Source organism: Protopterus annectens, chromosome 16.part0 (genome assembly GCF_019279795.1).
Source record: "Protopterus annectens isolate FY-2018-M chromosome 16.part0, PAN1.0, whole genome shotgun sequence".
Classification (NCBI taxonomy): domain Eukaryota; kingdom Metazoa; phylum Chordata; order Ceratodontiformes; family Protopteridae; genus Protopterus; species Protopterus annectens.
The window spans coordinates 731,750,372-731,822,460 of NC_056750.1; positions in this window are offsets into that span (position 1 = coordinate 731,750,372).

Below are 72,089 nucleotides of genomic sequence, written 5' to 3' on the forward strand. Positions count from 1 at the left end.
TATTTTTTGCTGCATATTGTACTTATATTGCTGATTGCACTTTTAAAGTCATTTTTAGTCATTTTTGTGTTGTAATCATCTGTTTAACTGTTGTAGGCTACACACTCAAGTGCACTAGCCTGTTCTTAGCATTTAAAGTGTTTTAGAGTAAGTTACTGTATTTGAAAAAGAAATATATATATATATATATATATATATATATATATATATATATATTCTTGTTTCCTGCCTTTTCTAAGGTAGTCTAGTCCAGTTTTCAGGTTCTGCTGAATTCTGGGCTGTGGTACAAGTTCCTGTGTTGCCCATACCTTACTTGGATAGAAGTAAGTTTTTCTGTGAAAGTGAAACTGGGGAGCTTTAAGCAGCTTATCTGTCCCTGGAGGAGTGGTCTCAGCCCAGAAACTAGTAGTTTATTTGCCATTTTGGGCTAATTTCTATCTCTTTCATCTCCCTGCTTTAAAACCCGCATTGGGGCGGTTTTGCGCACCGCGGGTTAGCTAGGGTTAAACTATTCCCGGCTCCATGAAGTCTGCTCTTCAATTCTTCCCTTGGAACTAGTCAAACTCTCAAATTAAGTACTCAAACCTTCATTTTACAGTCCAGCACTTGCTCTAATCCCTCAGTAAGCACTAATAAACGCTAGCACTACACTCCCCTCTACGATACAAAAGTACAAGGCACCCTATCTGTTCCTACCGGACAATCAGTAAAACAATTCATTTATCCATTCAGGCATGTCCAAAGTTCATTTTGAGGTGTACTCTCCAGTCCAGCTGGTGAAAATGGGCATCTTGAGGCAATGTTACAATTGCTTCATGTACACAGACAACCCTCTCCTCCTTTCAACAAACACAAATGTATGTGCGAGATGCAACTATACTGCCAAACTGGAGGCCAAGCTCTCTCAACCAAAGACTGGGACAGTCAGTCAGGAGGAGAAGGGAAACACTTGCACCATACTACCAGTCTCACATAAACCAGTCATACCTGCACCAGCAAACAACACACATAAATACACAAAAACATACTCAAAGGCTCTAAATAAAAATCTTCCAAAGCAGCTGAGACCTCCAAAACAGACATCCAAGCAACCTCCACCCCCCAACAACAACCACGTATCATATACTTCACAAAGTCAGTGTGCCACGCAATCACAGCCATTAAGGCCAAATAACACACCCAATACACTAATAGGCGACTCTATTGTCAGACACACTGACGTCCCACTCACTAGACTGAACAAGGAGAAGGTTACTGTAAGCTGCCTGTCGGGTGCCAGGATCCGCCACATAACACAAACAATCAGGTCACTCCAAGACAAGTACAAATAAGACTGTCATTGTCCATGTTGGTGTGAATGACCAGAGATGTACCTCCCTGGACTACATGAAAAGAGACATAGAGGAGCTCTCTGATCATGTAGCCCAGGGCGGTATGACCCTGACCCTGAGAAGCATCTTGCCCTCACCAAGAATGATGCCACAGTATAAAGATAAAATGATCAATTTTAACAAGTGGCTAAGCTATTGGTGTCATTCAAAGGGAATCCAGTGTCTGTCAGCCTGGAATGACATGCTTGACAAGCCACGTTGCTTCACCAGAGACATCTTGCACCTGTTGCCCTTAGGCTTTCGTATACTGGCCAAGGCTCTTGCCACCCCCTTAGTGCCTTTTTTAGGCAAGGCTCAAAAGACAAACCCAACTCCATAAACAACACAAGAAACCAAAAACTGAGGGTAATGCTACTCAATGCCAGAAGTCTAAACCTCAAAATGCATGCACTCGAGGCACTCCTTAGTATGGAGAAAATTGATATCAGTGCAGTAACAGAAACCTGGTTCAAGGCTCCAGGGAGCACCCCAGCACTACCAGGCTATAACTCATACCATACCTTTCGGCCCCAGAACCCGGACAGAAATACAAAAGGCGGGGGAGTATCCATTTTCATCAAGGATACTCACACCTCCAGGTCAGTGTCACAGCACAAGGCCTCGGAGACCATCCATGTGTAACTAACAGTGGGCAAAGCTGCTTTTCAGATTGTAGCTTGCTACAGATCACCCACCTTGTCTCAGAAATCCCACTCAGCATTCCTGAGAACATTGGAAAAATATGAAGGTCCTACCAAACACCATGATATTGGGTGATATCAACTACCCAAACAGTGACTAGGAAAACTACTCAAGTACAAACTCCTTTGCCCAACGCTTCCTAGAATTTATAAACTCAAATGCCCTGGAACAACTGGTCAACACTCCCACAAGAGGTGACAACATATTGGACCAAATCATCACCAACATGGGGGATCACTGTTCCACACCAGAGGTAAACCCCTCGCTGGTAAGATCAGACCATAAAATAATTACACTGGACATCCACATCCCAACCCCACCCCCAGCTAAGGAAACCACTGTAAAAAATTTTTCAAAAGCAAACTTCACACTTCTCAAGACCGAGGTGGAAAGTTTCAAAGCTCCCTTGCTAAAGGATAATGCTGCCCAAACCGCAGAATCCTTTACAAATGCAGTCTATGAGCACCTACAGGAATGCATGGATGGAGCCATCCCAAGTAAAACCAAGACTCATTCCTCCAAAAAGAGGAAACCAGTCTGGTGGACCCCAGCCATAAATAAGCTATACAACAGAAGGAGGAAACTATTACATGATAGAGCAAAATCCCAAAAAGGGAAGGCATCCCTGATCAGTATTAGCAAAAAACTACAATCCCTCATAAAATCAGCTAAGGCCAGCTTCGAAAGAAAAATTGCCAGAGACTCTAAAGACAATGACAAAGCCTTCTTTAGCTATGTCAAGAATCTAGGTGGTAACTCTCAGATCTGCTCTGAGCTACTGCAAAATGGCAAAAAATACACTGAACCAACTGACATTGCCAACATCCTGGCTGACAGGTTCAGTGCAAACTTTACCCCCCACTCACCCTCAAAAGGGCCCGTGTCCACCTCAGAAGAATGTAGAGCCCCAGACATCACAGACAGGTGAAAACAGCCCTCTCCATAGCCAAAAACACAGCATCAATGGGAGCGGATGGTATCCCAGGCTGCGTCTTACACGAGCTCCAAAATGAACTAAACCCGCACCTAAATTCACTGTTCAAACTCAGCCTTACCACAGGCTATGTACCTAAAGAATGACGTACAGCAACAGTTATCCCGCTCCACAAAGGTGGTGCCAAAACGGATCCTGGGAACTATCGTCTTATAAGCCTGACTAGCCTGGTCTGCAAGGCTATGGAGTACATCATCATGGAACTCATTAACAGAGACATTGGGAACCTCCAGACACTGGACCCTACCCAGTTCGGCTTTGTTAAAGGCAGATCTTGCCTTCTAAACCTAGTTGACTTCTTTGAAACAGTTACCAAGGCCATAGATGAGGGAAAGGTAGTCCGCACAGCCTACCTGGACCTCACAAAGGCCTTTGACACCATTCTCCACTCTGGCATTATAAATAAGCTTACCAGCTTGACCATTAATTCCCATGTCATGAGATGGGTTGCCAAATGACTCATGGATAGAACTCACATGGTTAGAGTTGCAGGTGCCATGTCCGACTCTAAACCGGTTACAAGTTGTGTCCCACAGGGCTCAGTCCTGGGACCCCTCCTGTTCGGTATATACTTCTCTGAGGTACAGGCAAGCACGGGAGGATTATGGATGACCAAGTTTGCAAATGATTGCAAACTGGGGGCCATAATCGACTCTCCGGCTGACACAAAGATCTTCCAGAAGGGTCTCACAGAGGCAAATACCTGGTGTCAGAACCATGGCCTCAAGCTAAATGCCAAAAAGTGCATAGTCATCCCCTTTGGGAAAAACAAAGTGCCCACAAGCTACCACATAGGTGGTAATCCACTAAATACGGAAGATGTAATTAGGGATCTGGGGATCCAAGTAGATAGCAACCTCTCTTTTGATAATCACATTGCCAAAGTGGTTAGAAAATCCTTCTATGTAGCCCACCTAATCACGAAAGGGTTCACATCTAGATCAAGTGAGGTCATTGTGCCCCTCTACTCATCGCTCATCAGGCCCATAACAGAGTACAATGCCCCATTTGGGATGTACCTTACTCGACACCTGCAACAGCTGGAAAGACCACAGAAGTACCTCACCAAGTGGATCGTGGGCCTCAAACAGATGCCCTATGCAGCCTGACTAAAGAAACTCCAGCTCTACTCGGTTGCTTAATGCCTACTCAGAGGTGATCTCTGCCTGATGTACAAGGCCATGTCTAACCCGGAATTAATGGACATGCTCCACCTCAAGAAAACCAAATCCCTTAGAGCCACATGCTCCAGAGATTTAAACCTCAGCACAACAATAAATAGGACATGCTGCAAGGATAGATTGCTATCCCAGAGGCTTCCCTTGCTCTGGAATAGAATCCCAACTATGTTAGGCAAAGCCCCTCTTCAAGAGAAATTTTGACGAGTGGATGGGAAATCATAAATTTACCCCTGGGATCACTTCAATGGCCCTGCTGGACAGAGGCTCAGGAAACTAATCTAAAAGGGAGGCGAAAGCCAACACATTCTGGATAGGCTTATAAATGCCCTTGGGCAGATAGCCTAGTACCTACCTATGAACCTATGAACACATCCCTCCCTTGCATGCGCTACATGTTGCTTGGGTTCCACTGCACTTAACTCCCAACTTTCCTTTTGTAGTATGTGAACCTACATGCTGAATGTATTTTTTTTTTTTTTTTTTTTATATATATTATTGTTTTGTTTATGGCAGAAAACTTCCATGAAATGCTAATTGCAATACCCTTCTGGGAGAGGGCCTATATATTGGAGAAGTCTTAACTAGCTATGGAAAATGAAATTTGAAACGCCTTAAATATATGCTATCAAATGAACCGGAAAGAGGAGAGAAGGTATTACCCATGTCATTCTTCAGAAACACTGAAAAAACACTGACCTCTTTTGGGTACATTATAATGAGCTGGAAGAAACCATTTCATCAATTTCTGAATATAGGGAGCATGCTCTTCTCTGAAGAAATAAGGAAAGAGATTTGTTTTTGCTGATGTGCCATGGCAATGATGTGTAATATAATGTCATGTAACTAGAAATGATGAACGTAGATGATACGGGTTCCTATTACAAGACCAAATGCGTCTTGGTCGAACATAAAAGACTGAAAAGGCAAAATATTGAAGTGGCCGCTTCGTTACTTTGCCATTTTTGGCACTGTAGTGCGGTCTCAGAGTTGGTATATTTAAGTGGGGGGGGGGGGGTGTAATGTTTCAAAGTGTTTTCTTTTTTTTTTTTTTTTGTTGGAACAGTGATTTTTTTTCCCTTGGAAAAAAATCGCTGTTCTGACAGTTCAACATTGTAAGCTTTCACTTACATAGGTTCGATTAATCTCCGTTCACTTTTTTAAGCATTCAGTGATGTAATATAGACCCAAAGATACTAATGGGGCATCATGGTTAACATATCTTTTTAGTGTTGCATGGAGAGATGGGCCAGTACCTCTCACTGGCACACTGGAACACTGGTCCTCACTTCCAAAAAGGAAGAATGAGAGTATATATCCCTGTTATAAAGGGAACATGCTCCTCAGCCCCCTTGTAAAATTCAAGGTTAAGGTACCACAAAGGAGACTTTGTAAAATATTTTAATATGTGATTCAAGAACAGTGTGGGTCCCTTCTTGTTTGTGGGGCATCACGTCATTTTATAGATAGGTAAACAACTCATAGGTAAATACTAGGCAACCAGTCTGCGGACTATTACATGCCTAGCCAATATCCAGATAGTGACCAAATGTGAGAATCAAACCCTGTACCTTGTGTTTGTGATGTAAACAACTTAATCCACTTTTGTTTTCCTTACACAGATAATGCATAGTCCAGGATTTGGTATGAAGAGGCCAATAATGGGGACTGCCAATAATTCTAGATGTGTGATGTTAGCCTAGAAAAGAATATAATTATCTACCCTTAAATATCTTGTAGGACATGCTGTAACACTACAGTGTTCTTAAATCATTGCGTCATGTGATTTGGCCCATGTATGCGAAGATGAAGGCTTGCATCTCCCTTACCAGCATGAAGACTTGTCCAATCAAGATGAATGATGGAATCTTCTATGGATGATGGACTCCTCCATGGATGTGTCAGTTTCCCTTTTTGTTTATAATTTTCATGGATATACTATCAAGGCACATCCAAGGCTTTGGTGGTAGCAGTTTGAGGATGTGAGAGTTGCATTTTTACTGTTTGTTGAAGATGTCTTCATAGTCTATAGTGTCTTATCTTTTGTGTGTGCTATAGCAATTCTCTGTTGCATGTGAGTGACTAGAGTGAAAAGTTGCAACTCTAAATCAGAGGGCACGGTCCTCCAAAGCAGTGTTTTCCTTTTTTTAGGAGAAAGTGGAGCAGCTACCAAAGGTGGAAGAATTTAAGTATCTTAAAGTCTTGTTCTCAAGTGAAGGAGGAGAGGGGAACAAGAGACTGACCGATGGATGTGTGCAGAGACAGGCACTACTACTGATGTTTAATAACAGTAATGCAAGAAATGAGACAACAAAGCCCTCAGTTTGCCATTCAGTGTATGTCCCTATCATCACTTATGGCCATGAGATCTGCGTAGTGACTGATGAGATCATGGGCACAGATGGTGAAAATGACGGTCCTTCAGGTACTGGCAGGCCTCAGTCTCCATGATACAGTGAGTTGCTTGAAAAAATGGAAGTCTTCTGTCTTTCGGCTTTTCCCGGTTAGGGGTCGCCACAGCGGAAATCCGGTCCGCTAATGATTGGCAGTAGAGTTTTACATGCTGGCTTGCCAGGCCTAACACACAACCTTCAGCGAAGGAACACCCATTCACGCATGTCGACATACAGAAGACGCTCTAACTGAGAATCGAATGTGCAACGTCTAACTGTGAGGCGACAACGCTACCGCAGCACCACCACCGCAGTCTTGAAAAAATGGAAGTATCTGAATATATAGGCACTATTCCTACAGAAATAATGTTTTATTTATTTATTTAGTTGGTTGGTTGACTGTGATAGCACCAATTCAAGTAGACCATGCTCAGTCAGGGACATACAATGGATAGAAAATGAAAACACATACAATTATTTGCACATGCAGAAATTGAATAAATCATTAGCAAAATGCAATACATTTGCACCAATGCATTATATAATGCTAATAAAAGGAAAAAATGTCTTGTTAGCCTATTGTCTTACAGCTTGTACCATGACACTGCTTCCAACGCTCCTAGGAAGGTCAATTTGCACCACTCTGATAGTAAGCAGTGTGTGATGGCTTAAAGGTAGGAAAGTCAAAGCAGTGAAATGGAGATAAGTATTACAGTGTAACTAAAAAGACTGTGAGCAGGAAGGAAGACAGAATTTCTGCATAGAAAAGAATGTTAAGGTTAACAGTATTGTAAAATTAAGATGTGAACAGAAGTTGGGACAGCAACAATGATTCTCCTTGGGAAACATCAAGTTTTTGAGGTAAGTTTGAAATTGAGTATGAATTAATTTTTCAGATCCATAGCAGGATGGTGAGGCAAAGGGAGCAGCTATTTCAAGGTTAAGCTGTAAGGGAGTATTACTGGTGCTGTTAACTACAGCAGACCTGTCCTTTTACGAAATCATGAAATTAATTTAGGCAACCACAAGGGTAATTGCAATATCTTAAATTAATGACATTTTTTGGTGTTTCTTTCTATAGTAAGGAACTATTCACTACAGTTGATCAAAGTAGTAATATGTCTCTTATACAGCCATGGAATCACTCTCTGGCTGATGACTCTAGTATTGTTTGGCAGTCTGTGTTTGCCACAGCATCCAGGAAGATTGCACAGAGGTATCATGAATGTTCTGTAGCTAAATAATATCATTCTGCATGTACTGTGAATCATATTCTTAGGAGGATTTTTTTATATTACATTTAGTTAAGGGAGCATGGCAGAAGGATATCCCTGGACACCTCTCACTGAAAATGTACAAGGTCAGCCCACTGGAATGAGGCTTCTGTCCAGACCTATGGCAAGATTAAGGGTTTTGGATGAATGACTGACAGTTGTTAGAGACTTTTGGTTTACCTGGCTTAACTTGTTACCACCAAATCCACCATCAAGAAAAGTGGTTTAGATAATGTAATGCTGGATAGACAGATGAGTGGATCAGCCCAATCTTTTTAGTATAAGATTTTTGACTGCAGGTTATATCTGAATTCCATATTGGAGATTGTAATTTGAAGGTTAAATATGTATAAAATAATATATTATCCAAGGGTCTTCTTTTATATAGAGTTAATAAACACAGAATAGAAAAATAAATCAGATGACTTAACGCACTGACCACTTAGGCTTTATAATATGCAAGGCAAAAATGAAGAGTCCTCATAAATATAGTATGCCTGATCAAATCAAATGCTTTTTATATGATTTACACTGTTTCATATATATGACCCTTTTGTATTTATTATCATGGTGGCAGCGTAGAAATCACCATTCATTTTTCCTGTGTAAACCCTTCCTAAAAAATGGAAAGCAACCTGCATTAGGAATTTTCTATACATGGAGAAAATGGCAGTTTGTAAATGCATTTGACAAGAGAAAATAAAAGGGTAACAAGCCCAAAACTGGCTCAGAGAAATAACACCTTCAAAACAGGAAAGTGTCTTCGCCATAATCTCGTTAGTCAATTGAACCTAGGTAGAGTCAGGTTTAGAGCATTATATTTCTAAAGCATATGACTGGGCTGTTGACATTTTATTTGGATGCATGTCAGACTAAGTTGAGCATTAGTCATAAGACCATTAATAATTATTTGTACCCTGAATCCTTGGATGGGATTGTAGACTCCCTTCCACCTGTTGAGAGAAGCTAACCATGTATAGTATATGTTAGTTTCCCCATTATGAGTTTGGTTAACTGAAATATTCACTAAGACTATATCATAGCACAGTTAATGGAGAAAACTCCTTTTGTTGTAGGCAAGACTCCCTTAAAGTTCTTTGCTATGTACTTTTGGGGAGGGGGTGGTGACAAGCTATTGACAAGGTAGCATAAACTGGACAGAAGAAAATCTCTGATGCAGAGGCACTACCCAGTATCATACACCACAAACCCATGTATGCAAATGTCCTAAGCTTTATTTTTGATCGTTTTTGTTGCTGTTGTTGTTCAGATATTCTTTTAGGTTGATTACATAGTTAGATATAATGTAGGAAATAAATAGAATCCCATGATACTTGCATAAGTATTCTTCATATTTTATCTTTATTCCCCAGTCAGGATTTTTTGCAGGGAGGTACAAACCCACAGCCCCCCCCCCCCCCCCCCCCGCACGCAGACATTCCAGTAAATCATTACTTGACTATTTCTCCCCAGTTCCCATAAACACTGTTCAAAACTCTCAGTGTGCATATATTTGGATTTAATTTGCAACATTTATTTCACATTTTATAGCACAAACACTGATAGGCATTTGCTACACAAAGCAATAGTCTTACAATGAAAACAGACTTAGCATTACAATTGTTCTACCTTTGAAACTCACATTCACTGAAACAGCATTGAAACCCACATTCAAAAAAAATGCATCCTGCCAGTGGCAGGGCTGTTTTCAAATCATAGGTCCCTTGCCCACATTTTTAGGACCATGCAAACGTTTTTTAATTCACCTTCTTGATTGTATTTTATATGTATATATAATAATTGAATTATATCCCTTGTATAATACAGCACCACTTGTTAAGAGTGTTTTAAATTTATAGTTTTGAACAATTTTCCAGTAAGCAATGAAACAAAATATATGAACTAATAATAACACTGTCCAATTCAGAACATTTCAACCATAAAAGGCCACTCAAAAGTCTGTCATTACAATCCACCAGTATCAATCAATCTGCACAAGTTCTGCAGAAGTCATGTGAATAATTCCACATTAAAGCGATCTGAAACTAATGAAGAGGTTGTTGCTAGAAAACAACTTCATATTTCAGTGTTTCATCTACAAATTTAGTGCCTGCTGCCCTTGAAGTATAAACTGACTATGTTACATTAAAAAAAACTGTAAGCTGGTATATTGCAATAGGGAATGGGTGGCAAGTTTAAAAACAGGTTCATAGTTACTAGGCTGTTGGAGTAGAAGCTACAGCCCTCTGTATCAAGATGCAAGTATGCTCCCTAACACTGCTTTAAAATTCTATACCACAACAGTGATACCATTTGCAAAACAAAACAGTTGCACATTTTAAGCAGACTTAGCATGATCAGCCGTAACCTTTTCTTCTCTTGAAGCTGATAGTTCCTTGAAAATGCACTTGAAAATAAATTCTACCTGCTGACTCTAACTCGGGCATTTCACTCGCTCTCACACGCACACACATACACCTCAACCTCATGGTGCAAGTAATCTGTTCAAAGCCTAAAATAAATAGGGACAGGTTATAAATATTGCTCTCATGAATTTAGAAAATTGATAGCACAACAGGATTTTTGTTAGTATGCATTTTTCTAAAGGATATGACATCTAAAACTCAAATATCTGTCATTATTTAGCAACTTCAGTTCTTTTCAGGAGGAATATGGGGGAAAAATAGTGACATATTATAAATATTGCACTCATGAACTGAACATGGACACTCTGAAAAACCTGGACAGGTGAGGGGTATGCTACATCACTCACAGACACACACACAGACACACACACACACACACACACACACACACACACACACACACACACACACACACACACACACACACACACACACACACACACACACACACACACACACACCCCTACCTTTACCTACTTCTTACATACACGCATACACTACCTACCTTCCTACTTCTTACATCCACACACCCCTACCTACCTATTTCCTACACACACACACACACACACACACACACACACACACACACACACACACACACACACACACACACACACCTCTTAAACACAAACACACAAATGCACACACCTACCTCTCATTTGTACATTTCTCAGTACAAACATCATCTGGAATTCAAATTCCATATAGGCGTGGAAGATGAAGATGTAAACCATCGATCATACAAATGCAGATGAGAAAAACAGGTTGAAAACACCTGTTGGTCTGTGTGATTGGACTCAAAGGGCATGCGCAGACAAGAACGCCCTTAACAAAAAACATTTTTTTTTCAATTAAAACAAAATGAGTCTCCCAGGGGGAGCCCTTGCAGGTGCCCTTGTCCCCCAGTCTCTCGATGTCCATTGTGCTTTTGTCACCACACATTTCAGCTAATAGTTGTTTTTACGTGGCTTCATACTTTATGTGCTCTAAGCAATTATACATACGTGGGCCATCAACGACATTCCTTGTTTGTGCTGCCACTGCAAGAAAACACTGTTACTATAGCGCAAGCTTCCATATAAGACAACTACAAAGTTTACTAATTATCTCAGAATAACCTAGATGTCTGCACTAGTATAGACATAACACCATACATACCCACATTCATGTTACTACACACCACTTTTTTTCTTTCAAATTCTTTCCCTGGAACAAGAAATATTAACTCTGAAATTTGGTAGTAGAATCTTTGAGGAATGCAAAGTTTAAAATAGCTTTGTCCACCTCATTGCTCTTACTAATATTATAAACTCTGAGGTCACTTTACTTCAGGAAAACAACATGCATTCTGCAATATTTAGTAATCTCTGAGTGTTACTCAGATAGATACCTTATTTCCAAATTAGCGCAGGTAGCTGCTGCTTTAGTACAGACCAAAAGAAAAAGTTGTTCTTGGTGACAATCCTAGTATTAGAGAAATTTCAGACTTCCTTACCAATTACCATTTTATCAAACTTTTCTCAGTGTTTGTAGAAGATAGCTATACAGGTGCCATAATTAACTGACTAGGTCAGAGCTGTATCGGGCTTAACTGTTACTCAGTGCTGCTCTCCAATCGTGTGTTGATCAACACTTGAGAAAAAAAAAAATAAAGACACTTCTTGGATCTGTTGCACCTCATTTCTCTTCTAAGGAAGATTGCCAGGTCCTACTGGCCACCCAGCATCTCAAACTAAACAGCTAAAAGGTAAAAATGCATCAAACTATGTGCTACATTGTAGCAAGCAGCTTACTACAACTCAAGACCACATGCAAAGTGTTTCACTCTCGATTGCAGAAGCAATATCAGAATTAGTTTTTGTACTGGCGTTTAGAAATGCCAGCATGTGCATTTATGCTGGTACAGCAAACACACCATCTAAGACTTCACACGAAGGAGGATGCCCCATTCACCCCAGCCTAGGCTTTTGGACTAGAAGGCATATAATTAAAGCAGTCCCCTTGGGTTTTATGCCTAACATTTAAAAGTCACAAGCCTATCAATTAAATCTGAGGACAGAAAACGAACAAGTAGAAAAATAAATAGTGACAAGTTCATTTTGCAAACGAAGATGGCTTTTTCAAAGGAAGAGTAAAAGGATCCCAGAAATCAAGCTATATATATTCTACAGCTAGAGTCCCCAGCATTTGTTAGTGAATTTAATAAGAAAGTAGTGAGTAGTAATTTCAAAAAGTGGAAGGTATATAGTAGGAAAACATGTGGAAAAGAGAAAAGCATTTACAAAGGATTAACTAGGCAGACTACAGCAATAAGCAGAACTTGGAAGAAACTATGAGTTTTTTTCTGGTTAACAAAAGCAGTAAATGGAAAGTGAGTGGGAAATACAAGAGAAACCTTTACAAAGGGTTGCTGTTGTTTGTCTTTCGGCTTTTCCCGGTTAGGGGTCGCCACAGCGGAACTCTGGTCCGCTAATGATTTTCAGTAGACTTTTCACAAACGCCGAGGTGCCAGCTCGACGTTCAACCTTCAACGAAGGCACACCCATTTACGCATGTCTTTCGAACACCTACCCAACCACGGGGAGGACATGCAGACTCCACACAGAAGGCACTCCCCGCACTCCAGCCGAGAATCGAACGGGAGAACCTCTTGCTGTGAGGCAACAACGCTACCGCTGCACCACCGCATATTACATTTAATAAGTTTGATGTCGCTTGCCTGAAATATATTTGATTGCAACCCATGTCCATCTACTTGACTCTTCATTTGAGGAGCATTATCTTTCACAAATGTGGATCTGTGCTCCATCAATATGAAGGTCTCAATGCATTCATCTGAATTTGGTTCACTTGTTCGTATTAGCTCAATATTAATTGTATAGTATAAAGTTTAATGCCTAACTTGAGAAAGACCTGTATATGTAACAGTAGAGTTGACTGTACAGATGTCAAATTGGGACACAGTGGGTGTGGCTAATTCTACACCCAGATAATTTTAAGAGAAAAAATGAATTAAGTCAAGGGTCTGGAGACCACAAGGCAGTAAGATATTTTGGGGTTCTAGATATCTCTATGATACATTTTTGACCATTTGCCAATTTATTGATCCAAATAATGGTTGAAGAAAAACAAGGATTAAGAAAAGAAATTATTTCTAAAAAGGAATAAGCTATGTCCATCTTTTAACATTCAAAGGTGGCAGACAGCAGTTTCTCATAAACGAGAAGAGAAATAGATGAGAAAACGTGAGACACAAGTGGAAACAAAAAAGTGTGAAGAAAGCTACATAAATCATGTAATGTCTATAAATGTAATTTCAGAGAGACAGCAGAGTGATGCCAAGTGCAATGTATAGTATCATCATCTCCTTTTGGCTTGTCCCAGTTAAGGGTAGCCACAGTGGAACAACGGTCTGCAGAACAATTGTCAGTGGAGTTTTATGGTGTTGAGTTGCCAGCCTGGCACCCAGCCAACCACAGAAGGCACACACTCACACCTAGGGCCAACTTAGAGTGTTCAATCCACCTATGGCATGTCTTTGGGATGTGGAAGGAAACCGGAGCACCTGGAAGAAACCCACATGATTGTAGGGAGGACATGCAGACTACACACAGAAGGCAACCTAGCTGAGAATCGAATCAGAGAACCTCTTGCTGTGAGGTGGCAATGCTGACCGTTGTACCACCACAGCCGTCCTAAGTGCAATGTATAGTATAACAATCCAAATGATCAGATAGCATGCCATACGCCAGAAAGTAAAAATATATTTCTCAAATGCAGCAATTTAACAGAAATGTATAAATGTTTTAGAAACACAAGCAAGTTGCTTGTTCTACAAATAATTATGATCAAGTATCTGATAATAAATAGTCTGTGCTCTCTAAAGTTATGTTAAGATTCAACTATTAAGCTTCACTAACTAGCTGCCTTTCATCTATTTCTCAGATAAATAATTTGCTTTCAGAAATTAAAATACCTATCATCTTTTTTGCTCAAGAACTCTGAAAATCGGGGAAAATAACGGGAAGATGAAGGCTCATAAAAAGGGACATTTTTAAAAAAAATTATTGTATTTGCTTTGCTAAGTAGGTAAATCCAATGGTAATGCATCCCTTTCAGAAATGCCCTGACAGCACTGTTTGGTTAAGTGGCTTAAAGTTACAAATCAAGAAAATTATACTGGAAGGAATCAAACCATGTGCTTTTGACCAAAGGAGCAGTTCCTCAATAGCTCATAGCATTAATCCTCTTCCTGTACTGCCAGATAACTATAAATCACTTAAAAAATTGAAGCAGCAGCTGTTGCCCTGAGATGCATTTCTAACCAATAAGTACTATAAAACTCTAATAACTTCCATTACTGACTGATGGCAATCCCCAGGGATTTACCAATAAATGAAGAATTTAATAAGGGTCACACACACACCGTTATTTTACATGTGGCATACTAAGCAGCTTATGTTTTTTTTTTCTGATTCTGGTACATCCTCTACTAAAGTTTAGGTTCATCCTATCACTGGTGTTTAAATCAGAAGTGGAATCAACAGAGAACAGGAAGCGCACGAACGGCCTGCAAAATAAGGTTAGTCTGGAGAGCAAGTCCATGGGAGAGGGCGATGAAAAAAATGTTTTAATTGCTTCAGCATGGCAGCACTACCAGTGTCAGTATGAAATTACATTTTGTCTAAGTAACGTGTGTGTGTAGGAAAGGAAACATCCTCACTTGCAGATGTTAACAAATGATGTTGGCAAACTGCGACATTTACTTTCTTACTCACAGTTAATGCAAGCAACGGAATACAAGTTATTAAATCCTTCAGAGTGGGACACATGGGAACAATATGTGACAGGACTTGGCAATAATGGACTATATTTTCTTGCAATGTTTACAGATATTATATACTAAGTTATGTGAGCACTATTGCTGTACAATATTAAGTAGTATTGTGGGAAAAAATTACAGTAAAATTCTGTTTTCTACTGGTTCACATTTGCAGAGGAATGGAGCCCTACTGTTACCCAGGTGACTGATGTTTGATTGGCAGATTCAGTATTGGAAAAGTCCGGTAGGGATGGAGTGGAATAAATGGGCATGTCCTGCTCACATCTTCCAGGTGTGGGAAAGGGTTGCTCCCATGGTGTGGCACCCTGGGCAGTATGATCTGTCTAGCGGAGACATGGAAGACCACTGCTCATGCTATGCGCTAAGCCAAGACTGTGGAGGACAAAATATAGAAAATACCTCTGATGGATGTCTAAATGAGTGTTCATCCTGTTCAGCTCCTATACTGATGAAGGGGAATGAATGTGCCGATTTTCTTGGAGGGGTACTGTGGTCAGCATGAATTGGGGATAAATACATGCAAAAAAAATGTTCTTTCTGTAAAGTTTCAGTGAAGCACAATTTCTGCAATGTGATCACTTTAAAAAAATTGTTTATATGTGCACTGAACTGATGACAGCCACATATCTTAAATACATTTTTGTAATTAAAAAAAGAAGACTTTTCATAAATGCATATGATATGAAGATCGTGTTGAACTTACATGTATTTAAAACATACGATCATACAACTCTTGCTAACAAAAACTATTTCTTTTCATTTTGTCTCATTGTGTAAGGCCTGCTGTTTGTGTATATATTCTTTATTACCACAATGAAGAATGCCATGTTGTGAGGTTAATACACAGAGATATGAGGAGCTGTATGCATTTCCATACATAAGACACAGTTGGCTTGCTGTATTATTGGGATTCAATCCCTCTGGGCATTCATAAATGAAAAGAAACAAGCACAGAAAGGACATACCAACATTCTGACGTATTGGAGGGTGCTGTTTGCTAGTGTCCTACTTTTTGAGTTAATCATTTAAAAACTTAAAAATATTCTTTAAGTGATACATAGTTTACATAATAAAGGCTATTTTTAGTGTGTGTGCGTTTGCTCTTTACTGTCATGGTCTCTGCCTTATGACTGATTAAAGTTCGAGAACATTTTACCTGCTTTAACATTTAGTTGCATCTATATTGCCTGTTACATTTACTTTGTATCCTCTGCCTGTGGCAGTGGATGGAGAGGGATCCTAATATAATTTAGATTTCAAAGTCATTCTAAGACACAATGCTGCTTGTTCTGACTCAGACCAGGATCACACGTTTTAATGAGGAACAAATTACAAATAAATGTATTTTATGACATTGTAGGCTGGTGCTGAGAAATAGAAGCAGAGGATGAAACAATGAAAACTCTATATAATAATGTCAGACACCAGTCTTTTGACAAATTTATCCAGTTTATTGAAACAGAGGAATGAGTAACATGCACTCTAGGGTGCAATATCTATTAATCATTTCACTGTGTAAGGGTTTGCAAATCAGTGAAAACATTAGTTTTATGATCATGTCACCTCTGTTTCAGAACAAACTGTCTAACAAAGCCACACACTGTTACTATTTTCTGAGAGACATAAGTGTGCCACTGACAGAAAAAAATCAGAAAATAAAAACAACTGTAAGAGTGACAAAGTTCACTTTTGACAGTATTTAACTGAGTAAGAGATGTGTATAAGTCTGTGGCAGTCTTCTCAAATGGCAGAACTTAATGGGTATAAGGCATGCCACATGCTTTTATACAGGCAGTAAGCCTAAACATTATCTGTATTAGTGAGGCAGACATGTTAATCTGATTACTGTGTATGCAGTACATGAGACAAGAATAGACTAGTATTCCCAATAATCAAATTAAACACATTAACTTTTGTGATATTTTGTCAGTGTAAATATTATATTTTTATTTAATAAATAACATTTGATTACTACAGCACTATTAGTGTAGCGGCAAAAAGTAAATAATTCATGAAGTTTGTCTGGGCACATGACCTATGGTCATAAAACCCATGATTACTGCCTAGATGTGCAACGATTTGCATGATGAATTTGAAGTATGTTTTATACATAAAGGCATGCTTAATGTACAACTCATGCAATAAATTATATTATGAAGGATTAGTAAAGCACTGGCCACAACAACCAAATTGTGATAATGTTATACTTTAGTTCAAGTGGCAAGTTATTAAAACAGTGCTTAAAACCTTGGAGCAAACCCATGACAACCACAGAGCCTGTTTGGGGTAAAAAAAGATAATTAAGAGAAAAGAAGAAGAAAAAAAATTGCTGAAATTAAAGGAAAAATAAATAAGCAAGAAAAAGCTACATGTCAGACTGATAGCTTTTAATAAACTAATGTGATAAAAACAGATAGGGGTTGGAAAAAGGCCATATGATCAGGAAATCAAAATGGTAGTCATAACTATTTTTCAGTGAAATAGTGTCACAGGAAGGCTGTCTGAAGATGATTAATAAGATTTTTCTTTAATTAAATAATTGCAATCCTGCACATACCATAGACTTGTAGACACAGCAGTTGAAAGAATTCACAGAGCAGGATCTGCCAAACTGAAAACATGGACTGCCCAAAGCAAGTGCTCTGTTGTATTTAAATTTTAGTATAAGAAAATTCTGAAGAAAGCTACCAAACTGAAACAGTCCAACTCTTTAATGCAGTAATATGAACCTGTCTTGGTGTTTTGATTAATATTTGCATTTTACAGTCAACATCACTTCTGATAAACTGTTGAGATGTGATCTTAGAACATATTTAGACTTAAATCATTAACAATTGCTATGGAACTTCTAACCTCCAGACAGATACTGAATTCAAGTAAAGAAAACAGCATATTTTATACTGAAAGCTGGTTTCAACAAAATAGCAACAAGTGTTTTAGCAAGACATTTCGAATTACCCTAATCTGATAAAATGGAAAATTATCAGAGGTAAGGATTAGGAGAAGCTATGCTACCAGTCCCTATCGATTCTCCCAAATAATAGGCAGCAATCACTAGTAATCTATCAGCTCTGCAAAGCTGTTAGACCCTATTTTGTACAGCTAGATCAAGAATAATTATTTTGTAGGTATTAGTTTATTCATACATATTTCAGCTATTTACGTTCATAGGTAGGTACTAGGCTATCTGCCCGAGGGCATTTATAAGCCTAGCCAGAGTGTGTCAGCTTTCGCCGCCCCATTGATTAATTAACTGATCCTCTGTCAAGCAGAGACAATAAAGTGATCCCAGGGGTGCATTTTCTGTTACCCATCCACTTGTCAAGGTTTCTCTTGAAGAGTGTTAGTGAGGGGCTCTGCCTGATGTAATTTAGAATTTTGTTCCAAAGCATGGGGAGTCTCTGTGACAGGAATCTATCCCTCCAGCATGTTCTATTTATTGTTATGGTGAGGTTTAGCTCACTAGAGTGCATGGCTCGCAGTGACTTGGATTTCTTTAGGTGGAGCATGTCCATCAATTCTGATTTGGACATGGCTTTGTAAGTCAGGCACAGATCACCTCTGAGTAAGCGATATGCCACTGAGTACAGCCGGAGTTTTTTCAGTCGGGCTGCATAGGACATATGTTTGAGATCAGTAATCCTCTTGGTGAGGTACTTTTGTGGTCTTTCCAGCTGTTGGAAGTGTCTTGTGAGGTACATCCCAAATGGGGCATTGTACTCTATGATGGGTCTAATGAGTGACGAGTAGAGGGGCACTATAACTTCTTTATTTCTAGATGCGAACCCTTTAGTATTTAGATGGGCCACATAGAAGGATTAGAGATTACTATCTACCTGGGTTCCCAGATCTCTTATTACCTCTTTTGTAATAAGGGGGCTGCCACCTATGTGGTAATTCATGGGTGTTTTGTTTTTCCCAAACGGGATGACTATGCATTTTTTGGCATTTAGCTTGAGGCCATGACTTTGACACCAGGTGTCCGTCTCAGTAAGGCCCTTTTGGAGGATGTCCGTGTCAGCTGGAGAGTCAATTATGGCTCCCAGTTTGCAGTCATCGGCGAACTTGGTTAGCCATAGTACTCCTGTGGTTGCCTGTACTTCTGAGAAGTATATGCTGAACAGTAGGGGTCCCAGGACCAAGCCTTGTGGGACACCACTTGTGACTGGTTTAGAGTCAGCCCTGGAGCCAGCTATTCTTACCGTGTGAGTTCTGTCTGTAAGACAGTTGGCAACCCATCTCACGACGTAGGGGTTTATGTTCAGGCTAGTGAGTTTTTCTGTAATACCTGAGTGGGGAATGGTGTTGAAAGCCTTGGCGAGGTCAAGGTAGGCTGTGTAAACCTCCTTTCCTTCATCTATGGCCTTGGTGACTGTCTCGAAGAAGTCTACCAGGTTTAATAGACATGATCTGCCCTTAACAAAGCTGAACTGGGTCGAGGCAAGTGTTTGGAGGTTCCCAATGTCTTTGTTAATGAGTTCCATGATGATGCGCTCCATAGCCTTGCAGACCAGGCTAGTCAGGCTTATGGTGTGATAGTTACCAGGGTCAGTTATGGCCCCTCCTTTGTGGAGAGGAATAACCGTTGCTGTGTGCCATTCTATGGGCACGTAGCCTGTGGAGAGGCTGAGGTTGAACAGTGTGTTTAGGTGGGCGGGTTAGTTCGTTCTGTAGTTCGTGCAAGACGCAGCCTGGGACACCATCTGGTCCCATTCACGCTGTGCTTTTGGCTTTTGAAAGGGCTGTTTTCACCTTTGCATCTGTGATTTTTGGGACACTACACTATTCCGGTATTGTTGTGGGCCCTTTTGGAGGTGGGGGGGAGGGTGAAGTTTGCACTGAATCTATCTGCCAGGATGTTGGCAATATCAGTAGGTTCAGTATATTTTGTGCTATTTTTCACCAGTTCAGTGCATATCTGTGAGTTGCCACTTAGATTCTTAACATAGCTAAAGAAGGCTTTGTGGTTATCTTTTGAATCCTTGGCTATTTTTCTGTCGAAGTTAGCCTTGGATGATTTCATGAGGGACCTCAGTTTCTTACTGATACTGATCAGGGATGTCTTTCCTTCTTGGGATTTGCTTTTCTTCTGAACTAGTTTCCTCCTTCTGTTGTATAGCCTGTTCATTGCAGGGATCCACCAAACTGGTTTCCTTCTCTCAAAGGAGTGAGTCTTGGTTTTGCTAGAGATGGCTTGATCCTAGCATCCTTGTAGGTGCTCATAGAGTGCATTTGTAAAGGTTTCTGCATCTTGGGCAGCATTATCCTTTAGCGTGGGGGCTGTGAAACTTACCACCTCTGTCTTAAGTAAGGTGAAGTTTGCTTTGGAAAAGTTTTTTACTATGGTTTCCTTAGTTGGGGGTGGTGGTGGGCGTGGACATCCAGAGTGATTAGTTTATGGTCTGATCTAACCAGTGACGGGTTGACCTCCGGTGTGGAACACCCGTCGCCCATGTTGGTGATGGCCAGGTCCAATATGTTTTCACCTCTGGTAGGGGAGTTTACCAGTTGATCCAGGGCATTTGAGCTGATGAATTCCAGGAAGCGCTGGGCCTGGGAATTTGTACTCAAGTAGTTTTCCCAGTCAATGGTAGGATAATTGAAATCTCCCAATATCAGGGTGTTTGGTAGGACCTTCATGTTTTCCAGTGTCTCCAGAAAGGTGGAGTGGTGGTCCTGGGACATGGAGGGTGATCTGTAGCAGGCCACAATTTGCATTGCAGATTTGCCCGATGTTAGTTGCACATGGATGATCTAAGAGGTATCATGCTGCGCCACTAACCTGGAAGTGTAGGCACCCCCTCCTTTTGTGTTTCGGTCCGTGTTCTGTGGCTAAAACGGGTGGTATGAGTTGTAGCTCGGTAGTGCTGGGGTGCTCTCTGGAGCCTTGAACCAGGTTTCAGTAACTGAACAGATGTCAACATTCTCCATACTGAGGAGTGCTTCGAGCGTGTGCATTTTGAGATTTAAACTCCTGGCGTTGAGTAGCATAACCCTCAGTTTTTTGTTAATTGTGCTGTTTACGGAGGTGGGTTTGACTTTTGAGCCTTGCCTAAAAAAGGCACTATGAAGGCAGCAAGAGCCTTGGCCAGTATTTGAAAGCATAGGGGCGAGAGGTGCAAGCCATCTCTTGCGAAGCAACGTGGCTTGTCGAGCATGTCGTCCCAGGCTGACAGACACTGGATCGCCTTTGAATGAGACCAGAAGCTTAGCCAATTGTTGAAATTGATCATTTTATCTTTATACTGAGGTATCATTCTTGGTGAGGGCAGGATGCTACTCAGGGTCAGGGTCATACCAGCCTGGGCTACATGATCAGAGAGCTCTTCCATGTCTCTTTTCATGTAGTCCAGGGAGGTACATCTCAGGTCATTGACACCAACATGAACAATGACAGTCATATTTGTACTTGTTCTGGAGTGACTTGAGTGCTTGTATTATGTGGTGGATTCGGACTCCTGACAGGAATCTAACAGTAACCTTCTGCTTGCTCAGCCGAGTGAGTGGGACATCAGTGTGCCTGACTATAGAGTCACCTATTACTAGTGTGCTAGATATGTTATTTCACCTTAAGAGCTGTGATTGTGCATCACACTGATTTTGTGTTTATGTGTTGTCTGGTTTGTGACGGGAAGTGCAGGTTGTTTGGGTGTCTGCTTTGGAGGTCTCTGATGCTTTTGAGGGTTTTCATTTAGAGCCTCTGAGTATGATTTTGTGTATTTATATGTATTTTTTGCCAGTGCTGTTTTAGTAGATCTGTGTGCGGCTGGAGTTGTGGTGCAAGTGTTAACCTTCTCCTCTTGACGGTCTGTTCCAGTCTTGGGTGGAGACAGCTTAGCTTCCAGTTTGGCTGTATAATTGCATCTCTCGCATATGTTAGTGTTTTGTGGCAGGAGGAGAGGGCTGTCTGTGTACATGAGGCAGTTGTAACATTGCCTCAGGATACCCAGATTCACCAGCTGGACTGCAGAGTGCACCTGAAATTGCTCTTTGGTCATGCCTGAATAGTAGGGTGAGCTGCTTAGTCGCTTGGTTGGTGAGGGGTGAATAAAGAGCCTTGCCCTGCTGGGCAATCAGTCTCAGGGTATATTAGTGCTTACTATTAGGTCTGAGCAAGTGCTGTGTTATAAGATGCTTTTTGAGTGCTTAGGTTGAGAGTTAGACTAGTTTCAAGGGAAAAACTGAAGAGGAGACTTAGTGGAGCTGGGAATAATTTAACCGTAGCTAACCGGTGCGCAAAACTGTGCAAACATGTTTTTTATAGCAGGGAAATGAAAGAGATAGAAAATAGCCCAAAATGGCCAATAAACTACTAACTTCTGGGCTGGAACCACTCCTCCAGGGACAGAAAGGTTGCTCAAAGCTCCCCTCTCTCACAGATGATTTTGGAAACATACAATGATTACAGTTTTAAGGGGACATTAATCTGAGCCATTGAAGCTCAAAATGTGTGGAAAGAGTTAAAATTCATTATCTGGCAGTTGTAAAAAAAGAACTAAGTTTTTTATTAATTGTCTTTTGGGAAACAGGCTTGTTTTTATGATTAAAGTGAAAGAAAACATACAGAATTTAGAAAGTACTGGGTCTACTATTTGTGACATGAAGGTAGAAACTGACAGACATTTGAGAAAAGTCCTACCACAAATTGTTGCAAGGCTCACCCAGGGTTACCCAGACAGCTTGACTGGCAGTGTGAAGTATGTAAGAAGAAATGAGCATTTGAAGTAAAACAATTTAAAAGTGCACAAAATGACAGCTTAATACAAACATTTTCAACAGCTTTATCTCAAGCTGTAGACAAACTGGCACACAAGACAGTAATTATTCTTGGATAACCTGCATGTTATAGATTCTGCACTGTGTTAATTATCTATGGTATATACACGTAAAAGTAGTAAACAGTTTTTATCATCACCCCTCCCCCAGGAAGGAAGGTGTGAACTCTTTTTAAACCTATTTTACACAAGTATGCATGGTTTGTTGCACAGTTTAAGCATGACTGACTGTAAGTGGATAACATAATTTATCTATAAAGCACATTACACACGCTGAGTAAGCAATTACTGGTAAAATAACAGCATTTGTTGCAGACATTAATATTCAGCTAAGATAAAATCATTGTGAAATGCATGAAAAAATGCCAGTCACTTATCTGGACACTGGATTTGATTGCACTCCTGATGTCTTACCAGAATGAGGATTTTGTGATATGTTCAACTAGTTTGGTTAGAACTGGCTCTGTGGATGATTAAAGGGTTAGATAAACTGTAGAGACATTTATAATTTTGTACAGTCTCTCTCCCTGGATCATTCAGGGCATATTCAGGCAAAGCTGGGCTCTGATAAACAACTCCTGGAGTAACTGAATGCCATATGGATTTTGGATTTCAACCTGTGGCTCCAAAGGTAAACGGCAGTAGAGACTTTAAAGAAACTGGAAGACTCTGGTTAAGGTTCTCATCATCATTGGGTTAGGCACTTGAGCTTGGCTTTCTAGAACATGACGACTCTTTTTGTATCTTACTATTTAGTGCACCAAGTGGGATTGTGGGTAATCCTTTTTTTTTTAAATTGCAACACCAGCTGTGGCCTGATTCTCTCCCTTCCAACTTAAGGCATACTGACTGACCTAAGTGAAGAACAAAATGAGAGTGGTAGGAAAAACAGCAGTAGCAAAAGTCTTTGCAGGAATCTTTTACCCTATAATCATTTCTCATTATACACCTGTAAGAAATGTATTTATTTTCTATTTATTTTTCTTTTGATTACCAGTGAAATCTGACTGAGCCAAGGTCCATCCTCACTAGAGGCTTGGGGAGAAAAGCTCCACAAAAATAAGAATTTAAGAGACTGACATGGCAAAACACTGACAAAGTGTATTTTCCACACAATAAGTGTTACAAAAAATTGACATACAAGATATTAACAAATATGAAGTAGAACAATATCAGTATTCAGTTGGACAGAGGTTTTGAAGTTAGTAATTAAGTTAAGCAGTAGCAATGTACAAGTTTTACACATGGATGATTCAGTAGTTCGTTGGTTAACATTGTCACCTGACAGCAAGAGGTTCTCCAGTTCGATTATTGGCTGTGGTACCTTCTGTGTGGAGTGCACATCCTCTCTGCATTCACAAAGGTTTCTTCTGGGTACTCCGGTTTCCTCCCCCATTCCAAAGACACACATCTGGAGAATCCTTCCTCATGCATCCATTGAAAATATGCTCTGCCCTAGTCAGACTTTCCCAATAAACAAAAGTTAAATAAATAAAAGAAATACAATGTTAAAATGTAACATAGTACAGTATATATATATATTATAGTGAAAGAGGTTGGAACTGGGTATGCGTAGTAACGCAGTTTTGAACCAGAGACTGCTAATAATCATGTTAGCTTGGCTGAACTACAGCATATCTGTCTCAGTTCTTATTAGTCTTCTGTAGCACTGTACCAATTACCATGGTAATGTGACAGGGGTGGGAAATTCAGGTTGTCTAAGAATCCTTTTAGCAGTCTGAACCACTCTTTCATCAGCTCCATTGGACTGCAGAGAGTAAAGATTTGAAGTAGGATGCATGGAGCCATAAATCTCAGCAAACTGCTGGCATTCAGTCAATACAAACTATGGGCCACTTTGTATAACCAGTTTGATAGGAATGCCATGTTTAGTAAACAGAGTCTGTAACTGGGAACTTATTTATTTACTAGCTGTGGTTAATACCTGCAATATCTCTTTGTCTCATAGTTCAATACTCCAATGTAGCTCTTCAAAATTCATACAAGTTCGCAACTGTGCTTTGCCAAAGACCTTGTGGTAATGGAGACGGTCATAATGGTTCTCTCCTCTAGGATGGTTTGTGTATGAAATGGAATTGGCATTTTGACAAAATTAATGAAATGCCCATGTTGATTTTAGGCCACCATACTGACATCCTGGCTATTCTCTTACCCATTGTGAGATCATGATGTTCCTGATGTATTGTGAAGAAGGTACAACTATTCTATTGTACACTAGCAAACCATGATATTTAGATAATTGCGCTCTGACACTGTAGATTTTGTATATCAGATATTTAGTTTATGCCCATTGATTAGATCATCCATCCTGGGCATGCTTGATGATTGCTTTTAATTTGATGTCCTTTTGTGTAGCTTGTCTTAGCTGCTTTTGCATTATCACATGCACCACAACTTAAGCAGCATCTCCATCATTGGCAAATTGTGTCTGCGGAGATATTGGATTTCTCATTCTCATGTCTACCACGATTAATCGTTTTTCAGACACTTGGCTTAGTGTACCATTAAAATATTTCAATCTAATAATCTGCTTTTGACATCCACCCGGCATTTTCCCCAAATCTCGGGAATTAATTACTAAAACTAGCAGTTTGTGGACAGTCTGGAGTCACAAACTCTCTAGCCCAAACAGCTCTCTTGAGAATTTTTCACGTGCCCAAATACTTGCAAGGCACTCTTTCTATATATGTGATCATCACTGTTCAGCATCATTTAGTGTCTTGCTGCAATTGTCAACAGGTCTTACATTAGGAAAATATTGGAACAGTTACGATCATTTATTTGATTTTTCTGAATGTTTTGTGTTGACCATCTCACAATGATTAGGATACATCTTTCTTGAGTAAATCTGTAAGCAGATGTAGCTCTCTAGATGGATGTTGTGCAAGTTTGTCTATGCAGCTTATCATGCCTAGTGTAGGATATTGTTCAGATATGCAGGGCAGGATCTCTCACTTTGATATTGCTCTGACCTTGCTTTAATCTGCACACATTCTATTAGCTCTTATGCTGTGACTGAAATATTGAATCTCAGGCTTTTGAAGACAGCATTTAATTTTATTTAGTTTTAGTGGTGAGTTTTGATCATTTGTACCATGGCTTCCGATCTCAAGTTAATATGACTTTTCATCAGGATGCTTATTATCCATTGCAATAACATCTTCATGCACTTTCAATGGATTACTCCTTTCATACTGAAATATTTCTAGTGCTGAAGTTAAAGATTCATAGTTGGATACTAAGCTACCAGTCCATGAAACATTTTAAGCCGAGCTAAGCTTATCCCAAATGTAACAAAATATTGGTGATATGTGTCAAATACAAGTAATTTTAATTTCATGATATAGCTTTGTACACCTCAGATGTTTACAGGCTGCTTTTATAATAAATAGCAGTCCTTAAAAACAGAAATATCTAATTAGAATAATGAAGACTGTGAGATTTTCATTTTCAAAGTCTTTCTCTGGGATTATCTGCTAAGATATATTTGAATCACCTAATGTGGGAAGAACTTTGTCAATGACCAGTTTTGGTGCTCTGTCTCTCAGTGTTTGTTGAATGAACCTTTCTTTCATAATTACATAATTTAGCTTTTTCAAGCCAAGACATATTTGGACATTGACATTCTTCTTAGTGGCATGGACAGTAAAGGCACAACATTTAGTCTGTTCATTACACTGTCAATCAATCACACCCAGTACTTGCATGCATTTGAGTTCCGCCACTATTTTGGACAGTATAGGAAATGGCAGTCTAATGACTGCGATCAAAGCAGACCAACATATCCACATTTATTCATTTTATTCAAACAAGCAGATCCAATTTGCATGTTGTAGCTCTGCTAAACAATTTATTTATCTAAGGGACCTTACAGCACATAACCCAGAAGTTATATTTATGCTGTTTCTGCTTAGTCATAGCTAGAAATCTACTATTACACTTAAGTTTGCTTGCAGAGCTACATAGGTTCATAGGTATGTATTAGGCTATCGGCCCTAGGGTCTATATAAGCCTAGCCAAAAGAGGTTCCCTGGCTTTTGCCACCCAAGAAAATTATTTTCCTATGCCCCTGTCAAGCAGAGCCACAGAAGTGATCCTCGTGGTGAATTTCCTGTTTCCCATCCAATTGTCAAGATTTTAAAGAGGTCTAATGAGGAGCTTTGCTTAACATGAATGGGTAGTCTGTTCCAGAGCATGGGAAGTCTCTGGGACAGGAATCTATCCCTCCAGCATGTTCTGCTTATTGCGGTGATAAGGGTTAGGTCCCTGGGGCATGTGGCTTGGAGATACTGGGATTTCTTTAAGTGTAGCATGTCCATCAGATCTGTGTTAGACATGGCTTTGTATGTTAGGCAGAGGTCACCTCTGAGTACGCGATATGCGACAGAGTAGAGTTGGAGTTTTTTGAGACAGTCTGTGTATGACATCTGTTTGAGGCCAGTAATCCTCTTAGGGAGGTATTTCTGTGGCCTTTCTAGTTGTTGTAGATGTCTTGCGAGGTATATGCCAAACAGGGTGTTGTACTTTATAATGGGTCTGATGAGGGGTGAGAAGAGAGAAACGATAACCGCTCTTTTTTTGGAGGAGAACCCTTTTGTGATGAGGTGAGCCACACAGAAGGATTTCCTGACTACTGTGGTAACGTGATTAGCAAAGGAGAGACTACTGTCCACCTATGTCCCAAGGTCTCTTATCACACGTTCAGTGTTTAGTAGGCTACCGCCTATGTGGTAGTTCATGGGTATGGTGTTTTTCCCAAAGGGGATGACAATGCAATTCTTGGCATTGAGCTTTAGGCCATGACTTTGACACCAAGTATCAGTCTCAATGAGGCCTCTTTGTAGAATGTCCACATCCTTAGGCAAATCTATTATGGCTCCTAGTTTGCAGTCGTCTATGAACTTTGTTAGACAGAGACCAGCTGTATTAGCCTGGACTTCTGAGAAGTAGATATCGAACAGGACAGGACCCAGGAATGAACCCTGTGGTACTCCGCTTATCACTGGTCTGATGTTGGATTTGGAGTCAGCTACTTTCACTGAGTGGGTTCTGTCAGTGAGCCAGTTGGCCACCCATCTTGTGACATAGGGATTTATGCCCAGTCTAGTGAGTTTATCTATAATACCAGAGTGGGGGATGGTGTTGAAAGCCTTGGTGAGGTCAAGACATCTTTTTGTTTCTGCTTCAGCTTCTTTAAGTAACACCTGATACCACATCACATCAGTCTGTTAGTCCTGACAGTGCATACCAAGATTATATACTCCTAATTCTGAAGGAGGGATGGACCTCCTTGAAACTGATTACTTGTATAGATGTGAAGTCAAGGGACTCCACACATCTGCTGACCTCACAAGACCCAAACGTGGCGAAAGTTTTGAAACATGAGGAGAATAAATCTAAGATGACTTCTCTTTTTAAGCTAGCAGAAGCATATTGGCATCAAGCTAGAATGGAAATTTAACCAGAAGCAGACAAAAGTCAGGAAGCAACTGAATGTGACTAAAAACAAAAGAAAGAATATAAGGTGAAGGACCAGATGAGAAGGCAAGAATTGGGGAAAATGCATAAACATAGTTGCAAGTATAGAAAACTTCTGGAAGAACCTCATGTGGATCATGGATCAGAAGTGAAAGCAGGAATGGTTAGGGAGAGGCAAATTCAAACCAAGAGAAGAAAGGTTAATATTGGCAGCCCAAGATAGTGAGCTACATATACATTGATTTACAAAGTCCATTGAACATGTGGGAGAAACACAAATGTAGGTTTTTTAAAATCGAATTGGAAAAAGTTGCACACCTTGTTGCTGGTTGTGACATACTAATGGCAGAAGGGCTGTATACTGAAAGGCATAATAACAAGACAAAATTGTTGCACTGGGGATTATGCAAACATTATGGTACTGAAGTAACTGAAAAGCACTGGAAACATGAGCCACAAAGCATCATAGAAAATGACGACGTCTACGGTTTACTATCATTAACTCGAAACACAACATTTTACAGGCATGTTACCGGCCCATCATGTCAAAAACCACTATTGTGGAAGTGCAAAGTACAACTCCAAAAAAACTGTTTGATATTAATGTGAAACTCCTGGGCAGAGCTCTCTCTTTTTCTTCACTTAGAATGCATACCTATCACGTTTTTGCAGGGGGGTAAGCCCCCTGCACCCCACACACACCCTCCTACTAACATATTCCAATTCCAAGATCACACTACAGTGGGGATTATGGATGAATTTTCAATCCCCACTGTTCCGCGATCTCTGTACATATAGTCGAACACACTTATGTGACTGCACTACTGCATTTGCATAAGTGTGTTCGACTATCCCATACACTTATCATTTTGTGCACAACATTCTGATTTTCGGCAGCATATGTGCCGAGAGAATGTAGTTCGCACAAATGATAGTAAATCGAAGTCTACATCACATGGGATCACCCATTGCCAACAGTTCAAAAGCTAGATGCTAGAACACCTGATATAGTGGTACATGAAAAAAAGACAATGACTATCATATGGTCCCAAACGAGCTGGCAGAAATAATGGCCTTGTGTCTCTTAATATGATTAGTGTCATTAGTTCACTCAATCTAACAGAGAACATTTGTGAAGGCCAGCCCACTCAGATTCTTAATGTTGAATTAACTTCTGTTCCAGCTTTCTCCATTTCCACTTTACGGAAACGAAATTCTAAGCTTGCTTCCCTGTGGCAGGTCAGATATGGATTTGCTATCTCCAGGACTGTTTGTGAGCTCCTAAGCCCCCCCCCCCCCACACTTAACTGGGGTTAAACTATTCCTGGAGCCATGAAGTCTGTTCTTCAAAATTCCCCTTGCAACTAGCCAGCATTTTAGTTTTAGCACTCGTTTCTTTGATCTCAGCACTTGTTGAGAACTCACTGTAAAGCACTAAATAAGTTACAAATTACTACAGCACTCAACTTTCCTCACTTGTCTAGAGGAAAACAGTTTTTAGTACTTAATAAATAAGCACCTATTCAGACATGTCTAAAGGTCAGCTCCCAGTGTTTTCTCCTGTCTACCTGATGAATCTGGGCATCTTGGGACAATGCAGCAATTGCCTCATGTACACAGACAACCCTCTCCTCCTACCACCCAACACTACGACCTGTGAGAGATGCACTTATATAGCCAAACTGGAAGCAAAGCTCTCTTCACCAAAGACTGGTCTACACAGTCAAGAGAGGAAGGTAAACACTTGCACCGCACCACACTCATCACACAATCCATCAAAACCTACACCACCAAAACACACACACAGAACCACAAAACACACATTCACGGAGGCTCTCAGTACAAATTTGCCCAAACAACAGAGACCTCCAAAGCAGAAATGCAAGCAACTTCCACCCCCCCAACACAACCCAAATGACACATAGCCCACATACTCAGTGTGTCACTCAACTACAGCCCATAAGGGATAACGTACTCAACACTCTAGTCATAGGTGACTCTATAGTCAGGCACACTGATGTTCCACTCACCAGGCTAAACAAGGAAAAAGTTACTGTCAGCTGCCTGTCAGGTGCCAGGATCCGCCACATAACGCACGCACTCTGGTCACTCCACAACAAGTACAAATATGACTCTGTCACTGTCCATAGGTTCATAGGTTCATTGGTTCATACTAGGCTATCTGCCCTAGGGCATTTATAAGCCTAGCCAGAGTGTGTGTGGCTTTCACCACCCCTTGGAATGAGAATACTATGCCCATTTAGGGTTTAGTTTACTGTGCCTCTGTCTAGTAGGGACATAAAGCTGACCCCCGGGGTAAACCTACGATCTCCCATCCATTCATCAAGATTTCTCTTGAAGAGAGTCAGTGAGGGGCTCTGCCTAACATGGACTGGGATTCTGTTCCAGAGTGTAGGGAGCCTCTGGGTTATGAATCTGTCCCTCCAGCATGTCCTATTTATTTCTGTGTTGAGGTTCAAATCTCTCGCTGTCGTGGCTCTGGTGGATTTGGATTTTCTGAGGTGGAGCATGTCCATTAATTCTGGATTGGACATGGCCTTGTACGTCAGGCATAGATCACCTCTGAGTAGGCGGTACGCAACTAAATAGAGCTGGAGTTTCTTCAGCCGGGCAGCATATGACATATGTTTGAGACCCTTGATCCTCTTGGTGAGGTACTTTTGGGGTCTTTCTAACTGCTGCAGGTGTCGGGTAAGGTACATCCCAAATCGGGCATTGTACTCAATTATGGGCCTGATAATGGAAGACTATAGGGGCACAATGACCTCTCTTGATCTAGATGTGAATCCTTTCATGATAAGGTGGGTAATATAGAAGGTCTTCCTAATCACATTGGCAATGTGAGTGTCAAATGAGAGATTACTGTCAACTTGGGTCCCTAGATCCCTGATTACTTCTTCTGTACTTAATGGATTACCACCTATGTGGTAATTTGTGGGTACTTTGTTTTTCCCAAAGGGTATGACTATACATTTTTTGGCGTTCAGTTTAAGGCCATGGCTCTGGCACCAGTTATCTGTTTCTATGAGGCCTTTCTGAAGGATGCTTGTGTCCGCTGGAGTATCAATTATGGCGCCCAGTTTGCAGTCATCTGCGAACATTGTCAGCCACAATCCTCCTATGTTTGCTTGCACCTCGGAAAAATAAATGCCGAACAACAGGGGTCCCAGGACCGAGCCCTGTGGGATACCGCTTGTGACTGGCTTAGAGTCTAACATGGCTCCAGCAATTCTGACCTTGTGGGTTCTGTCCTTGAGCCAGTTTGCAACCCATCTTATGACATATGGGTTTACATTTAAGCTGGTGAGCTTGTCTATGATGCCCGAGTAGGGTATTGTGTCGAAGGCTTTTGCAAGATCAAGGTAGGCTGTGTGAACTGCCTTACCCTCATCAATGGCCTTAGTGACTGTTTTGAAATAGTCGACCAGGTTCAAAAGGCAGGATCTGCCCTTGACAAAGCCGAATTGGGAAGGATCCAGTGTCTGTAGGTCCCCAATGTCTTTGTTTATGAGTTCCATAATGATCCTCTCCATAGCTTTGCAAACCAGGCTCGTCAAGCTTATGGGGTGGTAATTTCCAGGGTCCGTAGAAGCACCTCCTTTGTGGAGTGGGACCACTGTTGCTGTACGCCATTCTTTGGGTACATATACTGTAGTAAGGCTAAGATTAAACAGCAGCCTTATGTGCGGGTTTAGTTCCTCTTGGAGTTCATGTAGCACGCAACCCGGGACACCATCTGGTCCCATTGATGCTGTGTTTTTAGCTTTGGAGAGGGCGGCTCTCACCTGGGCGTCTGAGATGTCAGGGAGGCTACACTCTGCTGGGATAGATATTTCTCCTTTTGGGGGGGAGGGGGGGAGAAATTTGCACTGAACCTGTCTGCCAGTATGTTGGCAATTTCTGTGGGTTCAGTGGATTTTTTTGTCATTTTGGACTAACTCTGAGCATATGTGGGAGTTTCCACCCAGGTTTCTAACATAACTAAAAAAGGCCTTGTGATTGTCTTTTGCGATTTTTCTGTCAAAGTTGGCCTTGGATGATTTTATGAGTGATCATAGTTTTTTGCTAGTACTGATCAGAGATGCCTTCCCTTTTGGGGATTTTGCTCTGTCATGTAGTAGCTTCCTCCTCCTGTTGTAAAGCTTGTTAATGGCTGGGGTCCACCAGACAGGACACCTGCCATTGGGGGAATGGGTCTTAGTTTTATTTGGGATTGCATGATCCATGCATTCTTGAAGGTGTCCATAGAAAGCGTTTATAAAGGATTCAGCGGTGTGGGCTGTGGTTTCCACTGGCCCAGGGGCCTTGAAGGATACCACTTCAGTCTTAAGAAGTGTGAAGTCAGCATTGGAGAAATTCTTCACTGTGGTCTTTTGTGCTAGGGGGCGGGATGTGGATTTCCAGTGAGATTAATTTATGGTCTGATCTCACCAATGAGGGGTATAATTCTGGTGTGGAGCATGGTGTCCCCATGTTTGTGATGATCAGGTCTAGTATATTATCTCCTCTTGTGGGAGTGGTGACTAGTTGTTCCATCGCATTTGAGTTTATGAATTCTAGGAACCTTTGGTCTAGGGTGTTGGGGCTTGAGTAATGCTCCCAGTCTATGTTTGGGTAGATGAAGTCTCCCAATATGATGGTATTTGGAGAGACATTCATACTCTCCAGTGTCTTCAGGAAGGCTGAGTGGGGTTCCTGAGTTTGAGAGGGTGGTCTGTAGCATGCTACAAACTGTAGGGCAGTTTTGCCTATGGTTAGTTGCACCTGGATGGTCTCTGATGCTTTGTGCGTTGCCACTAACCTGGAGGTGTGGGTATCTTTGATGAATATGGATACCCCCCCTCCTTTTGTGGTTCAGTCCAAGTTTTGAGGCCAAAAAGCATGATATGAGGTATAACCTGGTAGTGCTGGGGTGCTCTCAGGAGCCTTGAACCAGGTTTCAGTCACTGCACAGACATCAATGTTCTCCATACTGAGGAGGGCTTCGAGAGCATGCATCTTGAGGTTTAGACTTCTGGCGTTGAGCAGCATTACCCTTAGTTTTTTTCCACTTGAGTTTTCTAGGGAGGTGGTTTTGGCTTTTGAGCCTTGCCTAAAACAGGCACTATGGGGGTGGCAAGAGCCTTGGCCAATATCCAGAAGCCCAGGGGTGACAGGTGCAAGCCGTCTCTTGCGAAGCAGCGTGGCTTGTCAAACATGTCATCCCAAGCAGACAGACATTGGATCCCCTTAGAATGACACCAGTAATTGAGCCAATTGTTAAAGCTGATCATTTTGTCTTTTTACTGTGGCATCATTCTTGGTGAGGGTAAGATGCTGCTCAGGGTCAGGGTCATACTGGCCTGGACTACATAATCAGAGAGCTCCTCTATGTCTCTTTTCATGCAGTCCAGGGAGGTACGTCTCAGGTCATTCACACCAGCATGGACAATGACTGAGTCATATTTGTACTTGCTTTGGAGTGACCTGAGTGCTTGTGTTATGTGGCGGATTCTAGCGCCTGACAGGCAGCTTACTGTAACCTTTTCCTTGTTCAGTCTGGTGAGCGGGACGTCAGTGTGTCTGACTATGGAGTCACCTATTACAAGTGTATCAGGCATGTTGTTTGGCCTTAAGGGCTGTGACTGTTTGGCACACTGACTTTGTGAACTATGTGTTGCATGTGCTATGTTTTGAGGTAGTGGTTGCTTGGATGCCTGCTTTGGAGGCTTCTTTTGTTTTGGTAGATTTTTAATTAGAGCCTCCGAGTATGTTTTTGTGTGTTTATGTGTTTGGTTTGTAGTTGTGATAGGTCTCTATGTGAGACTGGGTTTGTAGTGTGTTTGGTTACCTTCTCCTCCTGACTGGTTTTGCCAGTACTGAGTCGAGGGAGCTCAGCCTCCAGTTTGGCTATATAGTTGCATCTCTCACATATATTTGTATTTGTTGGGAGGAGGAGAGGGTTGTCTGTGTACATGAGGCAGTTGTAACATTGCCTCAAGATTCCCAGATTCACCAGCTGAACTGGAGAGGACGCCAGTAATTGACCCCTCGACATGCTAGAATAGTGTAAGGGATTGTTGTGTAACTGAGTCAGAAAGGACCTATAGGGAAATGGGTACTCAATGGGATTGTAGGTGGATGTAGTGCTTTCTTTTTGTTTAAGAGTGCTTTACCTTTGTAAAAATGCTTTAGGAGCAAGTGCTGGGCTTTTCAGATAGAGAATAGACTGTTTAGATTGAAAGTAGATCAGTTCTATGGGAAAAACTGAAGAGCAGACTTAGCGGAGCCATAAATAGTTTAAACTTGATTAACCAGCGCTGCCCGATGCTGCGCTATGCGCAACTTCGCGCAAAATTGCGCTAAAGCGGGCTTTATAGCAGGGGGTTAGAAAGAGCTAGGAAATGGCCCAAAACGGCCAATAAACTACAAGTTGCTGGGCTGGAACCACTCCTTTAGGGACAAATAGGCTGCTCAGTGCTCCCCACTCCCACTGGTGAACAAAGAAGCTTCCTCCTATCCAAATAAGGATATGGACAACACAGGAACTATGACACAGCCCAGAGATCAGCAAAATCTGAAGACTGGACTATTCTAGTTCAGTAAAGGTGGGAAAACAAGGATTTTTATTTTTTTTTTCACAAACAGATAAAAAACAGATACAGTAACAAACAGTAAATGCTTTAAATCGGCTAGCGCACTTGAGTGTGTAGCCTCCCAGTTAATTTAAGCAAAAAACAAACTTTTAAAGTGCAAAACAGTTTAGAGACAAACAGAAATACAGTGAATCAACTTGCAGAGCTAGTTTAGTAATAAAAATTTGCTTTTTAGGCAAAATACAGCAGTCGAAAATAGAAAGCCAGAAAAATACTTATAAATCAATGGAAAGTCACTCATCCACACTATGCTGCTTGTAGAACTCTGCAGTACACCACGAGGGGCTGTGCTGAGTCGTATACAAGCGCAAAAGCGCGCTAAAGCTGGCTTTATAGCAGGCGGTTAGAAAGAGCTAGGAAATAGCCCAAAACGGCCAATAAACTACAAGTTGATGGGCTGGAACCACTCCTTTAGGGACAAATAGGCTGCTCAGTGCTCCCCACTCCCACTGGTGAACAAAGAAGCTTCCTCCTATTCAAATAAGGATATGGACAACACAGGAACTATGACACAGCCCAGAGATCAGCAAACTCTGAAGACTGGACTATTCTAGTTCAGTAAAGGCGGGAAAACAAGGATTTTTTTTTTGTTTTTTTTGTTTTTTTCTCACAAACAGATAACAAATAGATACAGTAACAAACAGTAAATGCTTTAAATCAGCTAGTGCACTTGAGTGTGTAGCCTACCATTTAATTTAAGCAAAAAACAAACTTTTAAAGTGCATGTTGGTGTGAATGACCTGAGATGTACCTCCCTGGACTACATGAAAAGAGACATGGAGGAGCTCTCTGATCTTGCAGCCCAGGTCGGTATGACCCTAGCCCTGAGTAGCATCCTGCCATCACCCAGAATGACACCACAGTACAAGGACAAAATGACTGACTTTAACAATTGGCTAAGCTTCTGGTGTCATTCTAAGGGAATTCAGTATCTGTCTGCCTGGGATGACATGATCGACAGACCACGCTGCTTTTCCAGAGATGGTCTGCACCTGTCGCCCTTGGGATTCCGGACACTGGCAAAGGCTCTTGCCACCCCTATAGTGCCTTTTTTAGGCAAGGTTCAAATGACTAACTCACTACCGTAACAGGTACAAGCAAGCAAAATCTGAGGGTAATGCTACTCAATGCTAGAAGTCTAAACCTCAAAATGCACTCACTCGAGGCACTCCTTAAAATGGAGAACATTTACATCTGTGCAGTGACAGAGACCTGGTTTAAAGCTCCAGAGAGCACCCCTGCATTACCAGGCTATAATTCATACCACACCTTTCGGCCACCAAACCCGGACCGAAACACTACAGGTGGAGGCGTGTCCATATTCATTAAGGATATCCACACCTCCAAGCTAGTTGCTCAGCATAATGCATCCGAGATTATCCAAGTTCAACTAACTCTGGGCAAAACCGCAATCCAGATTGTAGCTTGCTACAGACCCCCCATCATGCCCCAGGATTCCCACTCCTCTTTTCTTGATACACTGGAAAATATTAAGGTACAACCCAACAATCTAATAATGGGTGATTTCAACTACCCTACCATTAACTGGGAAAACTACTCATGTACCAACTCTTTTGCTCAACGTGTTCTGGAAATCATCAATTCCAATGCTTTGGATCAACTTATCCACACCCCCACCAGGGGCAGCAATATCCTAGACCAGGTCATCACCAACATGGGTGACCGGTGTTCCACACCAGAGGTCAGCTCCTTGTTGGTCAGATCCTACCACAAGCTAATCACCCTAGACATCCAATCCCGCTCCCACCCCCATTAGGAAAACAACCGTAAAAAATTTCTCCAAAGCCAACTTCACGCTTCTTAAGACAGAAGTGGCAAACTTCATGACACCCATGCAGATGGACAATGGAGGTATGACTGCTGAATCCTACACAAATTAACTTTATAAGCACTTACACGAGTGCATGGATCGTGCTATCCCTAACAGAACCAAGATGCTATCCTCCAAAAAAAGAAGGTCTTCTGCCATAAACAAACTCTACAACAGAAGAAAGAAACTGTTGCAAAAAAGAGTAAAATCCCACGAATGGAGGAACTCCCTGGTCAGCCTCAGTAAGAAACTGAGATCCCTCATAAAATCCTCCAAAGCTAGTTATGAAAACAAAATTGCCACTGATTCTAAAGACAACCACAAAGCATTCTATAGCTATGTCAAAAATCTCAATGGCAATACTCAGATCTGCTCTGAGTTACAGCACAATGACACTAAATATACAGAACCAACTGATATTGCCAACATCCTGGCAGATAGGTTCAGTGCTAACTTTACCCCCTCTCACCTCTTAAAAGGCCCATCTTTATACTGGAAGAATGCAAAGTTCCTGTAATCACAGCTGCACAGGTAAAAACTTCACTCTCAAAAGCCAAGAACACAGCATCCATGGGACCTGACAACATCCCAGGCTGCCTAATACATGAACTACAGAATGAAATGGCACCCCACCTAATTACCATGTTCAATCATAGCCTCACCTCAGGCTTTGTGCCCATTGAATGGCGCACCGCGACAGTTATCCCACTCCACAAAGGGGTGACCACAACAGACCCCGGGAACTACCACCCCTTAGCCTGACGAGCCTCGTCTGCAAGGCCATGGAACATATCATCATGGAATTCATAAACAAAAGACATTGGAGATCTCCAAACTCTGGACCCCACACAGTTCATAGGTTCATACTAGGCTATCTGCCCTAGGGCATTTATAAGCCTAGCCAGAGTGTGTTTGGCTTTGCCACCCATTTTAAATGAATTTTGCTATGCCCTTTTTCGAGGTTAGTATACTGTGCCTCTGTCTAACAGTGACACAGAAGTGATACCCAGGGTAAACCTACTATCTCCCATCCACTCATCAAGATTCCTCTTGAAGAGAGTCAATGAGGGACTCTGCCTAACCTGGACTGGGATTTTATTCCAGAGTGAAGGGAGCCTCTGGGTTATGAATCTGTCCCTTCAGCATGTCCTATTTATTTCAGTGCAGAGGTTCAAGTCTCTCGAGCACGTAGCTCGAAGGGATTTGGATTTTCTGAGGTGCAGCATGTCCATTAATTCCGGGTTGGACATGGCTTTATACGTCAGGCACAGATCGCCTCTGAGCAGGCGGTATGCCACTGAGTAGAGCTGGAGTTTCTTTAACCGGGCAGCATATGGCATCTGTTTGAGCCCTTTGATCCTCTTGGTGAGGTACTTTTGGGGTCTTTCCAGTTGCTGTAGGTGTCTGGTAAGGTACATCCCAAAAGGGGCAATGTACTCAATTATGGGCCTGATGAGGGATGAGTAAAGAGGCACGATGACCTCCCCTGATCTAGATGTGAATCCCTTCATGATTAGGTGGGCTATATAAAATGTTTTTCTAACCACTTTGGCCACGTGGTTGTCAAATGAGAGATTGCTATTAACTTGGGACCCCAGGTCCCTAATTACTTCTTCCGTACTTAATGAATTACCACCTATGTGGTAATTTGTGGGCACTTAGTTTTTGCCAAAGGGGTTGACTATACACTTTTTGGCGTTTAGCTTGAGGCCATGGCTCTGGCACCAGTTGTCTGTTTCTATGAGGCCCTTTTGTAGGATGCTTGTGTCGGCTGGAGACTCTATTATGGCGCCCAGTTTGCAGTCATCTGCAAACTTGGTCAGCCACAGTCCTTCCATGTTAGCCTGTACCTCTGAGAAATATATACTGAACAAGAGAGGTCCCAGGACTGAGCCTTGTGGGATGCCACTTGTAACTGGTTTGGAGTCTGACATGGCTCCAGCAATTCTAACCATGTGGGTTCTGTCCTTGAGCCAGTTTGAAACCCACCTAGTGACACAGGGGTTTAAATTTAAGCTGGTGAGATTATCTATAATGCCCGAGTGGGGTATTGTATCGAAGGCTTTTGCAAGGTCCAGGTAGGCTGTGTGGACCACCTTCCCCTCGTCAATGGCCTTGGTGACTGTTTCAAAGAAATCGACCAGGTTTAAGAGGCAGGATCTGTCCTTAACAAAGCCGAACTGGGTAGGATCCAGTGTCTGTAGGTCCCCAATATCTTTATTTATGAGGTCCATGATGATCCTTTCCATAGCTTTGCAGACCAAGCTAGTCAAGCTTATGGGGCGATAGTTTCCAGGATCCATTGAGGCACTACCTTTGTGGAGAGGGACCACTGTTGCTGTACGCCACTCTTTGGGTACATAGCCTGTAGTAAGGCTGAGACTGAACAGTAGTTTTATGTTTGGGTTTAGTTCTTCTTGGAGTTCATGTAGGATGCAGCCCGGGACACCGTCTGGTCCCATTGATGCTGTGTTTTTTGCTTTGGAGAGGGCGGCTCTTACATGAGCATCTGAGATGTCAGGGGGGCAGCACTCTGCTGGGATAGATATTTGCCCTTTTGGTGGGGAAGGGGGGAGAAGTTTGCGCTGAACCTGTCAACTAGGATCTTGGCAATGTCTGTGGGTTCGGTGTATTTTTTTGTCATTTTGGACTAATTCTGAGCATATCTGGGAATTCCCACCCAGGTTCCTAGCATAACTAAAGAAAGCCTTGTGATTATCCTTAGTGTCCTGTGCAATTTTTCTCTCGAAGCTGGCCTTAGACGATTTTATGAGTGCCCGTAGTTTTTTGCTAATACTGATCAGAGATGTCTTCCCTTTTTGGGATTTTGCTCTATCATGTAGTAGCATCCTCCTTCTATTGTATAGTTTGTTTACGGCTGGGGTCCACCAGATAGGACACCTAACTGTGGAGGATTGGGTCTTGGTTTTATTTGGGATTGCATGATCCATGCATTCCTGAAGGTGTTCATAGAATGCATTTATAAAGGATTCTGCGGTCTGGGCCGTATTTTCCACAGGCTCGGGGGCTTTGAAGGATTCCACCTCGGTTTTGAGGAGTGTGAAATTTGCTTTAGAGAAGTTTTTCACTGTGGTTTTCTGGGCAGGGGTTGGGGTCGGGATGTGAATATCTAGTGAGATTAGTTTATGGTCTGATCTTACCAGTGTGGGATACACTTCTGGTCTGGAGCATAGAGTCCCCATGTTGGTGATGATCAGGTCATGTATGCTTTCCCCTCTTGTGGGAGTGGCAACAAGTTGTTCCATAGCATTTGAGTTTATAAATTCAAGGAACCTTTGGGCTAGGGTGTTGGAGCTAGAGTAATGCTCCCAGTCTATGTTAGGGTAGTTGAAGTCGCCCAATATAATGGTGTTTGGAGATACCTTCATATTTTCCAGTGTTCTCAGGAAGGCCGAGTGGGGTTCCTGGGTTTGGGAGGCTATAAACTGGAAGGCAGTTTTTCCCACTGTTAGTTGCACGTGGATAGTCTCTAATGCTTTGTGCTGTGCCACCAACCTGGAGGTGTGGGTATCTTTGACGAATATTGATACTCCCCCTCCTTTTGTGGTTTGGTCCAAGTTTTGGGGCCAAAAAACATGGTATGATGTATAACCTGGTAGTGCTGGGGTGCTCCCGGGAGCCTTGAACTAGGTTTCCGTTACTGCACAGATATCAATGTTCTCCATGCTAAGGAGAGTTTCAAGTGCATGCATCTTGAGGTTTAGACTTCTGGCATTGAGTAGCATTACTCTTAGTTTCTTATCCCTTGTGATACCTATGGAGGTGGGTTTGTCTTTTGAGCCTTGCCTAAAAAAGGCACTATGTGGGTGGCAAGAGCCTTTGCTAATATCCGAAAGCCCAGGGGTGACAGGTGCAAGCCGTCCCTAGCAAAGCATCGTGGCTTGTCGAGCATGTCATCCCAGGCAGACAGGCATTGGATCCCCTTTGAATGACACCAATACTTAAGCCAATTGTTGAAATTGATCATCTTGTCTTCATATTGTGGCATCATTCTTGGTGAGGGTAAGATGCTACTCAAGGTCAGGGTCATACCGGCCTGGGCTACATGCTCAGAGAGGTCCTCTATGTCTCTTTTCATGTAGTCCAGGGAGGTACGTCTCAGGTCATTCACACCAGCATGGACAATGACCGAGTCATATTTGTACTTGTCTTGGAGTGACCTGAGTGCTTGTGTTATGTGGCGGATCCTAGCACCCGACAGGCAGCTCACCGTGACCTTCTCCTTGTTCAGCCTGGTGAGCGGGACGTCAGTGTGCCTGACGATAGAGTCACCTATTACAAGTGTATCAGGTGTGTTGTTTAGCCTTAAGGGCTGTGACTGTTCAGCACACTGGCTTTGTGAGCTATGTGCTGCACGTGTTTTGTTTTGGGGTAGCGGTTGCTTGGGTGTCTGCTTTGGAGGTCTCTGCTGTTTAGGCAGAATTTTATTTAGAGCCTCTGAGTATGTTTTGTGTGTTTATGTGTTTGGTTTGCTGCCATGGTAGGTCTATGTGAGACTGGAATTGTAGTGAGTGTGGTTTCCTTCTCCTCCTGACTGGTTACGCCAGTACTGAGTTGAGAGAGCTTAGCCTCCAGTTTGGCTATATGGTTGCATCTCTCACATGTGTTGGAATTTGTTGGGAGGAGGACAGCGTTGTCTGTGTACAAGAGGCAGTTGTAACATTGCCTCAAGATTCCCAGATTCACCAGCTGGACCGGAGAGGAGATTAACAACTGACCTTTGGACATGCTAGAACAGTATTGGGAATTCCTTTATAATTGAAAAAAAGGGCCAGTGGGGAACAAAGTACTCAAGGGGAGTTTGTGAGGGTGTAGTGCTTTTTATTTTTTAGTGCTGACTTATATAATTGCTTTAGTGAGCAAGTGCCAGGTTTTATAGTGGGAATAGGGTGTTTATTATGAGAACTAGATCAGTGCTAAGGGAAAAAGTGAAGAGCAGACTTTGTGCCGAGAATGGTTTAAACCCAATTAAGCAGCGCTGCCCGATGCTGTGCTATGCGCAAAATCGCGCAAAGCCGTGCTAAAGCGGGTTTTATACAGGGGGACTTGAAAGAGCTAGAAATTGGCCCAAAACAGCTAATAGACTACCAGATTCTTGTGCTGGGAACACTCCTCCAGGGATAGATAGGCTGCTCCAAGCTCCCCACTGCCACTGGTGAACAAAGAAGCCTGCCTTTATCCAAGAAAGGAAATGGGCAACACAGGAACTTTTCAAAAGTCCAAAATACAGCAAAGCCTGTATTTGGACTACTCTAGGTCAGGAAAGACGGGAAACAAGGATATATATTTTTTTTTTGCAACAAACAGCAGGAAAATTCAATAAATATATAACACAGACTAGAGCACTTGAGTGTGTAGCCTCAACAGGTAAAAGCAACAAACAGGACAAACTTTAAAAGTGCAGGTGCAAAAACAACTTTAAACAGTTTAAAACAGTTCAAGAAGCAGAAATACTTGCAGTTTAGCTAGATCGGACAGTCGCCCAGGTAGTAGCAGGAAAACAAACACTTTTATCAGGTTAGCAGTCGCTCTTTTAGCCTCTCTGCTGCTAGCACCACTCTGCAGGACCACAAGGAGCTTAGCTGAGTAGTAACAAGCTAAAAAACCACGCCAATGTGGGTTTTATACAGGGGGACTTGAAAGAGCTAAAAATTGGCCCACAACAGCCAATAAACTACCAGGTTCTTGTGCTGGGAACACTCCTCCAGGGATAGATAGGCTGCTCCAAGCTCCCCACTGCCACTGGTGAACGAAGAAGCCTCGCTTTATCCAAGAAAGTAAATGGGCAACACAGGAACTTTCCAAAAGTCCAGAATAGAGCAAAGCCTGTATTTGGACTACTCTAGGTCAGGAAAGATGGGAAACAAGGATAATTTTTTTTTTTTGGGGGTTTGTAAAAGGCAGATCATGTCTCCTAAACCTGATAGACTTATCTGAAGTAGTCACCAAAGCCATAGATGAGGGTAAAGTGGTTCACACAGCCTATCTAGATCTCGCCAAGGCGTTTGACACCATCCCTCACTCTGGAGTTATAGATAAACTCACTAAACTAGGTATAAATCTCTATGTCACAAGATGGGTTGCCAACTGGCTCACTGAAAGAACCCACACCGTGAAAGTACCAAACTCCAAATCAGAATTCAGACCAGTGACAAGTGGAGTACCACAGGGTTCAGTCCTGGGTCCTCTCCTGTTTGGTATCTACTTCTCTGAAGTACAGGCAAACACAGAAGGTCTTTGGCTAACTAAATTCACAGATGACTGCAGACTAGGAGCCATACTTGAAACTCCTAATGATGTGGACATCCTACAAAAGGGCCTCACTGAGACAGATGCCTGGTGTCAAACACATGGTCTCAAGCTCAATGCCAAAAAGTGCATTGTCATCCCCTTTGGTAAAAACTCTGTACCCATGAACTACCACATAGGCAGTAGTCTACTTAACACCAAAGGTGTGATAAGAGACCTTGGGACACAGGTGGACAGTAGCCTCTCCTTTGATAATCACATCGCCACAGTGGTCAGGAAATCCTTCTACATGGCACACCTCATCACAAAAGGTTTCTCATCCAGAAAAAAAGAGGTCATTGTTCCCCTCTACTCATCACTCATTAGACCCATTATAGAGTATAACGCCCCTTTTGATATGTACCTCACAAGACATCTACAACAAATGGAAAGGCTGCAAAAATACCTCACAAAGAGGATTACTGGCCTCAAACAGATGCCTTACGCAGACCATCTAAAAAAACTCTAGCTTTACTCCGTCGCATATCGCCTACTCAGAGGCAATCTCTGCCTAACATACAAAGCTATGTCCAACCCAGAGCTGTTGGACATGCTCCACTTAAAGAAATCCCAATCCCTCCGAGCTACATGCTCTAGGGACCTAAAGATTGTCACCACAATAAACAGAACATGCTGGAGGGATAGATTCCTGTCCCAGAGACTTCCCATACTCTGGAACAGACTACCTATCTATGTCAAACAGAGCTCCTCATTAGCACTCTTCAAGAAAAATCTTGATGATTAGATGGGTAATAGGAAATTCACCCCAGAGATCACTTCTGTGGTTCTGCTTGACAGGGGCACAGGAAAATAATTTTCTTGGGTGGCGAAAGCCAGGGTACCTTTTAGGCTAGGCTTGTATAGGCCCTAGGGCCAATAGCCTAGTACCTACCCATGAACCTATGACACTGTCACAGTGAAGTTTGTGTGTTTTGAGGGATTCATTGCTTAACTAACTATAAGTGGTATATATATAAGAAATTATTATGCAAACTGAATGAAGGAAAAAAAAAACATCTACATGCCTAGCAGCGGTATATTGTTAGAGAATATATAAATGACAAATATAGATCATACTTTTGATCTGTGAGCAAAGAAAGTCTTTTCTGTGTGCTATTTGCAACATTTGGAACGTTTTTACAGATACGTCTTAGAGAATAAAAATAGAGGAATAGAATGAAAAGAATTGGAGGCCATATTTATTAGCATGGATGATGACAGAATTGTAAACATAATTAAGGTTTGTATAGGGTTAATTAAAATGAAGACCCATATAGGAAATGGTAGAGAGTAAGAGATGCAAAATTAGATGGAAGAGCAGAGAAATAGACTAAGATTTAGGTGAGGTGATCTGAAAAAAATAAGTATTAAGGAAGTTTCCACTAGTATTATTCAAAAATCAACCACTATAAACAAAAATGCATAGTGATATCAGTGCAGACCTACCTCTTCAATCACACAAAGCATCCTGAGACATGATATAAATGTTACCTGCAGTAAACCATAAAGAAATGATTTATTGCAAGAGGTAAGGCCTATACTACTTCTAACTTTATATTTGAAGTTAAAGTAACTCTCAGAAAGTGTGATCACTGTAGATACAACGGTGACAACAAAATAAAATGATTTGCCTCTATTTCTCCAATGTGCTGTCACTGTGGAGTTACTATTGAATAGGTATGGTATGAGCCCAAACATTGCTCTTAAGAGTTAGGTTCAAATATCAGAAGGTCAGTAACTGCAAAACATTCAAGCAACGAAGGTAAGTAACTGCAAAACAATCAGTTGTACTACAGGCATATAAATGCTAGCCAGGGAAAATATGGAAGGTGAAAAACACTGTAGAAGTAACCGCATGGAGTGTGGAGTGGCATTCTGGTGTATGAATGACACAGAACTGACTGACAGCTGAGAAGGGAAACTATGAATCACTACCAAATGTGCTAGCCCTAAAGGATTGTAGGAAAGATGGATAATTTCCTCAAGAAGAATGCCAATGGCATAAAATTCCTAGTCAGGTGCTGAAATATGTGTTCACAGGGCAGCTGCTTTATTTCAAGATGTTATGTGACATCTGTCCCTTTAAAGAGTTATTAGAGGACTGGAAATCCCATGGGCTTATCTTTGTATGACTTAATTTCTTTATATTAATTTTCCCACTGACCAAGACTGTTCAGGGTCCCAGGCTTACCACAGGAAACAGGTCACTAGAAGCCATAATTCTATATTTGATATTTTCTACAGTTATGTTACACATTTCCGGCTGATGTAGGAAATACACATTTACAGAGCTTAGTAGGTATGGTCTCAGTAGCAAGGGATGGAGGCACTAATCCAGGAAATATTTTGTATATGCTAACCGGCCAAGCAGGCAGGAAACAGGTAGGGTGCATTGCGGGTTTTGCCATTATGCATGATGGAGAAGGAGATGGCAGAGAGAGGTAATGCATGCTTGAAATATTTTAAAGCTATAGGCACTATAAGGTAGAATGCACTTGGGTATTTTGAGTATCCTAAGTTCAATCATTCTGCATACTGTATACGGGCAGGGCCAGAGGTCAGTGCTCTATTATGGCACTTGTGAAGTGCTCTTCAGTGGGTCAGAGCTCGTCTTTCTGTGCATGACATTGTACATAATACAACTAAAGAATTCTGTAGATAAATATTCTTTATTAAATGTTCATAATACTATATATATTCTACCTTGGACAAACTAGTGTGGCTTAAGTCCCTTAAATTTCTAATACACCTGTAATACAGCACGTGAGAATCACTATATTCTAATACTATTACCTGTGAAACTGGGGTAGTGTCCATATCAACATGTTGAGTGGCACGATATATGGAATAGAGGCCGCAATAGTGTACGAGTGACACTATTAAATGTTGCTGTGTGCACCCACAGACCCATCTGACTGCATGATTAGCAAAACTTACCTGTTAGTGTAGAGACTCCTTTCTAGAACATCTTGAGCTATACTGTGCTAACTTTGTAGAACTCGGCCTATAATGGAAAATAAAGTCTACAAAGCATAATGTAGTGGGGTACAATGCCATGCTGTGCATCAGCAATATGGTGAGATAGAGGCTTCATTAATCTCACATTACTGCCAAGCACGGGCTTTGGGAGGTGATGCATTTATAAACAAGGGCCTGGGAGATGAGCAATTTACAGGCCACCTGTGTCTATTAGAGTCATAGGTGCCAAACCAGGAGACGAGTTTCCGATTCTCCATCGAATTGTCCAAGTTGCACTTAAATTGGGTTAGGGAGGAACGCTGCTTCACATGAATGGGAAGCCTGTTCCAAAAAAGGGGTAATCTCTGAGATGCATACCTGTTTCTCCAGCAGGCCTCATTTATATCACCAACAAAGTTTAAGTCTTTAGAACAGGTAATTCTGATGCTGTTTGTTTTGCAAATATGTAGGAGGTCTATCAGAGTGGGGTATGACAACACCTTGTATGCCAGGCATGGATCTCTCCTCAACAGCATACAGGAGACAGACTACAGGGATAGGGCCTTGAGGTGGTCTGCATAGGACATATTACTTAAACCCTGTATTCTTTTAGTGAGGAACCTCTGCAGACATTCCATTTGTTGGATATGCCTGGTTAGGTATATACCAAAATGTGCATTGTACTCAATTATAGGTCTGATGAATGCCGAACACAGTGCAGTAATGACTTCCTTGAACCTAGATCCCATACCTGGTTTACAAGTTGCACAACATAAAATGATGTCCTCATTACTGTAGACATGTCATGGTCAAAGGCTAGATTACTGTATGTGTGTGACTACTGGGTCAGCTCTTAGGGATGTGTTTCCAAAATAACTACCAGGGGTGGATGACTTCCAGAAGGATATATTATGATGCATTTCTTGGCATTTAGTTTTTGTCTATGACTATGGCACCAGTTATTTGTCTGTGTCAGTCCTTCATGGAGAATACTTGTGTCTGTGGATGATTCAATGGCAACAACTAATTTGCAGTCATCTGCAAATTTAGACAGGCAGAGACCATTGCCATTGGTCTTGTCTTCAGAGAAGTAAATGCCAAAAAGTAGTGGTCCCAAGAGTGATCCCAGAGGGACTCCACTTGTGACTAGCCTCTTTGTAGAGGTGTGCTCCCCAATTCTAACTTTGTGTGTCCTGTCTGTGAGCCAGCTGGCTATCCACCAGATGACAAGGATTTGTGCCTAACCTCTTAAGTTCGTCATCAATGAGGTAGTGTGTCATATGCCTTGGCCAGGTCAAGGTAGGCAGTGTGAACCATTTTTTTCTTATCCACTGCTTTGGTGATCTTCTCAAAAAAGTCCACCAGGTTGAGAAGGCATGACCTACCCTTGATGAAACCAAACTGGGTTGGTCTAGTGTTTGGAGGTTTCCTACATCATTATTGATCACAACCATGATAATTATTTCCATGGCCTTACATATTAGCCTAGTGAGACTTATCAGTCTGTAATTTCCAGGATCTGTAGATGGCCCACCTTTGTGCAGAGGGATGACTGTTGCCATTCTCCATTCATGAGGTATGAAGCCTGTTTGGAGGCTACAGTTAAACAGTAATCCCAGAGGCCCTGATAGGTCATGTTTCATGCTATTTAGAAGGCATCCTAGGATGCTGTCTGGGCCCATTGATACAGTGTTCCTGGTCTTAGAGAGAGCATTAAGAACATGTTCCCTAGTGATAGTAGGGGTAGTTATGTTTAATGCTTATTTCCTGAGGGAAGGTTGAGGGGGAGACAGCGGTAAACTCTGAGCTGAATTTATCAGTCAGGAGTTTTGCTATATCTTCTGGCTCAGTATTGGTGGCTCCATTTACAATGAACTCTGCACACAATTGTGTACTGCCTTTGAGGTTGTGGACATAGCTAAATAATACTTTGGGGTTGTCTTTGGCCTGGGAGGCCACCTTACCTCAAAATTGGCTTTGATTGACATTATTTGTCCTCTGAGAGGTTTGTTTAGTTTGACAAGCATGATTTTATCCTGCTGGGTGCTGCACCTCCTAATTTTTGCCATGATTTTCTTCCTTCTTTTATACAGCCCACTGATGCTGTGATTCCACCAGGGTGACTTGTTTTTTGAGTTACTTTTGTACTTCTTCCTGGTGGGTACAGCTGCCTCTATTCAGGTATCAACATGTTTGTACAGGGTTTCTGTGAACAGTTTTGTGTAGGCAGTAGTGTTCTCAGGGTTTAAGTGAGCTTGAAATTTTGCCAGGTGGTCACTTAATTGTAGGAAGGTAACCTTAGAGTAGTTTCAGAATATTCCAGGGTTAGCTGGGGTTCCAGGTTTTACTTTTTCCTTCAAAGGAGACCATTTTGTGGCCTGACCCCATAGAAAACATTGCAGTAGGGGATCTGCAGCACACTCTCATATTTGTGAGGACAAAATCTGGTATGGTTGCTTCCCTTGTTGGTATACTGACAATCTGGTCCAGGGAGTTTGTGTTTACAAAATCCAGGAATCTCTGTGCCTGTGCATTTGGTGTTGTATACGATTCCCAGTTAATTGTGAGGTAAAGTATCACATGAATATGGTATTGGGTTGGATGATAAGTGTTTTCAATAAGCTTGCAAGGAAGCTGTACTGGATTTTTGCTTATGGTGATTTGAAGGGGTCTATATCAGAACATCGAAGTTTGAAAACTTTGAATGTTCTAATATCGACCCATTTTGAGCGAATGCTAAAAATAGTGAAGCTGCAGAACACTGAATTCTTTCCTAGGGTAAGAATTTGGTTGGTCGGTTCTGTGGCTTTGCTATTTTCAACGCTGTGGTGGAAATTTACAGGTCGGGTTCAGGTAAGTGTGCAATTGTGTGGTTGTTAGGATTAGGGCGCAGGTTAGGTGAATTAGGGCACGGATTAGGTGAGTTAGGGTTAGGGCACGGGTTAGGTGAATTAGGGTTAGGGGCGGGTTAAGTGAGTTAGGGTTAGGCGTGGGTTAGGGAGTGTGCGATAGTGACGGACCTTAGGGTTAGGGTTAGGGTTTGCGTTAAGGTAAGTGGATAGATAGTAGTGTATGTATAGTTTAGTGTAGGGTTAGTTGTGGGATTATAAGTGTATGTGTGTGGATTGATGTTTTTTAGGTGTGCTTGTGTTGTGTGTATGTGTTTCGGAATAGCAAATTTTTTCCCAAGGAAAAAATTTGCTGCTCTGAATGTTCGATATTATGTAGTTTAGATATTTTAGGTTCAATGAAATAGCATTCGCTATTTTCATCTTTGATAATGTGATATAAACGCGATTTCAGCATGGAGAACTTCAAATGCATTGTCCTGTTTGACCAGCCTGGTCTAAATGTCTGAAAGGCATTATAACCTTGCACTGATGGTGTGCTCTCCCTTACTTTAAACCATATTTCAGTGACTGCAGAAACAAGAGTATTCCCTAGGGTGAGGAGAGCTTCTAGGGAGTGGAGTTTTTTGTTTGGACTCTTAGCATCGGGCAGTAACACATAACACCTTTGATTTTCTCAGTTTTGATCTGCTATGATGGAAGTATTTTCAGTTTGGCATTGCTAATATTTGAAAGCCTAGAGGGGAGAGGTGCACATCGTGCCTAGCAAAGCATCGTGGCTTGCTGACCATCTCCTTCATGCTAATATTGCACACCTTTAAAATGACACCAGAAACTAAGCCAATTATTAAAATCAATCATCTTTTGTTCATATTGTGGCATCATCATTGGAGGAGGTAAAATCCTGCTCAGTGCTAGGCTCATACCACTCTGGGACATATATTCCAAGAGCTCCAAGATGTCTCTCTTCTTACAGTCTAGGGAATTAGACAAACAAAACAAACACAAATATAAATATATATCTATATTGCATCAAAAACATTCCATTTATTTAAATTATACCACAAATACTGCAGTCTCTCTGTAAAATTAAATTTGTCTACTTATCATTTAGCAGGACAACAAATATATATTTCATAAACAACAAAGGTTTCCTTCTCGTGACAGTATACCGTTATGCACAGTGACAGCTGTGTACTTTATTACACCTGATCTTCTAGACTGTTTTCCACCTGTGGCATCAGCCCCTACTATACCCCTGAGCAGGCTTTTCCCCAGCAACATTCTCCATGTTGGACATAACTGTGCTTAGATAAGGGGTTGTTACATTGTCTCGCTTTCACAGTTTTTATTAGATTTTTTTAAATATTGTGACGGAAAATAATTCATCCATGTAATGCTTCAGAACTGTTGTGGTTATGTCATTATAGTTGGGGGAAGTATTTTATATCCAAAATATAAGTTACGTAAGCATTTAATGTCAAAACCCACACACGCACACCAAGAGGCATACAGATAAATATGCAGAGACAGACTCACATACATATATAGAAACAAGTGCATGCATAAATGTTCCCAGAAATTAAAGCCACTTTACTGACTGAATCCACTTCACCTCTCATTGTGACCAAATAAATGAAAAAAAAAATAATCATTCAGTGCAAAGCATTGCCCCTTCCCCACCCAAGTATCCCTGATTTTGCAGGACTTCCCTGATTTGGTTCACATTTTTGGTCCGATTCTGAATACATTTAATGTTCTTGTACATCACTGAGTATTATACTTAGTCAGTAAACCTAGACATTATAGTTCCATACTTCTTATTGCTCAGATAATGCATGTTGATGAAAAACCTCTTTAGAGCCAAATCCTTGAACAAAAAAGTGAAAAGTCACTCTCTCATACTCTCTGAATTGAATTTTTTCTGCATTTTTCCTCCTCACTAAACCTAGATATTTTAAACTCCTCTTAGCAAGCGGTTAGGAAAATGGCAAGTCCTAGTAATTTCTATTACATTTAATTTTTCTTACTGAATGATTCTTTTTTTCTTTTTATTACTATAATTGTTATTAATTTACATTTGCCAGCAGAAATGCCATATTTAGTGAGAGTAAACAAAAAATAGCGGCCGTTTGTTATTTTCAGTCAATTCTTCATAGCAGCTTAATATCCTGCTATGAAGTAGCCAGCTTGTTTTACTGAATTATATCTGTACATTAACACCTGCTAGAGAACATTCTTTCTCCGATAATGTGTGGATGTACATTTAGCTGATTATCTGACATGCTGTATGCCTTTGGCTAAATCTGGACATGGTACAGTATAATCATCATTCTACCCCTGAAAACAAATTGGAGTAAGTAAATTAATAAGTGATATGGGAGCAGTTTTGACACCTCAGGGAAGCATGGGATATCTGGAGCATTTTTTTTATCATTGTTCCTAGGGACAAGCACTTGTTAAGGATCCCTTTTTGGTTTATCCCAGAAACACAGTCCTCCCCAAGTAATATACAGTTCTGTCAGACAAATGAGCTCCACAGAGCATATTCCAATCTGAACTCCCTGTAAAAGAACAAATTTACCAAAACAAAGTGACAAGAGCCAGCACCCCCCACAGCTTCTATACCCAATGCTATCCAAGGCAATGAATCCACCGTGCAATGTAATATTTAGCTCTTAGAAAAATGAACTCCACAGAGCCCACTCCAATCTGAACTTTCTGCACAAGAAAAAATCTACTAAAACAGAAAGTGACAAGGGCCAAGACTGCCACAGCTTCTGTAACCACCACTATTCAAAGCACTGTGTAATGTATGTTCTACTCTAAGGCTTATTAGTTATTAGCCCTTACTTGCTTGTATGTTAGCAAATACACATACTGACAAGGGTCGGACTTTGTAATGGGACATAGCCAGTAAACTGAAATACTTCCAAATTAATATTTTCCCCTGCTTAGAATTATTTTTTTCTCTTGTGCATCATCTTTATTGAAGGAACAAGGTAACCTCCTCTTCTCCTGTAGCCAAATTAATTAGCTGCATGCCACTCAGTCTGCGCAGTCCTGTGATACTTCCTGGGCCAACTATAGAACATTTCTTTCTCTCCCAGCTAATAGTCTTCATGGAAAAGACATACCTGAATCATTAACACATGCATCAACAATCACTAAAAATGTATACCTTACTGATTTTTTTTCACCAGATGACTAAGCTGTGGCCTTTTCCTATTTTCCCCTCCACAGTACTTTACCAGCAACAGATATATGACTTTTATCGCCCTTTTCATCCTCCCAGAATGCTGTGCACCTTATAAACAAATATTCCTTGCACACGTGGTGTCACTTTTTTTCTTTTTTATTCTTATCTACACATATCACTCATTAGGGACCCCATTTTGGTTTCTCCCAGAAAAAGAAACATCCCGCTAATAAGCTATGTGAAATCTCTTACAATATATTTAACCTCTGCTCTGCTGTTCTATTGCTTTATTACTAAGGGATCTGTATAAGTCGACAACTGTGTTACACCACCATCGTCTTATATACACTGTTAGTGTTAGCCATGAGGAATGTTAAAATAGTGTTCCTCTACATCACTGAATTGTTGAACCTCCCATGCTTCCTTCCATTTTCAAGGACTACCAATGCATTAACTCTCTGTAATGCAAGCTTCAACAAAACCTCCATGTGCATCTCAGTAACTTTAGCAATTACTTCATTGGTGTCATTCCATAGCGGTGGTGCATACTGAGAAAGACTTCATGCACTCTGGGCTGAAATGTCCTGACAGTGCTATGCATTCTGTAACATCTGAAATTATAACATCAGAACGGGAGTGTCTGGCCTCAGTGATTGCTTGACTCTATCTACCAGTATTATGTTTTTAGTTGACAGTATGCACGCAATGTTTTTTGTTGAGTTTGTTCTTTAACTGGTATAACAGATTTGGTTTTGATGTGTTCTGCTCTTAAACAGTAATAGTATTTCTCGCATGCCACAACAACTTAATTGAGAATATCAGAAGGCCTGTGCAAAGGCTTCAATGAATGATTTGAATCTGTCTATTGATGATAATTAATACAAGCCCTTAAAAGAGCACAAGCAGTGGTAGGCAAGACAATCACTAAAAATTTGTACTTTACTGATTGCTTTTTTCACCAGGTGACTAAGCTGTGGCCTGTTCCTTCACTCTCCATTCCCTTTCGCTACCCTTGGGCTCAGTCCACTCCCCTACCCTACCCTACCCTCAAATCTCACACATACCCACTACAACTACATTTATACAATCCTTAACTTCACCATTTCTAGCACTCCCACCAATCACATACATATCCACATTATCTCTGTACTCTACCCCGCTCCTTCGCTATTAATCCAAATCTTTCACAACAGCTAGCCCATCCCCTTTCAAATATCACCTCAAACCCATTACAAACTCTACCTCTGCCAGCTCTCTTTATTCTTTCACTCCTATCAGCTACTGTTAAAAATGTCATACTTTCATCCTACAATACTCCACCTCTCCTGCCTCACAATAACTCTTTTGTTCCAAAAACATTGTACAGCACTCAGATCTCAAAAATCAACATAAATATAACATCTGTCACATCCTGCACAGGCTATGAAAAACAACGAGCTACTCAAACATATCACCTAACCTATTTAATTTATACAAACTACAATTCATAATTCTCCAGCCCTACTCTAATTCTAAACTCTCTCTCCTCTCACAACCAAAACTATCATCTATTTGCACTAGCTACTACTCCTTCCACTTCTCAGATGGATCCCCCTACACAGGATCAAAATGTCAGAACATTGAACCTCTGATCATCAAATGGGCAGCCATAATGGTGCAGCGGTTAGCGTTGCCGCCTCACAGCAAGAGGTTCTCCGGTTCAATTTTCAGCTGGGGTGCCTTCTGTGCGGAGTCTGCATGTCCTCCCTGTGGTCATGTGGGTTTCCTCTGGGTGCTCTGGTTTCCTCCCACATCCCAAAGACATGCTGTAGGTGGATTGGACACTTTAAATTGGCCCTAGGTGTGAGTGTGTGCATGTGTGTGCCTTCTGTGGAAGGTTGGGCGCCGGGCTGGCAACTCGACACCGTAAAACTCCACTGCCAATCATGGGCGGACGGGTGGTCCGCCGTGGCGACCCCTAACTTGGAAAAGCCGAAAGAAGAAGAACCTCTGATCATCAAATACCAGAGGATTGAAGTGTTGAAATACAGAATCTTGTGAATGGAGATCACTGTACAGTGCAGAAATAGAACTTTACCATTATTTTCACTGTAGTGCCATCTCAGGGTTGGTATATTTAAGTAGTGGGGGGGGGGGGGTGCAGGGGGCAAGTGTGAAAAAAGAAGTTTTCACATTTTAGCTTTTTTTTTTGGTAGGTTCGATATTTCAGCATGTTGATCCTCTGGTCTTTAATGATCAGAGGTTCTGTGTTCTGAAATTTCGATCCTGTGTAGGGGATCCTTTCAGATACACCCCAATGTGGGGACATTCACCCAAACCCAAGTCCTACTCCAAATGTTATCTCTAATAACAGATCACCTTCTAATACTTTATATCTAGTCACACTAAACCTACACAGTATCTGTAACAAATTAACAGATCTCCACGTATGGCCATCACACCATACCCCTGATATACTCAAAATCACAGAGACATGGCTAAAGCCAAATATACAAAACTCTGAACTGCTTCCTCAAGGTTTCAATATAATAATAACAAAATGCAGGAGATATAGCATTAATCTACCCTAACTCATAGACACTAGTACCCTACTGCAAGCCCATCCCAAAATCCAGTAATGCTGAAATCTTTATAGCCTTCTTAAAACTAAACAACTATGCATTACAGTTGTGTACATCCCCCATGGTCATTAATACTCCCATCCTGGATGTCCCAAAATATCTCCAGTGAAATTATAATGGGTGATGTCAATATCAACTGGCAAAACTTAATCTCCAACATCACATTCAATACTATAAATCTATTTGAATTCACACAACTTATTAAAACTCCAAATAGATTTCTTTAAAACAGCAACCTGGGATCTACCTTGACTGGATCTTAGTCAAAGATCTTAATAAATATACCAATTCTGGTACTCTCCCTGACACACTAAGTGAACACCTACCTGCATATACTTACAGAACAGCCACCCAACCAACCAAAGGCTATAATTATAAAACTTCCTGAAACTTAAACTTTAACCCACAACTCTTCATTAAAAACTAAAATATTTAAACTTGTCTGTGTTGAAAATGAAGCTGCTAATTACTTTGACAAACTATTTCTGGATACCCTAAATAGCCTAGCTCCACTTCAAACAAAAATCTTTAAAATCTGTCATGCACCCTGGCTAACAAAGTCCCCAAAATATCTAGTAAACAGAAACAAAGCTTGGAAGAAATAGCAAAAGGACAGAAATGACCTAAATCTGCAAAATTATAGACAACTGTACAATCAGGCAAAAGGCGTATAACTACTGATAAAAAACAGTATTTTACCCAAAAACTAACCAATCAAAAAACAACCCCATAAAGTTCTGGCCTACCATCACACCATTACTCACCCAAGGATCTAAACAAAACCCCAGCCCATCCACAGATAAATCTCCATCTCAAATTGCAGAAATGTTTAATGCACACTTTACTGAAAGCATGGCTAACTTTGTCAGTGACCTAAGCCACCCCCACATTTCCAGCTTCAGAACTAACCTAAACCAACATCTCTCTCAAACCTCATCCAAACATACTGAATTCACATCCATCTCATCTCAAAACATATTAACTACAGCTTCTCAACCTCCAAACCTTGCACTGCAACCTGTTCCCATTAACTATATATGAACGCTACTGCAAGAAATAAAACCCTGCTCTGTTTCTGCTGACAACATCCCAGCTAAATACTTGAAAATGGCTGCTAATGCCATTGCGTATCCAGTCAGTATTCTTATTAATGGAGCCATCATGGAATCCCACATCCCTTCCCTCTGAAAAAAATCAATTATAACTCCACTACACAGAGGAGGAAAAATCTAATGAAATGTCTAACTACCGCCTCATCACCATCATATCGCCTCTCTCCAAATTCCTAGAAAAATGTGTAAACAAACAACTCCTTAACCACCTTATCCACAATTAATTATTAACACCCACTCAACACTGATTTAGACCAGCATGTAGCACAACTGCAATAATATCCTTCATGGACACAATTAAAGGAAGAGACTCTGACCAGCTAACCTCAACAATATTTCTTGATCTATCCAAAGCTTTTGATGCTGTTTTATACCCCAAACTCTTACAAACAGTTCTCTTCTCTAGACCTTTCACCACCTTCCCTACAGTGATTTACTAGCTATCTATCTGCCAGACAACAATGTGTAAAATGGCAAGGCTGTCTCTCTCAATACCTAGCCAACAAAACTGGAGTTCCACAAGGATCCATCCTTGGACCCCCCCTTCTTCAATGCCGTTATAAATAATCTCCACATTGCTTCCTGTCAAACTTCCCAAATCAAATACACCAATGAATCAATTTTCATTACCTCTTCCAAATAACACCTGAGACAAATAACCTAAACTGCCTTCTACTCCATTGAGCCCAGGCCAAGTAACGCACAACTACTACTCAACCCCAATTAAACTAAGCTCCTTTTTACACCAAGGATTCTCTCAACTGACTTCAAGATCTATTCCTTAAATATCACAGAAATCAAAGTGGTCCCACACACTTAATTATTAAGAGTAACAACAGACAAACTTATCTCTGACCTTCATATACATAACACTATAAAAAAAACACACCAAAAACTAGGTATGCTCCATCGGCACAAAAACATCACTGATACAGCCACCAAAACAAGATTCGCCACAACCTACCTGCTACCCTCCTTACTATATGGCACCCCCATTTTAACCAACCTACAGACTACACTAAAAAATAAGCTTGAATCCTGCTACAATAAAATTGCCAAATTTGCAACAGATGCATCACACTAGAAACACCACTATACAGCTCTTACCTTCCTCAATTGGCTTGAGCTCCCCAACATTTTACTTACCTCCAACTAAAGATCATCCACAAAATTATCTATAAACCTGAAGTCTGCCCTGCCTTAAATTCAATATTCCAAATCGACTCACCTAGCTGGGCTGCCTGATCTAAAGACAAGCAGCTTCTAACTCTATATAAACAAAAAAAAAAAAAAAAAACTGATGGACAATATCTATACTCTTACTCAGTGGCCAAACTATGGAACACTCTACCTTTAGACATCACCCTCCACCCCCATATGTTGCATTGTGGTGTCAACCATCAACCTACCTTGTGCGGAATTAGAACTCTCAACATTTTACATCACTGACATTGAATTACATATATATATATATTTTTTTTACTAATTTGCAGAACATTTGAGTACAATGGGGACATTTTTTATTTATTTTATTTTATTTTATTTATTTTTTATTTTACATTTGTTGACCGGGAGGATCCGACTGGATGCATGTCCATTTTCAGCGGAGGCCCGGGGAGAAAAGCTCCAAAACATAGGTACCAAAAAAACAATTTGAATAACAGTGAAGTATATTTTACATTCAAAGTTAGAACATATATTATTCTTTCTAATTTATCTAAAATGTGAGAGGATTTAGGATAGTAAGGAGATGTAGGAGAGTCATGTGTAATGACTGTTTGTCTAGCCGAAGGTTAACTATCCCGGATTTAGGCAGTGACAATTTCGCATTGAACCCAGATGTGTTTTTAGCTTAGCTTTGAATTGACTTAAAGTAGAGATGGATATAATATCATGGGGAAGTTTGTTCCAAATTTTACCTGCAACGTTGTTGAGAAGGGAGTCACCAGCAGAGTTATTAGTTTTGAATGTTTGGATTAGGAGACGGTTGGATGACCTCAATGGGCGTGGATTGTTACAAAGAGGAAGCAGCATTTTGAGGGAAGGAGCATATTCAGGGTTATATATGATTTTGTGTGTAAGGACTAGTAGGTTGAAAGAAATAAGGGTAGGAAGCTCAGACCAGTTGAGCTTGGCTAAGTTGGTACAATGATGGGTCCTATATGGTGACCCAGTAACAAACCTAGCAATATGATTGTAGCAGTTAGAGAGTTTGTTCATGACGGTTTTACTTATGTTGTGAAGTAAGGGGGACGAGTACAGGAGTGATGAGAGAAGGTGAGTCTGGGCAATGGCCATTTTAGCTTGGGGGGTCAAGAAGCTATTTATTCTATATAAGGAGCCTAGCTTCTTGTTAATGGTCTTGATCATTTGGTTTACATGTATATCATATTTTAGTTTGTTATCTATGGTTACCCCTAGTAATTTTGTTGAGAGGTCTGGAGAAATTATGGTCCCATCCTTAGCTTGGATAGTAAAATTGATGGGGCAGGACCTTTTAGTTGGAAGAAACAATAACATTTTAGTTTTTTTAGGATTAAGAATCAGGCGCCGATTAGAGAGCCAGTGTTCTATTTTGCTGAAAGTAGACTGGGTTAACAATTGTAAATCTGAAGGGGTTGTACAAGAGCAAATTAACGTAGAATCATCTGCATATTGTATGCAACTGGCATTAGGAATAACTGTATGCAGATCATTGATAAAGATGGAAAATAATAGCGGCCCTAAAATAGATCCTTGTGGGACTCCCAATGTATTGGGTAGTAACTTAGAGAGTTTGGTCTGCCATAAAACTGCTTGTTTTCTACCAGATAGATAGGAACTAAACCATTGTACAGCAATATTGTCCAGACCAAGTGAAGGCAATGTATTGATTAGAAGTTTATGATCCACCATATCAAGGCCTTCGACAGATCCAGAAATAGTGCAGATGAGATTTTATTATTATTACGATGGGAGTTTATGGTGTTTGAAAAGACAAGGAGGGCTGAGGTAGTGCTATGGAGGGGTCTGAAACCATGTTGGGTATCAGCCAGTAGTTGGTTGTCAATTAGGTGTTGCATGAACTGTTTCTGAACACATTTTTCCATTATTTTGCTAGAGGGGAAAGTATGGATATAGGCCTATAGTTTGAGAGATCAGTGGAAGTGCCTCCCTTGTGGAGAGGAATTACATATGATATCTTCCAGATCTCTGGGATTTTGGCCTCTGGTAAGGAGCGGTTGATGAGGATTGACACTGGGTAAGCAATTACATCAGCTGTTTTTTGCAAATATTCAGCTGGGAGTTGGTCAGCAGAGAGTGTTGAGGGTTTTAGTTTTTTAATTAATCTACAAATAAATGAAGTTGGTACAGGTTGAAAGGTAAGTAGGGAAATATTATTGGGTGTTTGAGAGTCAAAGGTGTGAGGGCTGGGTGGTAATTGATTAGATAGAGTTTGAATTGTCTCAGTGAAGAAGTGGTTAAAACTATTAGAGACATCGACAGGGGATTTATCAATGAGTGTGGCAGGGACAGGGGTAGTAGTACAACCAGGGTGAAGAAGTTGATTTAGTCCAGCCCAGAATTTTTGTGGGCAGTTTTGGTGGTCAGTTTGCAATTTACAATAGTATTGTCTTTTGTCTAGTAATATTTGCCTTTTGGTTGCATTCCTAAGTTGTCTGTATTTAATTTGGTCCAGAGGGAGTTTAGTAGTACGCCAGGCAGACCATGCTTTGTTTCTGAGATTAATTTTCTGCCTTGTTTCTTTTGATAGCCAAGGAACATCTACAGTTTTGGTTTTCTTTGAGCGAATGGGAGCATGAGAATTAAGAATTTCTAGGAATTTTTTGTTAAAGTATAGCACTGCTTCATCTAGGGGTAGATATTTTAGTATTGTCCAGTTACAAGAAGAAAGTTCTAGTTGTAGTTTAGTTAAGTCTAATTTCTTTTTGTTTCTAACAGCTCTGAGTGTGGGTTGCTTAGGAATGGCTATCTTATGCTTAATGATGTAAGTAAGGTGGTGGTCACTTAAACTATCGGGGAGAGTACCAGATGTATAATGGTCAGGGTGACTATTTATTAGCACCCAGTCAAGTGTACTGTCTTTCTGGTTAGATTTCCCTAGCCTGGTGGGAGTATTAATAATTTGCTTGAAAGAGTAGAGGTTAATATGTGTAGTGGGAGCTGAGGGGGTACAGGTATTCCAATCTATGTTGAAGTCTCCGAGAACTAAGGTTTCTTGAGGGAAATGAGTAGATATCCAGTGAAGGGTGGATTCGAGGGTTTCTATATTATTTCCTGGGGGAATGTACATACAAATAATATAGATAAATTTATTGCTGTTAATCTGAAGCTTGGAGATTAGTATTTCTGCATTGTTAAATTGAGGTGGTTGCATAACATCAATTGACACAATTAGGTCAGATTTATAGAGTATAGCTACCCCACCTCCTTTCTTAGGGACTCGATCTCTCCGATATATATTGTAACCCGGGATTAGTATTTCATTGTCGGTAGTTGTGGGTTTTAACCAAGTTTCAGTTAGACACAAGATGTCTGGGGAAAGGTCTAATAGAACTGCGTGAAGTTCATGTACCTTGTTGTTTATGCTTCTGATGTTCAGATGACAGGTTAGAAGAGAGTTAGTAGGGCGGTAATGGGGTTGGAGATAAGGTCAATGCTAGGAGAGGACTGCTGGTCAATACTTGTAGGACCAGGGTTGGGGTGTATATCGCCATGAGGAAGCAGATTAAGTCAAACTTTGGAGATGAGTTTTAGGAATTTATCTAAAATTTTATAAGTTTGTTTCAGTTTGGGGCTTTTATTTCTATTTGCGGTAGTTGGATAAGGTAGGAGTGAGCAGGAGGTTGCTTCTTCCCAAGTACCATAAACATGAAAATAGTTAGTGAATTGGATTCCAATGGTATTGGTCTCTGATGTAGTAGTAGAGAGTAATACCAGATTTTGGGTTTCATACAATGTTGCGAAGTAAGAGGTTAATAGCAATGGAAGAAGAAAGAAATACCACATGTTTAAATACTTGTGATAATGGGCCATAGAAAATACTATAACCGAATGAAAAATGGAAAGAATGGGTAATTATAGAATGAGAGGGAGGGGGAGCGAGCGGGAATGGTTAGAATGCTAGGTAGGTGGAGTTTCAGGGATTGGGTGGAGAATTGTTTGGTAACAGCAGGGATTGGACCCGTTTTTAGAGGGAGTGGTTTTATGGCTATAAATGTGGAGGTAGTGGGGGCGGGTGGGAATTGGGGGCAGGGAGGGGAGCGAAGAGAGCCCGAGCGTAGCGAGGGCGAACGTAGCGGGGCAACACACACAGCGAGATGGTCAGCTTTTTCTTTTCTGAGAAACCCTACGGGCAATGCAGCCTTTTTCTGCTGTTAATATCAGATTCAGGTACAATTCACAGCTTTTTCTGCTTGTAATATTAAATACATGTACCAATTTACAGCCTTTTTCAGAGTTTGATTATACTTTTCAGGCACCAAATTCTAGATAGTTGCCCGTTTCCAAATTAGATAGGTGATAATATGGCCTAGAACTAATATAACCTTGGATCCTATAGGCAGAGATCTGCTAAAAGTAAAAGGTACTAGTTTAACCACCTTTTTGTTTGGATACTGGAAGGCGGCGTACTCGCTCTAGTTTCTGTCAGGGGATTTAACTGAGTCCTCACATACAGGGGATCTCAAGGGCTGCGATTCAAGGGAGCCACCTAGGATGAGAGAGGGAGGCCAGGAACAAGGGTTAGAAGGCAGCGAAGAAAACAATCAATGAAAGCATTATACACTCTACCTAAAGTCGCTAACAGATATACAATTTTGTAGTTGAACACTATCACTATTACAGCCTGAGGCAGTGAACAATTTGTCCCTCCACTCTAACTGAAAGTCTCTAACAGAATATAGTTCAACACTAGCAGTTTTTGTTAAAACATTCATAGCATTTAGTTCAGAAGCGTAACTGCCGCTCTAGCGACATTCAGTTAATGCATTCTAGAGTAAGAAACATACACATGAAAAACCATAGCATCAAAGTCTAGCGTAGTTAGCGCTATAACGATATTAAAACACTCGTCCAAGGAGTAGCAAAGTACATATACCGTTTTACAGGCAAGAAGTTCAGAGTAAAACTGTAATAACAGACTTTAGTTACATTGTTTCAAAAAAAAGACATACCGCTTTGGATGGGAACGCTACCTGTAGGATCCAGGTATTCCTAGGTTAAGAAATGGCGGGTAACTGCAGTATAATTTAAAACCTCGCTTGTGGGGGAGGAGTTATTAAATATAGCAGAGTTTCGATGGTCAGCTTTTTCTTTTCTGAGAAACCCTACGGGCAATGCAGCCTTTTTCTGCTGTTAATATCAGATTCAGGTACAATTCACAGCTTTTTCTGCTTGTAATATTAAATACATGTACCAATTTACAGCCTTTTTCAGAGTTTGATTATACTTTTCAGGCACCAAATTCTAGATAGTTGCCCGTTTCCAAATTAGATAAGTGATAATATGGCCTAGAACTAAAATATCGGACATCTGTCTAGCAAGAATCATTAATGATGTCATAAAAGAAATCACGTCTTATAAATATGAAAAATATGTTTTTAACAGAATTTTACTAATCTTTAATAACAGATGTTGTAATGCAGTTCATTCTATTAAGAAAGATACAAGCCTCTATGTCAGTGGAGTGGATGCTTGAATATGTGTAAGAAATTACATCTGTGTGTGCTTACCTATATTTTATATATATATATATATATATATATATATATATATATATATATATATATATATATATATATACATATGTGTGTGTGTGTGTGTGTGTGTGCTCTGTGAACTGAAGTAATAGGGTAGGTTGCTTTTCTGTCAGTCTTGTAGAAAAGAGAAGTCTATGGTGAGAAATATACAGTACTGACTGCAGTTAAATATTTATTTGTGGTAAAGTAAATAGGCAATCTTCATTTGCAGAAACATTTTAGTATGTCTATGATATAAAATTATTAGGAAGATTCCATATATTGCTTGCTTCAGCTTTGCTTTAGAAATGTGAAATCATAAAAACAGGAAGGCATCTGTATGCTCTTCTGCATATTCAAATGGGAAAAAAATCCAGCGTGCTTGAAATTTAAACACTGGAAAATAGATATGATTAGGTTTCCTAATTTTTCCTTCAAAAAAAAAAAAAAAACACTAATCAACTTGATTAAGGATAATATCAATGTAATTAGACACCAAATCAATGTAGGGCCATGTGGAAAGAAATATTGTATGGAGGGAAACAAAATCTCTTAACAGATGTGTTAAAACTGTTGATTTTATTTAATTAGGGAGCTGAATTCTGACGGCATTTCTCCCTGCTTTGCTTTTCTTTGCCCTCAAGTCCTTGATGTGCATATATAACTCATCATGGGTAAAGGAATGCAGTCAGCTTCTATTCTTTGATTTTCTGTAAAATCCTTTAAGCACTCATTATATTGTACTTTTTAACAAAATAAGATACATTTCATTAGCAACTGAAATTAATTTATTTTGTTAAAATATGGCATCAGCACAACAAAACCTTTTTTTTTTTTAATGTTAACCAGTTTAATAATATCTCCTACCAAATAATGCATTTGTCTAAATGTGAAATGCCGCATTTGGTATTATGCTTAAAATGAAGCTCTTGTCATAGATGGTACAACCACTAAACAACGATATTACCATTATGAAAAAAGAATGTCAAATGTTACAAAATCCAGCTTTACAACAAAATTCCTAATTTAGCTTTCTGTATACGATATAGCATTAACATCTGCATTAAGCATCAATAAATATTTTAATCAGCAAACTTAACACCCATAATAAAACATATCTCAGATTTATATTGTGAAAATCAATTCTGTTAATGTGGATTATGCATATTTAACAGTAGGGGTGGTAACCTGGTTGCCATACTTAAACTCATGTGAAAACCTTATTTTACTGTTTTTAAAAATCAAGACTCATTGTCTTTCAGTTTTGTCATTTGTGCAACACAGTATCCTAATTTAGCTATTGCACTAAAGAATTAACAATGTTAATATGAAATTAATTGCAATGTATTTACTTTGTCATTTTTCTACACATTGAATACCATAGCTGTGATAAAAAAAATGCATTAGGACACATTATTATGTCCTCCCATTAGCTTTAAACACCAAATCCAGTATATGTTTCTAATAATACTAAGAAAAAACAGTTTTGCAGATACGGATCTTTTAGACAACATGTTTATTCAACGGTAATGATTACGCTCTAGTAACAGTTAAATAACATGTTGATTCAGAGCTACTGTAGTGAGAGACCCAACCTTAGTAATACTTACAAGGATGCTTAACAACTGTTAAGCACCCCTGTGCTCTTAAGAGCACATTTAGTGCTAAAAGCTGACAGTGCTGACCAGTAAACAGCAGCAGCAGAACATGAAATTCCTTTGTTTGAACTATCATTTCTGCCTGCTGTCTGCTACATTACAGCTAGGATTTTGAATCAAACTGCTTCTCTTATACAGGGAATATGTAAGGACACCAACCACTTTCCCACTACTGACTTTCAAAGCTGGTACAACTCATTACATTTTTTATACACTTTCATGTAAGTAGTAGTAGATGCAGCAGATAAATCTCCATGCAATACAAAGAAATATTGTCGGATCTCTGATTGTAGCATAGTGCTATGTGGTATTGACATAAATGCCAAGACACTAGTCTCACTCTTGAATTTCTTGTTATCTATGTCTCAAACACATAATATACACATTATGATTGGAGACCCGATTATAATCTTCTATATTAAAACTAAATCACTCAGTTCAACTCCTAAAATAAACAAATATGTGCAGCCAAACAGATGGCCAACTGACATATTTAAATTTAACGTCACTGGTAATGTACAAGATGGAAAACGGGAAAAGTAAACTAGTAATCAAATGTGCAATCCCGTAACAGAACTCAATAAAGGCTGTCCCACAAAACGTCACCAAAATCAGCAAAATCAGACTCTTCAGTCCAAGATAAAATTCCACGAAGGTTTAATACACAGTAAAAGTTAACATAGGTTAAGCGCTTTCATTTCCACAGTAAACGGAAACTTCTTCAGAACAAAGCAGCACATCATATATCACACCTATATATATCATCCATTAAATTGATTTATCTGATCCAATTAATCAGTCATTCAATTTTACAACCACTTTGAAATTTAAAGTAACATGGTGGTATAGTTGTTGTTGGCTTAAAAAACGTGTTGTTCACGTATTAACTTACATACAATACACTAAACTGTACACCTTATACTGTATTTATGTGCAAAATCGCAAGGTATCATAAGTTCATAAAATCACATACCTATCTCATATCTGGTTTGACCAACCATATATATAAAAAAAATGTACATATGTAATAACAATATATAAAATTAAATATATAGAAATATGTAGAAAATATATATAAATAAATATAAATATAATTATGCCTGATATATAATTGTATATAAATATAAATATAATATAATATAATGTGGTATGTGTGTAATAATTACATCATTAATTAAAATATTTTCGTCATAGGTTAAAAAATTCCTCTAGTTTTAGGCCTTATCTTGTATTTTCCTTTTAATTTAGTTGGCTCTCAGTTTTAAAACTGGTAAAAGGGACATGTGGTCATTCAACCCAGGAGGTGTGTTGGAATCAAGTCTTAGTTGCCAAATAAGCTCCCTGTAACAGAGCTGGTTCTCCCAATCACCGCCTCTACTGTTTTTTGGCACCTTCTCCAAAACCCAGAATTTATAGGTAGCCTGTTCACAACTTAAGGTATGCCTGTAAAGGGCATTAGTTTCCTTTTTCCTGGTAATATCCTATGTGTGTTCATATACCCTTTGGCGCAGATGCCTTTCAGTTTTCCCTACGTAATGTGCCCAACAAACAGTACAATACGCTAAATAAACTACTCCACTAGTATAACATGTACAGTAACCTTTTCCTTTTAATACAAAATTAATGGTGGGTAGTTTAATTTCATCCGTGTTAGCCATAAATGTGCATTGATGGCACTTGCCACAACGGAATGTACCCTTTCTTTTGTTATCTTCCCCTTGCCACTTTCTCTCAAAAATAGTTTTTAAATTTGCCCCTTTTCTAAAACTATAACGTAAACATCTGTCAAATATGCCTGCACTGTTAGGCATGCTCTTAAACATATTCCAGGTCCTATTGATGACCTTTTTTACTAAATTAGTGTTTACACTATATGTCATAACCAAAAAAGGGGTTTCTACAGATGTTTCGGGTGTTACACAATCAACATCATCCAGGTTGTTTCCCGTAATAGTATGCTCATTTGTTCTCTCCATATTTAATAAGGGAACATATTTTGTCCCCCATCCCTGTAATATTTCTTCCTTTAAAGGAGAAGTAATGGAATTGGGATAACCTCTTTCCTGGAATAATTTTTGTACATAATCTAATTCCTTAATTAATTCCTCGTGTCTTGTTGTCATCCGTGCCACCCTTACCATCTGTCCTTTAACAATATTCCTCTTCTGTAATGGAGGATGGTTACTGTTATAATGAAGATAGGCATTTGAAAAACAAGCCTTCCTATAAATACTGGATATAAATGTACTATTGTTGTAGTCCTTCTTAATGGTAAGGTCCAGAAAATGTATTTCGTCCTTGTTGAATTCATGTGTAAAACGAAGAAACGTAGTGGATTAATTGAAGTACTGTAAGGCCTCTAAGGCCTCTTCCTGTGTGCCTCCCCATACAATTAAAATGTCATCTAAAAAGCGATAATGTTGGTCATAAAAGGTGACTTGAAGACATAGTGTAGTTCCCAGAAAAGCATGACAATATTGGCAAAAATGGGGGCACAAGCTGCCCCCATTGCAACACCATCAACTTGTTGATAAATTTCATCCTGAAAGTAAATGAAATTGTTTTTTAAAACCAATTCAATATTCTCAAGAATTAGTCTAAATTCATTATTGGACAAAAACTTAAATTCAATTAACATGTACTCAAACCAATCTAGTCCTGTGCTGTGCGGAATAACAGAAAAAAGATCCCTAACATCTATAGTAAGGAATGCATAATGGGGTTGAAAGGACAATTGATTTAGTTTCTTTAATAAGTCCCACGAGTCAATATGGATATGCGTGTATAATTTATAAAAAGGTTTCAATTTTGAATCTATATATATTGCCAATGGTTGTGTTTTTGAACCTTCAGATGTTACAATGGGTCTCATTGCCACATTTTCCAACCCTTTATGTGTTTTTGGAATGCCAAACATTGTTGATAAAAAAGGTTTTTCCACCTTGAAAAATCTGTATAATTTTTCATCAATCAGACCTTGTGTTAAATTGTCTTCTATCACCATGTCTATCTTTTGGTAGGCTATGTTTAACTCATTTCTGGAAGAAATAGTGTACCTACCATACCCATTTAAAATGTCCATCATTTTGGCAGTGTACATCCAGTTGTTCATTAGAACTACACCACCCCCTTTTGTCAGGCTTCATGATCCTGATATCAGGGTGTGAAACCCTAAATTCTTCCAACGTCAGGCGTTCTTCTACTGACAAATTAAATCCACTATGTTTCTTCGTTTTACACATGAATTCAACAAGGACGAAATACATTTTCTGGACCTTACCATTAAGAAGGACTACAACAATAGTACATTTATATCCAGTATTTATAGGAAGGCTTGTTTTTCAAATGCCTATCTTCATTATAACAGTAACCATCCTCCATTACAGAAGAGGAATATTGTTAAAGGACAGATGGTAAGGGTGGCACGGATGACAACAAGACACGAGGAATTAATTAAGGAATTAGATTATGTACAAAAATTATTCCAGGAAAGAGGTTATCCCAATTCCATTACTTCTCCTTTAAAGGAAGAAATATTACAGGGATGGGGGACAAAATATGTTCCCTTATTAAATATGGAGAGAACAAATGAGCATACTATTACGGGAAACAACCTGGATGATGTTGATTGTGTAACACCCGAAACATCTGTAGAAACCCCTTTTTTGGTTATGACATATAGTGTAAACACTAATTTAGTAAAAAAGGTCATCAATAGGACCTGGAATATGTTTAAGAGCATGCCTAACAGTGCAGGCATATTTGACAGATGTTTATGTTATAGTTTTAGAAAAGGGGCAAATTTAAAAACTATTTTTGAGAGAAAGTGGCAAGGGGAAGATAACAACAAAAGAAAGGGTACATTCCGTTGTGGCAAGTGCTATCAATGCACATTTAGGGCTAACACGGATGAAATTAAACTACCCACCATTAATTTTGTATTAAAAGGAAAAGGTTACTGTACATGTTATACTAGTGGAGTAGTTTATTTAGCGTATTGTACTGTTTGTTGGGCACATTACGTAGGGAAAACTGAAAGGCATCTGCGCCAAAGGGTATATGAACACACATATGATATTACCAGGAAGAAGGAAACTAATGCCCTTTACAGGCATACCTTAAGTTGTGAACAGGCTACCTATAAATTCTGGGTTTTGGAGAAGGTGCCAAAAAACAGTAGAGGCGGTGATTGGGAGAACCAGCTCAGTTACAGGGAGCTTATTTGGCAACTAAGACTTGATTCCAACACACCTCCTGGGTTGAATGACCACATGTCCCTTTTACCAGTTTTAAAACTGAGAGCCAACAAAATTAAAAGGAAAATACAAGATAAGGCCTAAAACTAGAGGAATTTTTTAACCTATGACGAAAGTATTTTAATTAATGATGTAATTATTACACACATACCACATTATATTATATTATATTTATATTTATATACAATTATATATCAGGCATAATTATATTTATATTTATTTATATATATTTTCTACATATTTCTATATATTTAATTTTATATATTGTTATTACATATGTACATTTGTTTTATATATATGGTTGGTCAAACCAGATATTAGATAGGTATGTGATTTTATGAACTTATGATACCTTGCGATTTTGCACATAAATACAGTATAAGGTGTACAGTTTAGTGTATTGTATGTAAGTTAATACCTGAACAACACGTTTTTTAAGCCAACAACAACTATACCACCATGTTACTTTAAATTTCAAAGTGGTTGTAAAATTGAATGACTGATTAATTGGATCAGATAAATCAATTTAATGGATGATATATATAGGTGTGATATATGATGTGTTGCTTTGTTCTGAAGAAGTTTCCGTTTACTGTGGAAATGAAAGCGCTTAACCTATGTTAACTTTTACTGTGTATTAAACCTTCGTGGAATTTTATCTTGGACTGAAGAGTCTGATTTTGCTGATTTTGGTGACGTTTTGTGGGACAGCCTTTATTGAGTTCTGTTACAGGATTGCACATTTGATATTTAAATTTAAGTGTCTATGCTCATCTTTATCAAATCACAGAATAGTATTGCACCAGGTTATATTAGGAAAATATGTTCACATATATGCCCTCAGAAGAGCTGCAAAAACAATAGCCATACAAGGCAGTCAGATGCCTCACAGAACAGACAGCCTGTTTAATTAGGCTAACAGGTAACCAAGATAGGAATTACATAGTTGTAAAAGTATAGAATACAAATCCTGGAAGTTTCTCGTACGCATACAAATATTCTAAAATCTCAGTTGACAAAAGTTCATCAAATAATCAGTGAACATATTGAATAACACAACTCTGTGTCATGACAGAGGCATCATTAAAAATAAACCAGTTCCGGAAAAGCAAATTCCACTCTTGAAATATTTACAAACATATTGATTTCCTCTAACATTTTCTCTATTTTGCCCAAAGATCCCAAGAAAGGCAATTGCAAAAACCTTGCAGAATGTTAGATGCAGAAAAATGCCCGGGTAACATCTAACCTATAGGATGCAAGGAGATCCAGCACCCCATCACCAATCAGGTGTTTCAGATGAAGTACACTGTGCCAAGTAGCCAAGCAGTCCTCCCAAATGATGATGATTAAATGTTTTAAAACAGGATTACAGCAGAAGAATACCTGCAAACTTTTTACATGATTTTAAGTCTGTACAAAGGCAGCCATTCACCATTATCTTTGGACTGAATTCAACCATGAATGCAGACAGATCATAGGCAATAGGTAATATATGGACCATCATACCTCTCAACGTTTCGGTGTAGGAATCTGGACAAGAAATAAAATAACAGGGGGAGAAAGGCCCAAAAATAAGGACAGATTTTAAACATTGTTCTTATAAACTTAGGTTACTAGAATAATAGGAATTGGGTTAGCATGTGTTTTCTTAAGTATATGATGTCTGAAACAAAAACTAATGTCATTATTTATTGACATTAATACTCAGTAATTTGCCTGAAAACCACTAATTTTATAAGAAACACACCACAAGTACAAGGCAGAAATCTGGACATTCTGAAAAAATCTAGACAGTTGAGAGATATGCAGACCATTAGTCTGTTGCAAGCTAGAAAAATAATTACATTTCAAAAATCCTCCAAAAATTTAATCTTGCTCATAATGATGGCTAGTGATCTGCTAGGCCACTAACAGAATTTGGTAATTTACTCCATAGCCTAGCTTACATATTGAAAATGCTCTATTCTGTAACCTACTGGTAGAGCATATCACACATCTCAGGAATGAGTTATTCCTGGTGTTCAAACCATGCTTTGAAACTAAAAGATCAATACTGGCACTCATCACTCCATTATCTACAGCTTTATAGGCATTTTTTGAGATTACTTGTCATTAGCCTATAGCTCACAGTGAAAATATATAGCAATTTTAGTCAATGGACATACTCATAAGGTTCAAGCATGGCAAATACCCTACTAAATGATTATTCGATGCGCTTAAGTTTCTATAAGCTAGTAGTGCTGTTCTTGCAAAAATGATGCTCATATTCAATAATAGGTCTTATCAGTGAATTCTAAACTATAATCACATTCTTGTGTTCTAGAATTCATAGAGCTGCATATCAAATTGTTTGTTTCTTTCGGCTTTTCCCGGTTAGGGGTCGCCACAGCAGTCCGCTAATGATTGGCAGTAGATTTTTACGTGCTGGCTTGCCGGGCCTAACGCACAACCTTCAATGAAGGAACGCCCATTCACGCATGTCGCCACACAGAAGACGCTCTGAGAATTGAACAGGCAACGTCTAACTGTGAGGCGACAACGCTACCGCAGCACCACCACCGCAGTACAGAGCTGCATATCAAATATTAATTAGAAAAAAAAATTGAATATTTTCTGCACCGGGGCATCAAATAAAAGGTCAGATGAAATTAAATAATTCCCATGTCCTACATTTCCAAGTATCCTGAATGATAGTTGCATCAATACCATAAGTTTGAATCTCCTGTTTAACCAACATGCATGACAGCACATTTATGGAAACTCCAGAATATATTTTCTGCCCATACTGTCCAAGTAAACAGACAGAAGATACCAATGACCACACAAGCTGCTTACTACAAGACATGCTGTTTTGGTATCAGTGCCCAAACTTGAGCACTTTTCTTGGTTAGGTACCGTCAGGGTTGATACTTGCTACACCATTTCCTAGATATATGACCTAACTTACAGAATTACTGAAATTCACTAAGTAAAAGTGGATTGTTTTTTAGTTAAATGGCATCGATTGAAATTATTTAAGGTGCCTAAATATATTCCATCCAAAGTAGCAAAGAGACCTCTCAGAAAATGAGTTCCAATATACGTTCCAATATATGTTCCTATATATGCAGTTAAGTTAACAGTCCTATAGTTCTCTGTCCTATCAGCCACATCCCACGTATGGATGCACTATGCAAAGCCATTCTACAACATGGAGGGACACCACAAGATGTTAATAACAGATTGAATAAGTTGGTAATACCGCACAGTAAGTACTCAAGAACTCTGTGAAAAAAAAAAAAACCTTGTTCTCCAGGACTACTATACCTTTTTATTCTACTTAGCTATTCCTGTACTAAATCAGAAGGAAAGGTAGGTGGCCCGAGCAATAGTTGTTTTATTCCTTTCCGCTGTCTCAAGGCCAAACTCTGTTACTGCTGGTTAGAGCAAAATCTGTGTTGTAC